Source organism: Prionailurus bengalensis, chromosome A1, assembly GCF_016509475.1.
Source record: "Prionailurus bengalensis isolate Pbe53 chromosome A1, Fcat_Pben_1.1_paternal_pri, whole genome shotgun sequence".
Taxonomy (NCBI): Eukaryota; Metazoa; Chordata; class Mammalia; order Carnivora; family Felidae; genus Prionailurus; species Prionailurus bengalensis.
In genome coordinates this window covers 235,647,152-235,718,718 of record NC_057343.1, presented here as the reverse complement: position 1 = coordinate 235,718,718, position 71,567 = coordinate 235,647,152, and the positions used below count along the sequence as shown (strand labels likewise).

The 71,567-nt window shown below is 49.2% G+C and overlaps 1 non-coding gene across 1 annotated transcript; it reads right to left on the bottom strand.

The window, feature by feature from the left end:
• Positions 1 to 29,876: 29,876 nt before the first annotated feature.
• TRNAQ-UUG lies at positions 29,877 to 29,961 on the bottom strand. Its single transcript has one exon. It is a non-coding gene; the product is annotated as a tRNA-Gln (tRNA).
• Positions 29,962 to 71,567: the final 41,606 nt, after the last annotated feature.

Here is a 71,567-nt window from a genome sequence, read left to right as displayed (position 1 = left end):
AATGAGTTGGTGCAATTTCCATTCCCATTTTCTAGATGACGACCCTGAGGCAGAGAGGGGTTGAAGAATATTCTCGAGCTCACAGAGCTGGGAACTAGCAGAGCAATGACTTTCTGCTGCCTGATGAGTGTTACCTGGTCTCTCAGGGTAGCAGACGGGAAACGGGGGACACTGAGCCTGCACGTCCCCCGGGGTAGTCAGTTTGGCTTGGCAAAGCTCTGGGCATACCTTCCCAACAGGTGACAGAACTGTTTGGGGCCGGGACAAGGGAGGCTAGCTTTCGCAGCAAGAAGCAGAATGGATGTCCTCAGGCCTGACAGGGACATTGTGGGAGCCCTGTCCTCCCCGGGCCAGCACAAGCAGGAGTGAGCCCTCTTCCTCGGAGGCAGCGCAGAGCAGGAGGCCCAGGCTTTCAGGGGCTGATCTGGCTCAGCCCTTCTCAGACCAGCCTGACTGCAAACAGACGAGCTACAGAATCCATCCAGAGGCCACCAGGGATGTTCCCTCCTCCAGCTCATGGAGAGGCGATCTGGGGATCATATTTACTGTAACGATGAGTGAATTAAGCCCTCATTTGACTTCTAGAAATATGCACGTGCTGTAGGCAGCTTTAGAATCACTGACGTGGAATGAGAACCCACAGACATATGTCAGGTACAGTGACACCCCCACCCTGGGATTCCTTTGGCTGGAGCCAGGCTTCCCTATGGAAGGGTGGGCCCTGTGTTAATCCGTGGCTTTGGGGCGGCAGGCCCTGGGAGGCGGCCTCCTAATCCCAGCCAAATGGAGTGTTGTTTTCGTTAAAATACAGTAATTACAAATAACAGGAAAGCCTTTCTATTTATAGATGGTTTTATAGGCCCTCTTAAAAAAAATACAAAAAGCCCTGAGTTTGGTTCTAATTATTTGGCAGTGGTTCTTCTAGGTCCCACGTGAGTTTTATTTTTAGTGGTGCAGAACGACATCTAAAGGCGTTCAGCTGTAATAATAGGGGGCCACAGACAGCCTTTGTGAAACCCCAGGCTCCTTATTTTGAAGAGAGCGGCTGCAAGCAGAAAGAAGCTTAGTTTTAGTCGTGCTGCCAATTCTCTTGGAGATCACTTTTGTCCGTCAGTCTGATATGTGATTGAAGATCCTTTTTGTGTACGGAGTGTTTTGTCGGTGCTCGTGCTGGTCCTCGCAAGAAACGGGAGGGAAGTTTTGTCTTCACGTTTTTGTCTCATGGATGGGGAAACTGAGTCACGGCAGGCTAGGATGGAAATCGACGCTGTGTTGAGGGTTGTTGGTATCAGTGTCTGCCCACCGTGGGCGGCTGCAGGGTCAGTCACAACTGACGGAGACAGGAAACACTGGGCCTTGTTGGCATTTCCTGCTGTGTTTTCCTTATAGCCTAGGACCTCCTGGACGTTAGAAGATTCTTGGCTATTTCATTCATCAGAGGGGACGCAGGTTAGCTTGGGTTTGGTTTTGGTGGTGACCCTGCGGGAGAGCAGAGTAGGGATCTTTCTTAGTGTTGTGTCTGTGCATATGCTAAATAAACGGATGTCCCCTCTTTAGGGAACTCACTCGGGGTCAGCAACCCATTTCCCTGGCAATACAAATAGAGGAATAGGGTGTAAGGAGAGGGCAAAAGGAGAGGCATTTTTTATCAAGTTGTTTTTTTTTTTTTTCTGGTAAAACACTGGATAAGACAATGGTTTCAGGGGCACCTGGGTGGCTCAGTTGGTTAAGCCTCCGACTTTGGCTCAGGTCATGATCTCGCGGTTTGTGGTTTCGAGCCCTGAGTCAGTCTCTGTGCGGACAGCTCAGAGCCCGGAGCCTGCTTCGGATTCTGGGTCTCCCTCTCTCTCTGCCCCTCCCCTGCTTGTGCTCTGTCTCTCTCTCTCTCTCTCAAAAATGAATAGATATTAAAAAGAAACAAAGACAATGGTCAACATGGTTTAGTGTGGGGTGGTAGAAAAAATGGTCCCAAGATGAAAATGGCGTTCGAAGTGTAGCCCGCGGTGACCTGCTGGATTCGCTCGTGCGGTCCACGGGCCCATTCACCTCGTGACGGTGACATAGCTGTAAGAGAGGAGAAGAAAGCTGTTTGTTGTCAGTGTCTTAAATATGAGAGGTGCTAACCAGAGCCCCAGAGAGAGTTTGGGGGACACATCCTCTTATTTCCTCTCCTCTTCTGAGAAAGGATTTAGCGAATGTGCTTCCCAAAGGTGCCTCTTTGTCCCTCTTCTCAGCATCGTGCTTGTATCAGTCAGCGTCCTCCCGAGACACAGAACCAACAGGGTGTGTGGGTGTGGGGGTGTGTGTGGAGAGAGAAAGAGATTTATTTATTCATATATTTTAATGAATTGGATCACACAAGTTTGGATTCCCTAGAACTTTGGGAAAAGTTGCAGCTCAGCATGTCAAGTCCATGGGCTGTTTGCAGGCAGAATCCTTTTCTTGCTGGGAGAGGTAAGCCTTGTTCCATTTATGCCTTCAACTGACTGGGGGAGGCCCACCCACATTATGGAAGGCAATCTGCCTTACCCCAAGCCCACCGATTTAAATGCTAATCTCATCTAAAAAACACCCTCATAGAAACGTCCAGGATAATGGTTGGCTAAATGTCTGGGCATGTTGGCCCAGCCCACGTTAACACATACATTTAATCATCACATCCGGGGCGCCTGGGTGGCGCAGTCGGTTAAGCGTCCGACTTCAGCCAGGTCACGATCTCGCGGTCCGGAAGTTCGAGCCCCGCGTCGGGCTCTGTGCTGACTGCTCGGAGCCGGAGCCTGTTTCTGATTCTGTGTCTCCCTCTCTCTCTGCCCCTCCCCCTTTCATGCTCTGTCTCTCTCTGTCCCAAAAATAAATAAGCATTGAAAAAAAAATTTTTTTTTAAATAAAAAAAAATCATCACATCCTTGGTTGGAAGCACAGAACAAGTTCAAGGACACTGAGGCAGAGACATTGCTCACCCACGTGTCCTGTAGGCGTGGCAATCACACCCCCCCTCCCCCACCCCAGGTATTGTGTTGAGTACATACAGGCCGAGAAATAAAATTATAGTAGCCACATCATTCACTCTGAGAGACATTTTACTAAAATCAGGCTGATCGAAGCACGTCTCTGGGCTTTTTGCTGGAATCGGATGAGAAGTGGTGGCTGTGAATCTAGCAGCTGGAATGTCAGAAGCATCCTTACCCGTAGTTGGACGTTGTTGTATTGTAGTGAGAGTCATCGAGACCAAAACACAGAGCTGAGTGGAGACAGTAGATCTTCGAGGGAGAGAGAGCGTCCTGACAATGTTGCTTATCCTCTGGATTCAGCTACGCTGAAAATTTATCCTAGACTCCTCACGTAGGTAGGATGATGTGTCCCTTTGCGGCTTGGACTAGTTGATGTCGGGTTCTGTCACTTGCCAGGAGCCCCGATATTTATGGGCATTCTGGGGACATTGTTGATGCTGGGTTCTGTCACTTACCAGGAGCCCCGATATTTATGGGCATTCCAGGGACGTTGGCACATAGCTCTTTCTAGTGTCAGCTGCAGCCACCGTGGGGGTACCAAGAGTCGGGAGAAGATGAAATCAATTCCAAGCAAAAGCAGCTTCAAACATGGAGAAGAGGAGAATGGATCTTTTACATTTCCTCCCATTTGGTTGTTTCTCCTCTTCGATGAGTCAAGTTTGTCTGTCAATGTCACTCAATTTCCTTTATTATACTGGGGAGGGGGATTTAATCAGCACATCTTGGGTTTTGCACGGATGGTACCTGTCAGGCACTGGTACAGCTGATGTATGCTTGCAAAGACCTGTTATAAGTCCCTTAAAACATCTTATTTCTATTTGGACATGATTCTCCAAATTTGTACAAAACATTGCCTTCTGAGATGGTCTTTGCTTTGACCACACTATGTCCAAGACCCCTCGAGACAGACAGAGGTGCGTCAACGTTATCATGTGATGGGGGATGCGTCAGGATGTGGCCTTGAGTGTGTTTAGTGAGTTCCCGGAACTCTCTGAACTCTTCACCTGCTGCTTTTCCAATAACTCGTCCCTCGGCTGTTCTAGTGCTAGAAAATTTTCTTTAAAAGGATGTTGTAAAATCCTGTTCACAAATTACCAAACAAGCCCCAGACGCATTGCTTTCTCTGAGCATTAGCACCCGTAGCTAACATTTTACTTGTGACAGGATACGAGGTCTCAAATTCAATTTCCTGGTGCTCAGACGTAAGAGTCTGATGATGCAGGGACCATCAGGTGAGACCTAAGAAGCTTTTGGCCATGGGCAATTCTCTATGTGACGGGTTGAAAAGAATGGCCTGAACGAGATGTCACATAGAGAAAGCGAATGCACGTGGGGCAGGATGGGGGCTCTTGCCCTCGTCTGGTTGGTGTGGCCTGAGGAGGAAGCGTGGGGCTGCCTGAGGTCAGGGTGGGTTGGGGATTGCTCGTGTGAGTGAGTCCGGGCAGCAGTGCTCGCACACCACACCTCTGCCCCAGCCCTGGAGCTGCTCATGGGGGGTGGGGTGCGGTACAGACACAAGCTGGAGCCCAACATCTGAGTAGAAAAGAAATCTGTCCAATTTCATGGCTGTGGGCAGAGATGTGGCTCAGCTGCCCGTGTGGGGCCATTCGAGAACTGTGGATGCATTCCGATAAAAATAAAGACATCCTGTCTCTACCCTCTGTTCCTTCCCCCGTACCAACCAGTAGTAGTGGGCACACCTAGGTTCGTATAATATTTTCTTTGGGGAGAACTTGCCCTGGCAGTGCGTGTGTGCTGAAATCCTGCAGGTTTGGGAAGGGTCGGCTTCGTCAGATTTCCCCCTTGTTATTCTGCATCCGAGCCACAGAGTACGAACACGGCGTGGGATACGGGGATGTGCTGGAAGCCAGTGGGGCCATCTTGAGGTGCGGAACCTTGGGGAACTTGTTTGACCTTTCTGAGCCTAGATCGTGTCACTGTGAAATGGGGACAAAGATACCACCCCACGTCTGGACATTCCTCTTCTGGACACTCCTGTTGGTAACAGCATTACTCACATAGACAAGAGGCTGAAGCAACCCAAGTGTCTGTCCATAGATGAGCAGATGAAAATATGAGTTCTAACCATACAACCTTAAAATGGAAGGAAATTCTTTAAAAAAAAAAAAAAAACTTTATTTCGAAAGAGAGAGGAAGAGCGAGTGGAGAGAGGGGGCAGAGAAAGAGGGAGAGAGAGAATCCCAAGCAGACTCTGCACTGTCAGCCCGGAGCCTGATGTGAGGTTCGAGCTCACAAGCTGTGAGGTCACAACCCGAGTGGAAGTTGGATGCTTAACTGACTGAGCCACCTAGGTGCCCCGAAATGGAAGGAAGTTCTGACACCCGCTACAAGTGGGATGAATCTTGAGACAGTTGTGCTAGAACTAAGCCAGTCACAAAAAGGCAAATGCTGTATGAATCCACTTATATGAGGTACCCAGGGGAGCCAAATTCATAGAGACAGAAAGTAGACCAGTGGCTTCCAGGGTCTGTGGGGAGGGGCGCAGGGAGTTAGACTTTCACAGGGACAGAGTCTCAGCTGGGGGAGGTGAAAGCGTTTTGGACATTGGTTGCACTACAATGTAAATATATGTAAATATACTTAAAACTACTTTATTAGTTAAAAATGATTAAGATGGTAAATCCCATGTTACATAAGTTTTACCACAATTAAAAATATCACCTGGGTGACTCGGTTGAGCGTCTGACTTCGGCTCAGGTCATGATCTCATAGTTTGTGAGTTCGAGCCCCACGTTGGATCATGGCTGTCAGCACAGAGCCTTCTTTGGATCCTCTGTCCCCATTCCCCCACCTCTCTCCCTGCTCACATGCTCTCTCAAAAAAATAAAATAAACATTAAAAAATACCTATATATATATATATATCTGTATATATATACACCTTAAAAAAAGTTGTAGGGGTACCTGGGTGGCTCAGTGGGTTAAGCATCTGACTTAGCTCATGTCATGATCTTGTGGTTTATGGGTTTGAGCCCCACGTCAGGCTCTGTGCTAACAGCTCGGAGCCTGGATCCTGCTTCAGATTTTGTGTCTCCCTCTCTCTCTCTCTGCCTCTCCCCCTCTTGTGCTCTGTCTCTGTCTCTCAATCTCTCTCTCTCTCTTTCCCTCTCTCTCTGTCTCCCTCTCCTTCTCAAAATAAACAAACATTCAAAATATGTATGTATATACTAAGACCAGAGGGATGCTAGGGATCAGAGGAGAAGCAAAGGGCCTGCCAACCTTGCGTGAGGACCAGAGAGGGTTGGCACAGACTGCTGTCTCCTGCCCGTGATGTAAATGAAGCCCAGTAAGTCTGGTCTCTGTGAACTTGAAATGGTAATGGTCTCAAGTGGATGGAGGTGGGCAATCCATTCTTCCAAGCAAATACTTAATGAGAACAATTGTGTGCCAAACCCTGGAGCGTCCGGCAGGGTCCGGTAAGGGGACAGACAACAGTTTGAACTGGAAACTTTTAATGCAAAAATATTAACCAAGGGCGCCAGAGTGGTTCAACCGACCGAGCGTCCGACTTCAGCTCAGGTCACGATCTCACGGTTCGTGGGAGGGAGTCCCGCGTCAAACTCCACGCTGACAGCACAGAGCCTGCTGGGGATTCTGCCCCTCCCCTGCCCTCTCTCTCTCTCTCAAAATAAATAAATAAACTTAAAAATATATATGAACCAGCAACAGGGGATTGACTGTTTGCAGGTGAGATAACCTGGCAGACACAGGGCAGGGCGTCCAGGGCTGAGGCAGAGCGCCCGAGGAAGGAACACGTTTGGAAGAAGGTCCCTCTGCCCAAGATGCTGACCTTGTTGTGGGGGTGTGACTGAGGCTCGCTGGTGGGGAAACATTTTCGGGGGGCGGGGGAGCTGCAGTGCAGACAGCAAGCTGGAGGTCATGTGCCGGGTGCAGAAGAGGTTCGCGAGGAAGCCGCTGTGGGATGCTCAGTGTGTGGGCGGGTTGGCGTCATGCAGGGTCCCTCGTGCCACGGTCAGGACAAGAAGGGCTCGCCAGAACCGGGAAGGCCGCCCGCGGAAGCCCACCAGAATCCAGAGAGCCCCTTCTGGCTCCTGCAGTGGCCCTCCGGCGCCCTCTGCTGACAAAGCTGGTCAACAAGGGGTGTTCGCAGGGTCCCAAGCGGGCAGGGAGGTGTGGATTTGGGGTGACGAGGAAATAAGTTAACCCGTGCCGCCGCAGCGGGTCTAGGGCTGGGGTAGGCACGGTCGTGAATAATTCTCGCGTTCAGACCAGAAGCCTGGCCCACAAGGGGCTTGCATTCTCACTGGGGAGGGGTGTGGGGTACACGTTAGTGCAACACGCGCTTGTGGGTGTTGCTAAGAGCGGAAGAGAAAGAAGAGTGGAGGAGGGGCAAGGAGTCGGGGTGGGCAGAGTTCCCACGTGGATCCTGTCGGGGCCAGAGAAGGACTCACTGAAACCAACTCCTGACAGAAGTGGGGGAGAAGCTCGTGCAGAGGCCCTCAGGGGACACACTCCTGTGTTCTGAAGGAAGACAGGAAGCTAGTGTGACTAATGTGTAGCAAACACAGGAGAGACGAGGTCCCGGGGCAGGAGAGTGTGTGACCATGTGTGTGTGAGTGTGCGCGTGCGTATATGTGTGTGTTAATGCACGTGTGTGTGGTTGTGCCCGTGTGAATGAGCACACGCATGTGGCCGCTCTCTCCTGAACTTGGCTGTGGGACCTAGAGGGCTCCGGCTGGACATCGACATTCGATTCTGGCGCCCGACATTTCAAAGCAAACCCTCCCACTGCTGGGCTGAGCTGTTCCCTGGACAAGAGCATCTCTGCCTCCGAACTGGAGGAATAAACTCAGGCCAACCAACACCTCTGCGCTCTCAGAAAACAGCTCCCATCCTTGCACCAAATCCACCAGGAAGGTGTCAAAGGCCAGAGAGTGACGTCTGCAGAAGCATTTGTCCTGTCCTGGTATGAGGTCCTGTCCTGGGCAGACGCCTGGAGGTAGGGTCTCTATATGCTGCGTTTTGACAGAGCGAGTACCCTGAGCAGATGCCTTGGCAAAGACGAAGGGGAGAGATGAGAGGGTTCCTTGGGTGGTGGGGCTTTGAGGGCCCACTCAAACGCACGGCGTAGGTGCGTATACCCCTTCCGTGCAAACCGACCGTGTGCTCACCCCCATTCCGCTGTGTCCATGCTTCCTCCAGGCTCAGCCCCGAGTCAGCGTGTGAGTGGTCAGGACCATCGTGTCCCTGCGGTTCAAGTTGTCGGACGCCGTCCAGCTAAAGAGGTGACTATCGGCCATGCGGGCTGTCTTCCTCACCCAGGACCCTCACCATTTGCCAGAAGTGTGGCATCGTCTCAGAGCGTGGGGCTAGCTCTCATTCAAATGTAACTGTAAATTGCTTTCCCAGGCCCGATACAAACAACCTGTTAGCACCTGCTATTTTGTGTTATGTGTGCGTCTTTCCTCAGCATTAGCAGAGATCCTTGAAAATTGGCAGCACTTAGATTAATGTTTTTTAAAATTTTTTAAAAGTTTAAAAGCAGAGAGAGAGAGAGAGAGAGAGAGAGAGAGAGAGAATCTCAAGTAGGGTCTGAACTGTCAGCACGGAGCTCGATGCAGAGCTTGAATCCTCGAACTATGAGATCATGACCTGAACCGAAATCAAGAATCGTGTGCTTAACTGATTGAGTCACCAAGGCTCCCCTTAAATTTATATTAAAAACAAAATGACTCAGAAAGCTTGTTAATGTCTTAAGACATAGTGAAGTGACACTTACTCCTGCCTGGAGGAGGGTTCCAAACCACGGACGTGGGATCTCAAGTACCTGCCTCCCCTGGTCTCCCGGAGCACCCAAGTGACTTCCCACATCTTGTTCTGGGTGGTTCTCGTAGTAGACCAGGTCCTTTCTGTGATAACGAGTTTTCCTTGTGTGAGGGCCTCTGGGACTCGTTTGAATGAGCAACAGATGAGCTCAGCTCCAGGCGTTCACGTGGTCACCAGCACAGGTGCCCACGGGGTGGAATATGGTCCCATGTTGCAGGGGCCTCTCCAGAGTGGTGCCAGGTCTCTCTGACTTCAGCTCCATGCAGGCTGCCTCAGAGGGTGGACTGAGAGACGAGCATCGTGACTTTCCTGCCTCATGAAGGTTTGTTGTGTGTTAAGATTCTCAGTCATTGAGGCCAAGCACTATTATTAATTAGAGCTGATAAAAGCACTAAGGAAATATTCATCCCTTTGTTCTGGAAGCTGGAGATTTTCATAGCTTGACATTTGTGCAACGAACCAGTCTTTGTTGGTTTAGCCTGGCTGCTGTTGGTAATTATTTTTTAATTTTTTAAAAAGTGTATTTATAATTGAGAGAGCATGAGCAGGGGAGGGGAAGAGACAGGAGGAGACACAGAATCTGAAACAGGCTCCAGGCTCCGAGCTGTCAGCACAGAGCCCCACGCGGGGCTCGAACCCACCAACCATGAGATCATGACCTGAGCCGAAGTCAGACGCTTAACCAACTGAGCCACCCAGGTACCCCTGCCATTGGTGATTATTAAAGGCACTGCTTGCTGCCCCCCAGTGATCCAGGCTTTCACCCTGAAAGTTCTTCACAGATTTGTTTTAGGACCATCTCTGGCTACTTTTCAGTGGCTTGAAATGAACACAAACACTCCTGCAAAATTACTGTTCAGAAAGACTTTACTGAAAATGTGTCCCCAACTGTTCATTTCTCTTAGGAATAAGGGGTCAGAATTAGTAGTAAACGTAGAAAGTTCTTAGATAACTTTTCCTATTAAATCTGTCCTGTAGAGGCACCTGGGTGGCTCAGTCGATTAAGTGTCTGACTTTGGCTCAGGTCATGATCTCATAGTTCGAGCCCTGCATCAGGCTCTGTGCTGACAGCTCGGAGCCTGGAGCCTGCTTTGGATTCTGTCTCTCCCTCTCTCTCTGCCCCTCCCCTGCTTGTGTTCTCTTTCTCAAAAATAAATAAACATTTTAGAAAAATTTATCCTCTATTGGCAGATTTTTATTTTCCTCCTTAAAACAATTGCCTTTTACAGTATTACACCAAACGATCAGCTTTTGAAAGTTAGTTTTCATTATCAAATAATTTTCCTGATGGTTTTGGGAACCAGATTTTTTTTCATAAAGAAGTTTTGATGAACATGCTCATGAGTCCCCTCTGTGGTTGTTTGGTGAATTTGTAGCTAGATCTGTATCCTTACCCCTCAAGAAAGCATTTGTGTGGCTTGCATTTGGTGTGTGTGCTTTAAGCCGGGGAAAGTCGGTGGAGATGGTGGCTGACAGAGGAATTCAGAGCATGTTCACATCCACAGGCATCTGGGTGAGGCAGGAAGTGGAGGTGGCAATGAATTTTAATAAAGGTTCCTGGAAGTACGTTCTTCCTTGACATTGGCTGTGACTTTGGGCTCTTGCTCATGGATGCAGGGGCACTTTGGGCTGAACAGCTCCAAGATGCAGCCTTCAGGCGTGACTGGACTAAGATTTTGGGTCTCTCCCCCCTACCCCTGTCCATCACACTAGCCCTCCTCCACCCCACCCAGGACTTCAGAAAGAGAAACCCTTCCCCCCTCATTGCTTCATAACCTTGGCCACTGAGATAGTTGTATAAAACCCTCCTTTTGTCTCTGCTTGATGTTTTTGTCACTGGAGCTCAAGTGCTGTAATGTCTCATGGAATCATTGTAAATGGTGATTCTTATGGGATATTTCATGCTCTTCACCAGACGGGTTGGCCAGAATGGAAGAGACCCATCAGCCCACTGCCCCACATGCCTCTCCGCAGATGCTGACCTTCCTTTAACCTTTCCTTTTTTGGGGTTCCCAAATCAGTCATAGTAAAACACAGGTCCAGCCATTTCCAACAACTGAGACATTCCATTAGGATGGGATCACGTTTTAGTAAGCTGCATGAGATACCAAAATTGTGTCATTAATTCCAGGTGAATATGTTTCCTCGGTGCACCGATCGGAGGGGGTAGCTAGGGAAGACCATGGTTCTTCTTAGTATCCCAGGGTTTTCTTGTTTCTTTGTTTGTTTTAAGTCTGTCTTCCCCCCTGAATTTGTTACATACATTTTATTTTTATTCTTTTCAGATTTATTGGGTGAATTTGTAGCCAAACCTGTATCTTTAACCCATAAGTCAGCATTCGTGTGTCAGATGCAACGTTACTGCTCATCAAAGGCTAATCCTCACTCCCCTTCTCCACTTCCTCTCTGCTAATCAAACCTCAATCTGTAATGTATGAAGGTCATTGATCTCGAGGAAGGTGGGTCCCAGGAGACAGATCATTACTGGCCTAAGCCAGGTGTTGCGATCCCATTCTTCTTTGCCAAGTGCCTGTGGGCCTGTGACCTAGTTGTGGCCACAGGACTTGTGCTGGGACTTGTATTGGTTATCTATCATGTGTAACAAATTGCCCAAAACCACGGTGGCTCAGTGCATGGTGAATAGTTATTTTCTTAGAGTTTCTGTGAGTGAGGAACTTAAGAGTGGTTTCCTTGGGTCGTTCTGGCTTGGGATCTCTTACGAGGTTTCAGTCAAAATGTGGCCAGGGCTGTGGTCATCTGGAGACTTGACTGGGTCCAGAGGGTCCGCTTCCAAGGTGATCCGTTCTCTTGGTCGGCAAGCTGGTGCAGACTGTCGGCTGGGGGCTGCCCTCAGTTCTTTCCTATGTGGGCTTCTCCAACACGGCCACTTTATCAGCCAGCCAGGGAGAGCCAGTAAGAGAGCTGTCTAAAGATGGAAGTTAAAACTCCAATGCACTTTCTGAGACACAGCCACAGAAGTGATATCTGCCATGTTGTGTTGGTTAGAAACAAGTCGAAGGTCCTGGCCGCACTGGGGACGGGGGTCATACTCAGCCATGAATACTAAGAGGCAGGGTCATTGGGGCGGCCACACTGCCATGCCATGCTCTGTTCATTTAAAGTGAGCGCTAAGTCTGGCCCACAGTCAAGGGGAATGGGATAAGGCTCCACACTTTGAAGGGAGAAGTGTTGGCTCGTGGGCATATTTTCTTTTTTTTTTTTTTTTAAGTTTATTTATTTATTTTTGAGAGAGTGAGAGAATGCATGAGCAGAGGAGGGGCAGAGAGAGAGGGAAAGAGACAATCCCAAGCAGGATCCACACCACTAACACAGAGCCCGACACCAGGCTTGAACCCACGAACTGTGAGATCGTGACCTGAGCCAAACGTAAGAGTTAGACGCTTAACAGACTGAGCCACCCAGGAGCCCCGTGGGCTTATTTTCAAAACTTTGCTTTCCCGATAGAAGCAGCATATGTGGTTCTTCCCCTTTGCCCTCTCCTTGGCTGCCACACTGGCAAGAAGCCAGGAGCCGCAGGCCCCAGCCAGCATCCGTGAGGCCCTGGGAGGATGGCCAAGGCCAGTGAGCCAAGGGTGGAGACATACAGAGGTGAAAGGGGCCTGGGTCCCTGACAGCACTGAGGGCACCTGAACCCACAGGGGCAACTAGCCGGCTCTGGATTTCTAATCGCAGGTACTAACAAACCTGTGGGTCTTTTTAAAAATACTGTTCATTTTGAAATTGTTTAAGAGTCTCAAGAAGTTGCAAAGATAGTGCAGCAAGTTCCCATGTATTTTGTGTATGATTTCACATAACCACCGTCCCCTGTCAAAGCCAGGTGTTGGCATGGGCGCACGGGCTCTTCCACAGTCTGATCAAGCCTCACCAGAAACCTCTGTCTTTATTTTTAATTATTTTTAATGTTTGTTTATTTTTGAGAGAGAGAGAGAGAGAGAGACGGAGCATGAGCAGGGGAGGGGCTGAGAGAGGGAGACACAGAATCGGAAGCAGGCTCCAGGCTCTGGGCCATCAGCCCAGAGCCCGACGCGGGCCTCGAACCCACAGACCGTGAGATCGTGACCTGAGCTGAAGTCGGATGCTTAACTGACTGAGCCACCCAGGCGCCCCAATGTTTGTTTATTTTTGAGAGAGAGAGAGAGAGAGAGAGAGAGAGAGAGAGAGACGGAGCATGAGCAGGGGAGGGGCTGAGAGAGAGGGAGACACAGAATCCGAAGCAGGCTCCAGGCTCCAAGCTGTCAGCACAGAGCCCGACATGGGGCTCGAACCCACAGACTGCGAGATCATGACCTGAGCGGAAGTCGGACGCTCCACCGACTGAGCCCCCCAGGCGCCCCGAAAACTCTATCTTTAAACAGCACAGTGGGTGGCATTTGTCTCTTACTTGCAGCCTAAAGCTTTCACAGCTGGAATATCATAAAATTGCGAATGTATAATCACACAGACTCACCATTTGTGATTTTCTGATCGGATTGCCAGCCGGCCGATGTGTGGGAATGTTTATGTTTTCAGGTATGCAATAGGCATTTTCTGTCTGAGGAGCAGAGCACAGAAATGGGTTTGTTTCGGGAACCGGTGTGGTGTGACGGTCGTCACGGAACAGGACTCACTCTGAGCCGTAACGTCTAGAAATCTCTCCCACGAACTCACCAGGATCCACCCTCACCACCATCCCTTTCTGTTCAACGTAAGCGATTGTCTCCGAATATTCAGATTTGCGCTTCGGCCCTGGGGGAGACTGGAGCTCACTAGATTCCGTACCCAGGTTCAGGGTGTGAATCCTGCTAAACTCACCTGTCCGCTCCCTGGGTGTAGCAGGGCCTGCCTCCCGTAGGTGCTCAGTAAGAATGTGTTGAGTGAGTGAGCGAGCGAGCGAACGACCAGATTCAGACGGCACACGGCGTTGCGTTCGGCACCGGTGAACCGGGATGAGCCAGTGGGTGATAAACGGGTACCGCATGATGTCACCACACTGATGTCACCTGAATAAACCCACTCTCAGATTCCAGGGTTTTCCTTTGGGTCATGAATCCACTATTTCGCTCCCCATGGGGAAGATTGTGGGGAACGAGCTGGCCAGTCATGCCTTTGTGTGCCCGGCTGGCGTCAGACATGGGCCACCCGTTCCGTTACCTGCGGGGTAGCTCTGAGAGTCGTAAGTAGGACTGATGCTTCACATCCCCCCATCGAGGCTCAGGCTGGGTACCAAACACTTATGAAAGCTGTTTCTAGATTAGTTCATTTGTAAGTCCTTTCAAAGCAGCAGTAGGAGCCTGAAAGTTGCTCTTCACAAAATTGACCCTGAAAGAAATCTGGGGGAGGCGGGGGACGCGGCTGTCCCTGTGTGCAGGGAGATGGTGTGGATGCAGGTGGCCTCTGAAGGCATCACCAGTCTCTCAGCCTGGCCAAGGCAAGCCGGAATGGCACCTGCCATTTGCTCCACGTTTTGGGGCTTTCCTGGTCGGCACCCCACTTCTGGCCCTGACTTCTGCATCAGGTAGGATGATTCTGCTGCTCATAACAGAAAACCCCAAATGACAGGCACTTGGACAAGAGTTATTTCTATTTCACAAGTAAGTGCAGGCCAGGTATGACTCTTCGTGGTATCAGACACCTGGACTCCTGCCCCTCCACGCTGCCGACACGCCCTCGGGCTCACGGGCCGGGATGTAGCACCAGCCATCACATCCGTGTTCCAGGCAGAAGGGTGGAGAAAGAGGTCGTATATGCCAGCCCTCCTAGCAGCTGCCCCTCAGTGCTTGGCTCACGCTCCCCTGGCCGGGACGCAGTCACAAGAGCCCACGTATCTGCACGGGGAGCTGGGAACATGTAGTGTTTGCACTGGATAGCCACGTGCCCGGTCCTATTTCTATAGAAAGAAGAGAAGGCGGATTTTAAGGAGGGCACCGGGAGCATCTTTGATCTCACAGCATCACTTACACACCCGAGAGCACGTTTCCCCAAACTGCCAGCCACAGTTGTCCACATTCAGTGGCGAGAACTTTGGGCGGTCCAAGGTTTTGTCCTGCCCGCAAGCTGTCATCTGGCCGCGATGTCGTGGATGCTGGGGCATCACGGGGAAGTCCTGGATTAGTGAAAAAGCAGTTTGTTTCTCAGGCTGAGAGCAATCGTCAGAGCACCAGTGCCTTTGCGTCGCCCCCACCCCAATTCCCCAGGGCAGGCAGAGGGCCCGCGACAGGGGCCACACAGCAGGTTGTGTTACAGGGGGCGGTGCTGAGCTTGGGACCCCGCATCTTTAAAAGGCGGGCCGTAAGTGTGCCTGGCCTTTGCTTGGGAGGAGGCCTGCCTTGATTAGCAGGAGGCTGCTCACCCCCCCCTTGAGCAGACAGCCCGGAAGGAAGGCACGTACAGAAATGCCAGAGCCGCACGGAGAGCTGTCCTGGCACATTCCCTGAATATATCGCTCAGACACCATTCCCCCAGCATCTCCCTGTTTCCTTCCAGATTTGCTAGCAGATGGAGCTAACGATATTCAGGTGGTCTAAAATATTCCGAGAGAGACCTAGTAAGAGGGTCAGGCTGGAAAATGTTTTCCTTTTCCCCCTAGATCTTAGTTCCTTCTGTTTCTTGCTCTCGTCTCTGTTGCTGCAGTGAATTTGACTAGAAGGTTCCTCCTCCCCTGAGAAGAAAGCCTTGGCTCAGCCAGAAGGAGGAAGCCAGGCATCTCTCTGTGGCAGAAAAATGCATGTTAATGGCACTCCTTGGACAACCGCTGATGTGGGGGTTTGTCTCTGGGGGATAAGAGTTTTCATTATTTTCAGCACTAGTGATGTGGTCTATTTATATTTTTAAAGTAATGTCAGATCATTCTTTTAAAGCATTTTGAGGGCCGATTTTCTCACCATGTTGTGCTTGTTGCTAATTTCTTCCAGGAAGTTTGGTCTCCTGGCCTTTCCCCTCCCCCACCCCCCGCAGTGTCCCTTGTGTTGACGCCCTGAGTGTCTGCACATGGGTGTTCCTCCAACGTGCACATTTCCCTTTCCTGATCATCTGGGACAGAGGTGGTGGTGGGGGGGGGACTTTCAATAGCACTGCCCTGTGGACTAAGGAGACAAGTGACCCCGGCCCGTGCCTCAAGACCGGCCATCTGTCGGAGAACGTGTGGGGGCCAAGCTGGACTCAACTTCCCTTTTGTGTTCCTTCCCATCCAGAGAGCCAGCTCCCAGCACCACAGAGCAGGACTCCAAAATTAGATGCTGCTGTTCTCATTTGTTAGTTAAAAATAGCTGTTCTGCATCCTTCATGCAATCACCCAGCGGCTGTTTTCAGCAAATGTTTATGAGAGAGAAAGACATTTGCTAATTCACTGCTTATTCAAGGAGAATAGCCTTTATTTGAGGCTCATGTGCAAATAGACAACCCAGGCTGCTCCTAGCAATTCACTTGCATTTTCTTCGGCTTGGCGGGGGGGGGGGGGGTTGTGTTATAGGAGGATGGCAGGGGAGGAGCGAGGGGGAGCCCCCACACATTTAACGTGATTCTATAAAAGAGGCGATCACACTGGGCACGACCGGGAGGTGGTTTGAGCTACTGCGGTGATTCTGGCGCCCGGGAAGCGACCCCAACTTTCATTTCGATGGTGGAAGCTTTGCAGTCCCCGCCTGAGTCCCTGTCTCCTGCCTCTGATGAAGGGGATGAGGCAGAGGTCTCGGAGCTCCCTCCCTTCAGGTTCTGAGTCAGCACCGCCTGCATTTTCCAGCAAGAAGCCGCTGGAAACCACTCCCTCTCTTTGATGGCTCCTGTCCTATCCCTTCTCTTGTGCTGTTCTCTCCCTGCTCTCCTCCTGTGCCCACAAGCCTGAGTGACACCTGGAGAGGCCAGCAGCCACCATGGCCAGGGGCGGGGCTGCTGGGGACCTGTGGGAGGGACCTGACCTGGGGGTTTGGGTTCTTTCTATCTCCGGCAATAGCCCCCGTGAAATTCTTTTAGGGGAATACTAGTCTCAGGAATTTTAAAGTTCACTTTGCCAGGAACAGAGAGTCTGAAGACATTTATCTTCAAGGCAGTGTTAACCCTGAACTTTAAAAGGCTCCATGCAGAGAAAAGCCTCTAAAATATGGCTTTTGGATCTTGGGGTGGGCTGGGAAGGGAGCCAGCCAGGGACCAAGATTCCACCTGTCCTAAAACTGGGCATGAAAAACAGCGACAAACGGCCACAGCTCCGTGTGAAGATTTGGGCAAAACGCCTCGAATCATTGACAATTCACTGTGGGCCTACTTGTCAGTTCCTGTTAAGCAAATGGTTTTGCTTTTTTTGAAATACGACAGGTGGGTATTGGAAAGCTAACGTATGTTCAAAAGCATGACGAGGGGCGCCTGGTTGGTTCAGTCATTGACCATCCGATTCTTCATTTCCGCTCCGGTCATGATCTCAGGGTTATGAGATCGAGCCCTGCATCTGGTTCCGTGTTGAGCACAGAGTCTGCTTAAGATTCTGTCTCTGTCTCTCCCTCTTCCCCCTCCTGCTCTCTCTCTCTCTCTCTCAAAAACAAAAACAAAAACAAACAATCCTTCCCTAAAACAAAACAAACAACAAAAACAAAAAAAAACCAACCAAACAAAAAAGCATGATGAGCCACAGACACAACACCGCGAACACTTTTGTCATCCCTGAGAACGTGTCATGGGGAAACTGTGTTCTCTGAGGAGTGGGTATGCTGATCCTGGGCCGGGGGGTACCTGGCTGGAAGGAAGGGTACAGAAGGGAGTCGTGCCTGTTTCCTGTCTCACCAAGACTGACTCAGCGGCAGGAGCATGAGCGAAGGGTCAGAATCAGCGGAACAGGACACAACCGATGGGTCCCCCGGCCGCCAGACGGGCTTGTGTGCTCCCTGGGGGGCTTCCCTGGGAGCGTGGTCTTGGCGTAAAATAAATCGTGTGTTTGCATGGCTGTCTCTCTTTATTTTCAGTAAAAGCTGATTAGGAAACGGTTTTCTGCAAACAATGCCAGCATCGTGGTTCTCCCTTTGGAAAGATCTGGCTCCTGAAAGAACAAGCATGAGAGGGAGGAGAGAGGGCCAAATGTCTCCTTCATTACGTGTAATTCAGCAGCCTCCCAGTTTTCAGGCCTTCCTGCAAAAGATTTTGGATTGCATTTCCTTTTATTCTCCAGAGGGAGGCTTACAGCGCTTTGATTTATGCGAAGGTCGGGAGAAGGGTTGCAAGCCGCTGCAGATCAGAGCCCCTGACGTCATCGTGGGGCCAGAGGAGGAACGCGCAGAATAGATTAATATGCCTTTAAGTGCTAATTCATTTCTCCAATGTGCAGCTTGAAGTCATTAGGCCCCGGGGCCGAGGCTTTTCCGTATTCATCGCCGGGCTGCAGCAGCGAATCCACTGCGGGACAGGACGCGGAGCCTCGGGGAGGGGTAACTCACCCCTGGTGAGAATTACGCATGAGACAGGAGTCGGAGGAAATGATGCGACTATGAAGGATGCCTGTGCATGGCCGCGAAGGGTTCGCGGCCTGGCGCGCCTTGGTGCGTTCTGTGCTACGAAGGGTGTGTGGGTCTCCAGGGTCTGCATTCCTGCTGGGAGAGGAGGCTCAGACATCAGTTAGGAGGCGGTCAATCCACGACGGACAGCCTGCCCGAGGGAGACACTGGGTGTGAGAATGTTCTAGAACATGGGTCTCAAGCCAGACCAGGGGAGGGAAGTTGGTACAGGTGTTTGGCAGGATAGGGGTGATTGGGGGGAAGGAACATCAGGAACAAAGGGTGGCTGATGGCACCAATAGCCTTTGGGGTAGAGTGAGCTCCACAGGGAGGCGGTGGGCACCAGGGCAGCGGTGGGAATAAACTTGGGTGGGCTCAGGGTCTCTCCGTCCCTGCACTGCCCCAGAGTGACCTCGCCTGGATCCGCACACAGTTCTGCGCTCTGCCTTCTGGCTGGCACCGCTCCTGCCAGGGCCGGGGTCCCGAGACCAGCATGCACCGATGTCACACCCTCCTCTGCTGGAGTCATGGTGGGCACAGCATGGAGCCCCCAGGAACACAGAGGCAACACGGCAACGTTGTTATTAACAGCTCTTACCTTGGCTTTTCTGGGTCCGTTGAACCAAGCAATCAAGATTCAGAGGGATGAAACCCACTTAGACTCATGCACTTGGGTTTAGTTGGAAAGAGAACCACATGGGACGGTTCAGGCTCAAAGAGCCTCAGAGGAAGGAAGGGAAGGACATGGAGTCACTGATGGGGGCTAATGGAACAGTCAAGGCCACCAGGCTCTCAGAGCACGTGCGCACCTGGCTCCGTTCATTCATTTATTCAGCAAACAATGAGGCAACCGTGGGCTCTGCTGGGTGCTGGGTGAATGGCAGTGAGGGATTCTGGTAAGAAGCCAATTCCAGGAGACCTAAGTGCTACTGGGGAGGAAGACCACAAACATGTAAAGGATAACTGCGGTTTTCAGATGCTAATGAAGAAAATAGCCCCATGTAGTGGAATGAAGGGTAGTGAGAGGTGGGGAGAGCCAGACCGGGTTGTCCAGGAAGCTCTGTCAGGGGCATAGGTTTTGAGAGGAGACCTGCATGGTAAGAAAGGGTGGGGCTGCCACGAGATTTCTCCAGGGGTGATGGGTGCACGAGTAGGAATGCATATGGCGTGTTGGGGAGACCAGAGCAGTTTGCGGTGGGAACTAGTGCCCTCTAAGAGTTTCACGTGCATTGATAACCCCTCTGGGAGGGAGCAGGGGTGTATTACAGATCAGGAAACTGAGGCTCAGAGAGGTACGACCACCACTCCCAGATCACAGCCAGAAGTTAGTGGGGCTGGAGCCTGAACGTCCGTCCCCTGTCTCTAGGGCTGATCTGCTGTCTGCTTTCTCATCATGATTCTCCAAACAGCCTCATTCATGAGCCAGCTGGGACTGAGAAAGTGAGCTCTGTGGCCCAGCTGAGCCCCAAGCACAGATAATAAAGAGAAGGGCCAAGAACAGGAGCCAGGGTGTCACGGGAACAAAGCCTGTTCTCTCTACAGTATCCAGTCTTCCTGGAGCAGCTGCCAAGGTCACCAGATGGAACCTTAGATGCCGGGGCTAAGGGCGTTGACTTACTCTTAACATCTTAAGAACCACCAAAGTTTCCGATGGGAGACCACATGTACAAATTGGAGTCACGCAGGAGCAGGGTTGTGGTGTGAGGACAGGAGGTGATCGCACAGAGTGGGCCACTCAAAGTCATGGTGTGATGGGCTCAGTTGTGTCCCCTTATATTCATATGTTGAAGTCCTAGCCCCCATGACCTCAAGATGTGATCTTATATGGAAATAGGGCCTTTACAGATGATGGCGTTACAAGGTCATTAGGATGGGCCCTAATCCAATGTGGCTGGCACCCGTATAGGAAGAAAAAATTTGGACATGGACACAGATACAGAGGGAGCATGACTTGTGAACATGAAGAGAGAGATCACAGTGTGTTCACGAAAGGCAGGAAGGCCCAAGACCACCCACTGATAGGGGCTAAGCTGTGTCTCCCCCAAATTCACGTATTGAAGCCATAACCGCTAACGTGACTGTTGGAGACGGGGCCTAGAGGGAGGTAATACAGATTCAATGACTTTAAAAGGTTAGCATTGGTGTCCTCACAGGAAGAGGAAGAGACACCAGAGTTCTCTCTCTGCCACGTGAGTGTGCAGTGAGGAGGCCACGCTCCGCAATCTGGGAAGGGGGCTCTTGCCAGAAACCACATTTGCAGGCACCTAGTCATGAGCTTCAGCCTCCAGAGCTCTGAGAAATTGTGTCTGTGAGAAACACCAGCCTGTGGTATTTTGTGCGGCAGCAGGCAGGCTAAGTCACCCACAAACTACTAGAAAGTCGGCTGGAGCGGCTGGAGCAGACAGAGCCCGCCCCGCCCACACCCGTCTGGGACTCCAGCCTCCAGGTCCATGGAGTCAAGTTCTGCTGTGACATCCCATGTGTGGCTTTTGGTGGCAGCAGCCCCAGTGAGCGCACACACAGTAAATCCAGGAAACGAGACTCTTTCGAGGTGGGAAAATGCCATTTCGGGACTAACACACTGAAGGTCCATCGTGTTTTTCCTTTGAACTTACCGAAAATGCCAGTTTTGGAACCTAACATGATAAATAAGGATGATTTGAATGTTTTTTAAAGAAATGTTTATTTATTTATTTTTGACAGAGAGAGAGAGAGAGAGAATGGGGAAGGGGCAGAGAGAGAGAGGGAGACACAGAATCCGAAGCAGGCTCCAGGCTCTGAGCCATCAGCACAGAGCCTGACGCGGGGCTCCAAACCCACAAACCGCGAGATCATGACCTGAGCTGAAGTCGCTGCTTAACTGACTGAGCCACCCAGGTGCCCCAAGAAGATTTGAATGTTTACTGATGATGACCGAGTGAGGTGAGATTATCTTTCAGTCATCACCCCACATATTTGGGATTTCCTGGCAAAGAACACAAATACAAGGAAGATTTAGTGTTTACAATTGCACACATTTTAGAAATTAAATTCCAAAAGTTATGAAACAGATCTCCGAATATTTGTTAAAACATTTCACAGCTTGTTTAAAATAGGCCATGAAACCTATATTCACACATCTTGGAATAAATTAGTTCTCTTAAGAAAGATACTATGCTTCATTTCCATCCAGTGTCACAATGTCCATTTTGGGTCTAAAACTAGTTCTTTTCTGTAGGCTGTGCTGATCTTCTGTGAATTTTTTTGGTGTCACCCTGCGAAGTTTCCTGGGAGCTCCTGGACCCCGACCCTTTCCTTCTCTCCTTGTCCTTGCCTCTGGTGACGATGATGTGGAAACACGTTCTCTGTGCTGGGGTCTGTGGTCTCAGGCCTCACGTCCAGAAGGGATGGTGTGTTTTACCCAAAGGAACTCCCATGGGGCATTTAGAATTCCAGCACGCTCTTTCCTAGCAGTCGGGGATTAGTTTGGAAATATAATATGCAGTAAAACCTTGGTTTGCAAGCATAATTCCTTCTGGAAACAGGCTTGTAATCCAAAGCGCTCCAGTATCAAAGTGAAATTCAAGACTCGTTGGCTCAGTTGTGACCATGTGACGCTTGGCACAATGTACCACTCGTATTGCAAGACATCGCTCGTTTATCAAGTTGAAATTCATGAGAAATGTTTGCTCATCTTGCGGAACGCTTGCAAAACAGGTTACTCGCCATCCAAGGTTTCTGTATTTAAAAGTCGCGGAAGTGACAGGACTAGGTCTCCTTTGTGTCCATCCAAACACACACACTAGACTCGCGCAGTAGGGGTGGCGATGCGCTTGCCCGCTGCCGGGTCACCTTGCATAAAAAGCCGGCCCCAGACAAGCAGGCGATTTCCTTCCGTAGAGCCGCTGAGGTCCCCGTGTCCTCTCGGGCAGAGTCCCCAGCGTCCCATCCCCCGCACAAGCGAACCCTTGCTCAGGGTGTGTGTTGTCGGCACAGAGGCACGGAGGGTGAAGTGGAGGTTAGCGGGGGAAGCCCCGGGGGCTTTGCTCCTTGGCCAACCTTGCTCCCCGACAGCGGGTTCCCATGGACTCGTTCATTCCTTCAGCAGGTCATTACTTCCAGGAAGCAGGTGCCCCGAGATCTTCAGCCAGCTCCCTGGGTGATTCTTCTGTATCCCACGGTTTGTGAATGGCCGGCTTACGAGTTTCAGAAACCCTCCCTGGTTGCTGTTTGTCACCATCTTGCTGTCACCCTGGCTCCGCCTTGCTCCCGCCGGCCACTTTAAGCCGGGGGCTGACACAGCCACGGGAGGGTCCTGGGGCACGTGCCTCCCCTGCTCTCCAGCGCCTTCCGGGGTGCTGAGGCTGGGAAGGCAGTCAGGTCCCCCTCACCCTCTCGCATCTAGAACCTGCCTGTAACCTGGGTTCTGCCTCCTCATCCTTTGAGCTTGGGCTTGGTCATGCTAGAGAGAGGCGGGAAGGGCCTCTACTTTGCTGGCATGGCTCCAGGCAGCTCCCGTGGAAACTTCCGGAGTCAGCAGGTGACTCCCTGACCGTGCAGCTTCCTTGTCATCACAGGGTGGGGCTCCCCTGGTGACCTGGGTCCCTGTGGCTCTGGGAGTTTTTCCTGCAATTTGCATCCAGATATCTGATTCTTCACTCTTCCCAGTGATTCTGTGAGCATTTAATAATTTATAAAAATTCCCTTTTTGCTTAACAAGTGTAGTGGGTTGAATGTCCCTCTCCCCGAAAGTCCCCCACCCTCACCTGTGGATGTGACTACTTGGTAAGAGGTCTTTGCAGATGTGAGAAAGGATTTTGAGATGGGGGGGGTCATCCTGGATTATCGGGTGGGCCCTACACCCATGGAGCGTCCTTATAAGAGGACACAGACACAGAGGACGAGGCGCCAAGGCAGAGACGGCAGCCCTGTGGCCACGAGTCAAGGAACTCCAGGGGGCCCTGGAAGCAGGAAGGGGCGAGGAAGGACACCATGGAGACTTTGGAGGGAGCGTGGCCCTGCTGGCCGCTTGATCTCGGACTTGTGCCTCCAGAACTGTGGTGGTTCGTGGGGCGGTTTCAGGAAGCTAACGCAAGGTCTCTGCCGTGGAGACCTGCCCCACACAGACCGCCTCCCGGGTCTCACAGAGGCAGCCAGCCCAGGCCGTAGCAACAAGGGCCTCAGCCAACGGCCTGAGGAGAGGGCAGCACCACGGGATTCGGTCCTGGCTTTCCAACGCCGCTGCTCCTGGGGGCCGTGGGTCAAAGCCCACCTCTGACTCACCACTAATGACCTGTGTGGGCGCCACATCAGCTGCTGGAGCGTTGCAGCAACCAGCACACCGCAGACGGGGCGGCCGTGACAAGGTCTCTCCCCAAACGTTGTCCCCTCTGCCTTGCACAGCCCAAGGAGGCAGAGAGAACTAAAATCTCTCCATCAAACAACGTCCTCAGAAACGTTCTGCGCCCCTGTCCATGCATACTGACTCACTGCCTTCCAGAGTTGGACCTGGGACTGGCCGCACTGTCTGAGCTCGACTGCTCCCACAGAGCCCCACAGACCAGGTCCCAGAGGCCAGAAGCGTCGGCAGACCCAGGGGCTGGCGAGGGCCCCCTCCTGTCCTCCCCGTGCCCGGGTGTGGGGGAGTGTCCTCATGTCTCCCAGCCTCTTCTTGTAGGGACACCAATGCCTTCATAAACACTTCCCCTCCTAGTGACGAGCCACCCTGAAGGCCCACCCCCCTGGATATTAGACGTCAACACGCGGATTTGGGGATGAATGTGGGGAGGGACTCAGCATGCAGCCGGTAGCAATCACGGAAGCAAAAAGACCCCTGTCCCACCCAAACCACTGGCCCAGCGTCTGCCCCGAAGATGAGGTCCATTGCTTCCTTAAAGCCATAGGCAATATTCAGGCAACTTTAAAAAAATGGTACTTTCCCACCTCAGGTGCATCCTTGTTCTCCGAGGTTTCACAAGGACAAGACTCCAGGGGATACTGGCCCTGCTTCCTGCGCCCCCAGCCCCACCCTCGCCCGGGTGCCCCTCTCACCCCCACCCCTTGCTCTAGCCAGGCGGACCCTCCCCGGCTCCTTCCCCCGATTCCTTGTCTTCCCACCCAAGCCTTTTGCCTGAAGTCCTTTTGCACAGCAAGCAGACGGGTGCGCCGGGTTTGATAATGTTTGAAAAAGAGAAACTTCCAGAAGATCCTCACGTGTCTTCAAACGTGTGATGTTTTGCTTAGATCCGTGGGGGCCACCAAGCCCTTCAACTTTTCCTGGAGAATTCCATCGTTAACAGATACTTAATCTTGGGAGGGTCCTCTCTTTTCTGTGCTCAGCCTGATCATACTCCGTCAGCGCAAATCACTGGGGGCCATGCCAGCCCTTTCCACCGATGAGACCTGTTTTATTGGTCATGCCGTCTGGTAGGAGTGGCCGCTGACGAGGGCGGCGGGGGTCCTCAGGCAGGCCAGCAGCCGTTGGTGGACGTGCCTGGCGAGGCCTGGCTCCCGCATTCTGTCCCTTTGGGCTTGTGTTTTGTTTGCATCACGAAACTGAGAGGACCCCCACCGGATCAAGGCTCAGCAGGGCTCAGGAGGCATAGTCACCTGTGGAGACAGAGACACTGAGGAGAGACGGGCAGGTCATGTTCCCCGCGCTGGGGTGCAAGAGAGCAACAGGGGCCAGCGGGCGTCCCGGGCACAGAGGTGGTGGGGGCCGGATCTGACAAGCACCCTCCTCTGTTTGGACTTTGTCCCCTGCCTGTCCTCGAACCCATGTGGGCCATCACGACAGAAGTTCTGGAAGACAGAACTGGGGTGAGCCGTGGCTAGCAGGCCCCACAGAGTGCACCAGCATGTGGGGGGTGATGCGCAGTGAACGGGGGGCAGGATCACAAAGAGCCTCGGGCGTCAGGTCTCGGGAGGAAGCACACAGTAGGTCCTCAGAGCCTGCCCGGAGCTGCCTACCTGGAGAGAGACCCCACAATAATCGTGTTATCCATTCACCAAATGTTTGCATACGGGCCAACCACGCCCTGAATACTCTCCTGAGCTTATCCCTGGTCACCCACCTGGTGCTCTGCAGTCCCGAGGGGCATGTGGGCTTTACCCCCCCATTTTGCAGATGGGGCAACAGAGGCCCAGAAGGGGGGGTACTTGTCCGCTGTGCAGGCTCGTGGGCTGCAGAGCTTGTACTGACCCAGGCAGCCTGACCCCAGAGTCCTCGTCCCCACCTTGATGCTTGGGGTGGCCACGGCCGGTTCCGGGGCTCGGGGTGGCCTCACAATGTTCCAGGGCTCCTCTGTGATGCTTGTCCATGTTCAGTCCGAGGGCTGTTTGGGAAGCTGGATTCACAAGTGCTGCGAGAAAGCCCACTACCTGCTTAATTAACCTTGACCTGCAAGCTCTCAGGCTTAAAAAGCTCTTGCTTTTGACGGAGCATCTGGTGACGAAGGAGGGAAGTTTGCACAGACAGCCTTTGTCTGGGATGGGACGTGGGGGTTCACCGCATCGGCAGAGAGGGCCGATAGGTAAGAAACAGCACCCCTCAGGTTCACAAAGCTCACGAGAAGCAGAGAGGCAGCACAGGGAGGGAGGCAATGGGCTTTGCCACGGGGACAGCTCTGCGTGCCTCAGTCTCCTCCTCTGTGAAATGGGAATAGCAGTGGTTTCTACACTGTAAGGTTCTCGCGAGTGCCGTTAGGCTCTCCTATGAGCGTCAGGCCCATATTAGTGCTATATAATATTTGATAAATAAGTAACAGTCACGGCGCAGGCCTGTTGGGACACTTGACAACGGCTTGGCTTTCTTCTCCAATGATTAGATTTGTCCGTGTTAGGAATCTGTTGGTCAGGGGCACCTGGGTGGCTCAGTCCGGTCATGATCTCAGGTCGTGATCTCATGGTCATGGGATCAAGGCCCATGGAGGGCTCTGTGCTGACAGTGCGGAGCCTGCTTGGAATTCTCTCTCTCTCCCTCTCTCTCTGACCCTTCCCTGCTCCTGCTCTCTCTCTCTCTCTCTCAAAATAAATTAAAAAAAACATTAAAAAAACAGAAATCTGTTAGTGAAGCAAAGTCATAATCAAGCTGCCCACGGACGTGCAAAGGGTTTGAAACAGGCAGGTGACGCCTGCCAGCACCACATCCTCGTGTGTCTGTCACTGCTTTGTGCCTCCCCAGATTGGCTTGTCCTCCCTGCATCCTGGGCTCAGATCCTTGTTCTCGGAGCACCCTCATGACTCCCAGGCGATGGTCACCCCCCACACCCCCCCCCAGCTGCCACCACGGACTGTCGCTTTTCTGCTGGCCCTGCCCTTGCTTGGTGCCCTCCGGGGTAAGCATGGCTCCATCCATCACATCCTGACCTCAAGGAGGCCCCGCACCCTGGTAAAGGCTCTGGTGTCTGCACAGTGGCCTGTGGGGAGCTGGTGGCACAGCCTGGAAGGTACAGAACCACGTCCCTGGGATGCAGTGGCCGGGAGAGGCCAGAGAGCGTTGGGAGCCTGCAGACAACCTCCTCTCCCTCGGGCCCTGGGCACGGCCCCGAGGCCTGCTGCTCTGTCCAACCCGTGCGGCGAGGTCCTCGGTGGCTGTGCCTCCGCAGGGTGGCAGGGCCGGCACCATCCTGTGCCATCTCAGGGAGCTTGCCCTCTCTCCTGGCCTCTCCTCCCTTTTCTACACTCCAGCCACCCTGGGTTTTGACTCCCCAGAGCCAGTGGTGCTTTGGGTTGGCCTCGGTTCTGTTTCCCAGGAAACCTGGTCTCTCTAACTGGAATTGTCTCCTTTTCTCGGTTTGCCAAACCTGGTCCTTGCTTCCAGACCCTGTGATCCCCTGTGGATGCATCTTCCCCACGCCCTCCGCCCCCTGGCCGGGTCCAGAGCACCCGTTTTATTTCTAGGGGTTGCCTTTGCCCTAGCTTGAGGCTCCTCTCCAGGGTCCCGGGAACTCACCCTGAGCGCCTACCTTTCCCGCTTTCCCACCATTGCCATGGATTCTCCACCCGCCCGGTGAAGGGTCATGCTCCTCCCACATCCATTCCCTCCTCTCCAAGGCTTGCGGAACAAACCCGGACAATGTCACTAGGATCCCCCGCAGTCTGCCTGGGCTGACCTCTGCATCAGGTGCTGTAGCTGCCCTAACAAATGACCATGTACTTCGTGGCTTAAAACGATATAACTTTGTTCCCTCTCACTTCTGGAGGCCAGAAGTGCAAATTCAAGGTGTGGGCAGCATTGGCTCCTTCTGGAGGCCGCGAGGTAGAACACTCTCCAGTGTCTCTCCCAGCTCCGGGTGGCTTCCAGCCACCTCAGGTGTTCCTTGGCTGGTAGCTGGATCCTTGTGTCTCTGCTTCTGTCTCCATATGGCCTCCTCCTGCGTCTCTGTGTGTGCACTGTCGCTCTCCTTTCTCCCGTCCGGACACAGGTCAATGGAGTTAGGACCCACACTAAATCCAGGAGAAGCCTCTCCCGAGATTATCTTTCATTTCATTACATTTGCAAAGACCCTATTTCCTCAACAGATCATATTCACAGCTATCAGAGTTTAGGACTTGGACTTAGCTTTTTTTTGGGGGGGGGACACAATTCAACCCTCTGCAGGCAGAGTATGACTTTTGATTCTCATGCAGGTTCCTGGTGGGGAGGGGTGTGGGCTGTGCTGTCTCCCTTTCTGCTCCCCCACTGACAGGGCACTGTCGTCCCCTGCGTCCTTCAAGGCACAGGTCACGTAGTGTCACGTCTACAAAGGCCTGCCTCCTGTGTTGTCCCCTCCTCACCCTGCAGACATTGCGGATGCACCAGGGACGCCTGTCTGAGATGTCAATCCTGTGACTTGTTCCGAGACGAGGGTGTCTGTGACACTCCATAAATACTGAATGGAAGGGGTCTCTGTGCTTGGGGATGAATCTCTTTGAAGTTCTCCCCTGTAGATTTTTTTCCCCCTAAAAATGAAGTTTAGATGTTGGTTAAAAATAGTTGCGTGAATGATACTCACTGTCTTAACCCTGAAGCGTTTGGAGAAAGATAAAGATATATGATAGCTTGTTCCTAAGTCACATGTTATGTTTCCATTTTAAAGCCAATATATCTTTGCTCTTAAATATAGTGATTCAACTTCATCCAGGAGAAAAGTCTTGGATGTAATACATCTTGAATATTTCTCCTTTATTCAGCTTGATAATGTTGATGAAGAAAACCCCCCGAGGGAATACAAATGAAAGTATATTCTGGTTCACGCTTCTCTTTGCCCGGTTTCTATTTATTTAAAGTAACCATCTGCAGGTGTAATGACCCACATGTTATCATGATGTGCAAACATAAGCGGCAGTTAGTCCCATAATTTTTTACATTGAGAAAGTTTCCTGCAGTCTCGTAAGCTGCATCTGTTGCTACCGGTTTCACGGAAGCATTTATTGCTTATTTCATGGGTTACTAAGTCCTTGGCTTGGTTAGGATGGCCGTGAGCATTTATGGGGAGTTCCCCGTGTGCTGCTGCCTGCAGAAGCAGCCAGAGGTCTCCCTCCCATCTGTCCACAAGTGTTGGCTTCGTGCTCAGTGTGTGTTTCCTGTCCAGCCCCGAGACCAGCAGAAGGCTAGCATGAGCTTATGTGACTGCTCTTCCTTGATGCGCTGGAAGGGAAAATATTTCCCTTCTTGTCTCCGGTTTCCAGAATAGATGCATATTGTCTTTCAGTGGTTACTGAGTACACGGAGTACAGCGTATCTGTTTCTGGATTCTCTTCTGTCCTTCTGGACACAGTCTGTCTCACGACTAAATTGGTGTCATACAACGTAGTATTTAGACTTTGCTGTGTTCTCTGACAACACATGTTGGGGCTGTTCTAAGTTCTATGCCAGTCTAGAACTGCCACATTGTTTTTGACGCCTGCCCGGATCTCTCAGCAGGAATATCCCTGCATTGATTGGACACATAACCAAGAACATTTGGATATGAAGCTTTTATTTATACTAATGAGTGCTGCCGTGGGTCCACTTGTAGATGGACACCCCATCCCCCACATACATGAACGTTTCTGTAGGAGAGAGTCTAAGAAACGGATTTGCGGGGTCAGAGTTGATGGGCACTTCAAATTTCAGATCGCATTGCCGGTCATTCCCCAAAGAATTTGCAGTGGTTGGTACTTGTGCTGGCAAACGATGGTGCCTGTTCAACCAAGTGCTCACCGGCACAGTGCTTTACCCAACGGTTGACAGAAAAAGTCATATGTCACTGAAATTAGAATTTATTTTAACTTTTTTTTTTTTTTTAATTTTTTTTTTCAACGTTTATTTATTTTTGGGACAGAGAGAGACAGAGCATGAACGGGGGAGGGGCAGAGAGAGAGGGAGACACAGAATCGGAAACAGGCTCCAGGCTCTGAGCCATCAGCCCAGAGCCCGACGCGGGGCTCGAACTCACGGACCGCGAGATCGCGACCTGAGCCGAAGTTGGACGCTTAACCGACTGCGCCACCCAGGCGCCCCTATTTTAACATTTTTATTTATTTTTGAGAGAGAGAGAGACAGAGCATGAGTGGGGGAGGGGCAGAGAGAGAGGGAGACACAGCATCCCAAGCAGGCTCCAGGCTCTGAGCTGTCAGCACAGAGCCCGACGTGGGGCTCGAACCCACGAACTGTGAGATCGTGACCTGAGCCAAAGTCAGACGCTCAACCGACTAAGCCACCCAGGCGCCCCATAATGTTTATTTATTTTTGAGAGACAGAGAGAGAGAGAGAGAGAGAGAGAGAGAATGAGTGGGGGAGGGGCAGAGAGAGAGGGAGACACAGAATGCAAAGCAGGTTCCAGGCTCCAAGCTGTCAACACAGAGCCCGACGCAGGGCCCGAACCCACGAACAGTGAGATCATGACCTGAGCTGAAGTCGGACCCTCAACTGACTGAGCCACCCAGGCACCCCTTCACTGAAATTTTAATTTGCAGGCTCTCTTTGGGTGAGGTTTGTTCATTTATTAGTTTGCTTATCCATTTGTGAATATCAGTTGAGCACTGACTGTGTAGGCTCCGTTCTAGGTGCTGGTGACCCAGGCCCTGAACAGAGTAAGCCCCACACCCCGGGTCCTCATGGAGCAGGTGTTTTAGGGGAGACAGGCAAAGGAAAAGTAAGCTTACAAGTAAGCAACAAGCCTCCAACATGGCGCAAGTTCTGTGAAGACCCAGAAAGCAGGGAAGGGAGCGAAACAGCGAGGGGCTGGAAGGCTGTAGTTTTAAAGGGGGGGAGAGCAAGGCCCCTGAGCAGTGGACAGGTGTGCAGCGACCCGCTGGGGGTGAGGCAGAGAGGCACACAGGTGGCTGGGAAGGATGTCCAGGATGGTGAGCACGCATACAGCCTGGAGACGTGCCGCGTCTGTGTGGCTGTGTGACCAAGCCCAGAGGAAGGGGAGGGAAGTGGCCATATGCCGGTGGATTCTGGGAGTCAGGAATTCAGACAGGCACGGTGGGGACGCTCCTTTGCTCCTTGGCGTCTGGGGCCTCAACTGGGAAGGTTTGAGTAGCTGGGCTTCCTTGAGGTCGGATGTGAAGATCATCCACAGGCTTCTCTGCTCACATGTGGGCACCTGGGCTGGGACGACCTGACCCCTGGGGCTCAGCTGGGACGCCCCAACACAGAGGCTGCCCGTGGCCCTCACATGACACTCGGGATGCTTCCAGCTGAGTGGGCGGTTCCTGAGGGAGAGCATTTCGAGAGCAGATGTTCCTAGAGCACCAGGTGGGGGCTGCAGGCTTTTCATGACCTAATCTCAGAAATCATACTCTGTTGATGAAAGTAGGGACGTGCCCAGGGGAGGGGCATGAATACTATCTCTTCATGGGAGAGGTGAGAAGGTCACACTGTTGGGTGATGCATTAGGGTTCTCCAGAGAAACAGAACCAAAAGGATTGGTAGGTAGATAGGTATGTATGTATGTATGTATGTATGTATGTATGTATGTATGTATGTATCTATCTCCTCTATCTATCTATCTATCTATCTATCTATCTATCTATCTATCATCTATCTATCTCCTCTATCTCTCTACCTATCATATCTATCTATCTATCTATCTATCTATCTATCTATCTCCTCTATCTATCTCTCTACCTATCATCTATATCTATCTATCTATCTATCTATCTATCTATCTATCTATCTATCTCCTCTATCTATCTCTCTACCTATCATCTATATCTATCTATCTATCTATCATGAGAGAGAGAGGGAGAGACAAATTTGTTTTAAGGAATTGGCTCACACAATTTTGAGATTGGGAAGTCTGAAATCTACAGGACAGGCTGGCAGGCTAGAGACCCAGGAAAGAGCTAATGTTTGAGCTCAAGTCTAAAGGCAGTCTGAAAGCAGAATTCCTTCTTCCTTAGGAGAACCTCAGTCTTTTTTCTGTGAAGGTCCTCAACTAATTAGACAAGGCTCACCCACTAATAGAGGATAATCTCCTTTCCTCAAAGTCCACTGATTTAAATGTTAATCTCACCTAAAAAACATGTTCACGGCAACATGTAGACAGCTGTTTCAACAAAATATCTGGGTACTGTTGCCCTGTCAAGCTGACGCATAAAAATAACCACCCCGGACGATATTGTTGCTGTCATCTTTGGGAAATACGATCTTCCAATCCTACTTGAGAACAAAGAGGCCAGAATTGCTAGAGTCGGGAGCAAGGAGGGAATGTGATTGGAAAGGAAGCTGAAGAGGCCACGGGGACCAGATGCCTGGGCCTTGGAAGCCAATGGGCTCTGGTTTTGACTCTGAGATGGGAAGCCAACGTAGGGTTACCTTTGGAAAGGGCCACTCCAGGAGCCCTGTGGGGAGCAGTGGAGAAGAAAGCACAGAAGGAGGGAGCTCAGGTAGGCATGGCAATAGTCCAAGCAAGAGGTGACAGTCGTGAGCAGTGGGTGGGGTTCTGGACGTTTCAGAAGACAGAGCTCCCAGGAGGCACTGACTTGTTAGAGGCACGAGGACAGAGAAGAATTGGGGAGATTCCAGGTTTCAGGAGAGAAGCGGATGGACCAATTCAAGCATCGTTTCCGACATTTTGGAGCCATTTTTACTTCTCGTTCTGCAAAATCCCTTATTACATACTGTTACCATTTTTCTCTATTGCACTGTTGGCCTGTTTCTTAAAGATTTATTGGAGCTCATTATGTGTTAAGAAAATAAACTCTTGTCCGTGAAATGAGTTGCAAACATTTTTTCTAGTTCTCCATTTGTTTTATAACTTTGGAGTTTTTTTTTTTTTTTTTCAGTTCTTAGAGTTAATTCTTTTGCTCTCTGCAGTCTGATTTATTCATCTTTCTTTTATGTTTTCTGGGTTGAAGTTCTCTCATTTTTTATGGGAACGAACATATGAACGAGATAGGAGGTCAATTTCTTTGCATAAGGGTATTTTCTTTTTCCGGTAGGCTTGGAAAACAAGCCCAGGATTTAGGAGTAATAATGATTTTTGATTCACAAGTTTCTAAGCACAATTTAAACCATATCTTCACCATGTCTTCTGAAACCCCATAAACAGAAACAGCTCTGTGTTACAGTGGCCGTAAGTGAATTTTGATTCCTAGGTTTCCTTTTGACTGTCGCTCCTGATTGTGATTTTGGCCAGTAAGTGAAGCAGGCCACAGAGAAGTGGCATGCCAGAGAAGGCGGTCTCTGAGTGTTTGGTTGGCTCTTGAACAATTAGGTCGAAATAACTTTTATGTCTCCATATTGTCATTCTCCATATTTGAATCTTCCACTTCCGTAATATTTTGAACTGTAGTCAATTATACTTGACATAACCACAGCCCCCCCCCACCCCGTGTTGCGTAATTATGACTTCAGCTTTACGAGACGCACAAAGGATTCATTGGGGAGTGTACCCTTTCCAAGAACGAATACTGCACAGGATTTTACCTTTGCAGACGAAGATGTTATTTACATGCTGATCGCTTATTTTTCTCTGGCTTGGAATTGTATAAAAGCAGACGTGCATTTTTTTTTTTTTTTCTATCCGTTTGGGAAGAATTAAGTTCAACCTGTATTCGTAATCCTGTTAAATTCAGGATTCCCGGGGCGCCTGGGTGGCTCAGTCGGTTAAGCATCCGACTTCGGCTCAGGTCATGATCTCACGATCCGTGAGTTCGAGCCCTGCGTCAGGCTCTGTGCTGACAGCTCAGAGCCTGGAGCCTGTTTCGGATTCTGTGTCTCCCTCTCTCTGACCCTCCCCCGTTCATGGTCTGTCTCTCTCTGTCTCAAAAATAAATAAACGTTAAAAAAAAATTAAAAAAAAAATTCAGGATTCCCATTCACAACAGGTAAGGCCCACGATCAGGTTGTGGGAGCTGAAATGCCTCTTGCCTTGATTTCACAGGACTTCAGTTCAACAGCACAGTTTCCGGTCTGCTGGGTGGTAACTACACGCTTATGTGCACCGCGTAGGTCCTGACGCGAGATTCACGGTCCGTCTCCGTCATTCCCCAGGGCGAGTGGACTCTTCCTGCTCTTTCAACACTAGGGCCTGCAGTACAACAGCCCGCTCACAACAATTCCTAGTTCCTCCTGGACTGACCTCTCGCGGGAAAGACTGGATTCCCAAGAGACCATGACTTCCATCTCGTCCTCCCTGGCTCTTCTGGCTCTTGGCGCCTGCTGTGACGGAGCCAGCTGTCGAGCCCTGAGCTGCCCGCTGCAAAGGCCCTGCCCCCAGGCCTGACGGCAGCCTCTGATCAATGGCCCACAAGGGAATGAATGATGCCAACTGTCTTGAAAGGGACGGACCCCTTCACCCTTGACCCCTTGGCTGCAGCCTGTTGAGACCCTGCCCAACGGGGCTCAGCCGGGCTGCACCTGGACTCCGGACCCATACAAACTGGGAGACAGTAAGCGCCTGTGGCTTTAATTGCCAAGGTCGGGGCAATTGGTTATATGTAGCAATAGATAAGTAACACACCTTCGCCAGCCAGCGTCCGACTCATGCGTCATCACCTCCTCGGGGAGCTTTGTGTCCGAGACTTGGTGACGTGTGTATCTCCATGCTCCCGGCACCCTGGCTGAGTGCTTCGGGATGGGAGTCACGGTGCAGATGGCTGAGTACTTGTCTGTCCCCAGGGCGAAGGGCTTCATGAATGGGGTCTCTTTTCCACTGTTGGTTATCCTGCTCCTTTCCCTTCACGGACCCACGCAGTCAAAAGTAGATGCCCGCTTAAGTAAGAAAATGCAACCGCTTGGTTTGGGGTTCATAGCTGCGCTCTAAGATGTGACAGCACTGAAAAGTTGTTAAGGCCGCCGTTCTGCGACCCTAAGGTAGTAATGGGAAATACTCTGCAGAAATACCAATGGTTACTTTCAAGATGGTGTCTAAGGCTGGCCCTTTCCAACTTCCTGTGTGTTCTTTCCCAACCCCCACTGGTGCAGGCTCTGTGTCCACAGCGCAATGTCCACCCTTGATCTGTGATATATGAGCCTGGCCCGCAGCCACGGCTGATTTCTTTGATCCAGACAGCAGTGCTGATGAGATTCTCTCCAAAGGGAACTTGTGATTTTGGAGGTCGAGGCTCAGGGAATTGGAGGCCCTGGGGCTGAGTCACTGTGTGATATTGACACAGGGCACAACTCGCACGTTTGGCTCCAATATGAAGCTGAGTCTACTAACTTCTTCTACAAGAAGCAATTTCTCAGGCTGTGGGAATGAGAATTTGCTAGAGACGTTTGTCATGGACAAATGCGGCCAAGAACGTGCCCAGGACCTAAGCTTTGTGTTGAACTCTGCTCCTGAGCACAGCGATGCTGGAATGGAATTAATCCCTTGCAGTGTTGACACCTTAATGAAGCCCAGAGCGTGATTTCTGCTACTGGAAATCTTCGGAACCCCTTACACCTTGTCTGTCTGTTTCTCCAGGACTTTCTTGGCTATTGTAAACTTCTCCATATTCTCCGCCCCACTACACTTTTATCATCCCTCCAGGAGATATTATTTACCTGGTAGCAGGTGGATTTCACTGGACCCTTTCCATCTGGATGGGACAATTCTCTCTCCTAATTGGATGGATGCTTATTCTAGATTTGAAATTCGTTCTCTGCTCAGTCTGGCCCAGTTAGTGTGGCCACAGGGGGAATCAGTAAAAGCCTTCTAGGTAACCACGTAAGCCTACAAAGTATCTATCAGGGGTTGCTTTGGCTGCGCATGAGGCAGACAGCTGAGTACAACAGCTTAACCGGAGGTTTATTTTTTCTTCATGTAACAAGAAGCCTGGAAAGGAGCAGTCCAGGCTGGTGCCAGGCACCATGGTATCGATGTCCCCAGCTCTTTCCGTGTCTCTATCCCTCCATCCTTAGCATGGAAGCTTCTTTTTTTCTGATCTCAGATGGCATTACAGTCATATTCCAGGCAGGAGAAAGGAGAAAGGCAAAAGGCAAAAGGCATTTGCCAGACAAGTCTGTCCCTCTTGTTAGGAAAACGGATGGGTTTTACACAGTTGATCCCAGTTTACACGATTATTCAGTGATGTTGGTGTCCCCTGCAGGAAGATACGTGACGTGGGAGAAGGGACACCGTGTGCTCAGTGCCTACCGGAGGGACTGGGGCACGGAAGGCACTCGATACCTGCATTAAAGGGATGAGAGGTCAGCGGGTCCTTGCCCTCAGGCTTGTGGTCTACGCCAGAGCCCTGGGCTGGGAGTCTGGAAACAGGGGCTGTCCTCCTGATTCCACAGATTCATTCTCATGCAGCCAGTTGCTGAAAACTTCCTGGCTCCAGTCATGTGTGTGTGTGTGTGTGTGTGTGTCTATGTGTGTGTGTGCTCTGCTTGGAGAGTGCTGGTCAGTTCATCACCCTGCCAGCGCTCCCGCAGCTCCCGCAGGATCTGGCACAGGCAAGCTTCATGTGGTCGGGAGGAGAAAGGAAGAACTGGCCCCAGATTGCAGAGTGCTGCCTGCGTTGGTGACACGGGCAGAGCATCCTGGCTCTGGAGGCTGCGTGCCGAGCCGTCCCTCTCCCCGACCCCGCGCCCTGCCTAGACAGCGCTGGCCCCGTGCCCAGCCCTGCTGACCTTGACTGCCGGCAGAGGTGGCCGCCGGGGGCCTGCCCCCCTTGGACACACTGCTCTTTGCTGGGCCGCAAGGCTGGCTCAGAGCTTTTGCCTGAGCTGAGCTGACCGACTTCTTTTTTTTTTTTTCATGTTTATTTATTTATTTATTGAGAGAGAGAGGGAGAGGGAGAGAGAAATGCCAAGCAGGCTCTGCAGAGCCTGACATGGGGCTTGAACCCACAAACTGTGGTCATGACCTGAGTTGAAACTAAGAGTCTGACACTTAACCGACTCAGCCACCCGGCCGCCCCTGAGCTGACTCACTTCTGGCCATGGTCTCCCGGGCAGGCCCGCTGGGCCCTCCCCTGCCTACACTGCTTCCCCTTTTTCTTGTCTGGAAACACAAGGGTGGCCGCCGTGAACCTGCTGGGTATTCCTACTGATTCCTGTGATCACAGCAGAACTGGTCTGAGTCAGACTCCACGGTGTGTGTGTGTGTGTGTGTGTGTGTGTGTGTGTGTGTGTTGCTGTTGTTTTAGTGTAGGATCCTTGCTGTGACCTACTTGTAGCCCATCGGGGCCGGGTGGAGGGTGGCTGTCTGTCCTTCCACAGCATCATGACCACCAGTCCCCAGTCCTAGTGGTGGTGCCACAGCTCAAGGCAGTGGGGAGGGGAGTCCCCAGTGGGGAGGCTAAGGAGTGACCCCCGAGTGACCAGGGGCACACCCAGTGGTGTCCCAGGGAAGCTGCCAGGAGCACCGCACGTGGCCCACAGGGCACCCACACGTCAGCTGTGGCAGGAGGTGGGGCACGGAGCATTGGTGGCCCTGCAGCAGGTCACCGGGGTCTCCCCAGCTGCTGGGCGGGACCCAGGTGAAGCGTCATTCATTTGCCCAGGGCTGGGAGACCCCTGGCCCATCGCTGTCTTAGTTCCTGCCAACGAGCTTGTTTTGTCTTATTCTGAAACAAAAATTTGACGACCGGTTTTGAGGAAAAAGTGCAGGATGCTAGAAGCCTCCTTTTGTGCCTCTCCAAGTCACCCGTCGGTCACAGTAAGTGTTCTGGACGCGTGTGCCGACGTGGAGCAGAGCGGAGAGGGTTTGCTCCCTTTCCCGTATCAGATTTATGCTCCATACAGAGTATTTGGGGTATTTTCCTTGGACAGGGCCACAGAATGTCATTCAAAAGAATGCATAAAAATAGTGTCTCCCCCAAGTGGGAGATTAAGCAGGACTGTGTGGAACACTCTGGAACAATGCTGGATTCGAGCAAACAGACTGACCTCCTTCTCTGCGCTCCTGTGACCGCAGCCGACCCAGGTCACAGGACCCGAAATTCCTGGGCCACAAGCCCGACCTCGAGCGGCTCTGGTCCCTCAGATGCTCCTCTTGCTGGCGAGGGGGGTCCCCCGAGTAGCAGGAGACCCCGAGAGGTGAGCGAAGCCAACCGGTGACTCTGGTGACCAAGTCTGGGTTCCAACTCAGACACTGGTGCCACGAGGAACTGGAGACACGAGTGTCACAACCGACTTCGGGGCTTCACCTGCCTCAGACGACTGCGGCCAAGGGCACCCCTTTACTTGACCCCAAGACGCTTTCTGTGTTCACGGTTGAGGGGTCTCTTCTTTCCCCACAATAAGTGGCAATAAGTGTTTCTCTTCCCAGCTCCCCGGGGACGGTCCCCGTGCGGTCGGCCTGTCCCCACCCTGTTCTCAGCCAAGCCCTGGACCTCCAGAGACCTCTTCCTCCTCCGAAGGCTCAGGGAGCTCAGATTCTGCTAGATTCTCCGTCACCTTCAGCTTCTCTGTGCGGCCGCGGCTGCACTTCTGTCGAAACCCATTACATTCTCAGCGTGACGCTAGAACTTTCCACACCGTTTGGAACCCCTGTGGGTTCAGTATTTTATTGAAGCTAAGTGGGCAGGGGAGCGGGTGGTGGGAGGCAGAGCTGGGTGTGGGGCCGAGCGGCCCCCAGCAGCCGGGACTGTGCCCCTCCCCTCAGTGGACCACCTGCCCGATCTTCCTTTTAAGTTTGTTTGTTTGTTTGTTATTCGTTTATAGAGAGCACAAGCTGGGGAGGGGCAGAGAGAAGAAGAGGCAGAATCCCCAGAGGCTCCTCCATCAACGCAGACCCTTGTGCAGGGCTCGAACTCGTGAACCGTGAGGTCATGACCTGAGCTGAGACCAAGAGTTGGTGGCTTAACCGACTCCGCCCCCAGGGGCCCCCTGCCCGGTCTTCCTGATGGTGTGTGTCAGTGCTTTGTATGTGCAAGACACAGGGTGCAACCTTCGTCTGCTTTAATCTGTCCTAACGATCTTGGTTTCTATCTCTGGGGGAAGAATGATCACATTTTAAAACTTTGGAAGAAGGTGGCTCCTTTTGCAATAAAGTTAGATTTTGGCAAAATATTTACATCATAAAGTGCTTCAGATGTGAGGGGCGCCTGGGTGGCTCAGTCGGTTATGCATCCGACCTCGGCTCAGGTCGTGATCTTGTGGTCCGTGAGTTCGAGCCCCGTGTCAGTCTCTGTGCTGACAGCTGGGAGCCTGGAGTCTGTTTCAGATTCTGTGTCTCCCTTTCTCTCTGCCCCTCCCTTCCTAATGCTCTGTCTCTCTCTCTCTGTCTCAAAAATAAATAAACATTAAAAAAGTGCTACAGATCTGAGTTAGGAATAAAAATAAATACAACTTCTTCACAGAAACTTTGGCCACCTGTGTGGATATTCGGACACAACCTATTCAGTGTTTTATATGTGTGCCTTTCCTCTGCTTTTTTAAAAAAAAATTAATGTTTATTTTTGAGAGAGAGACAGAGAAAGAGAGAGCATTGAGTGGGAGAGGGGCAGAGAGAGAGGGAGACACAGAATCCGAAGCAGGTTCCAGGCTCCGAGCTGTCAGCACAGAGCCCGATGTGGGGTTTGAACCCACGAGCCATGGGATCATGACCTGAGTGGAAGTCAGATTCTTTTTTTTTTTTAATTTTTTTAACGTTTATTTATTATTGAGAGACAGAGAGACACAGAGTGTGGGCAGGGGAGGGGGCAGAGAGAGAGGGAGACACAGAATGTGAAACAGGCTCCAGGCTCTGAGCTGTCAGCACAGAGCCCGACGCGGGGCTCGAACTCACGGACCGCGAGATCATGACCTGAGCTGAAGTCGGATGCTCAACCGACTGAGCCACCCAGGCGCCCCCCTTCTGCTTTTCAAAATAGTTCAAAACACTTTTCTTGTAGAGGTTCAGATCTTCACTGTTTTGCTGTAAAGTGGGTAGGTAGGTTGGTGGTAATTACATTTCTTAATTATGCAGTAGTTTACCATTATGAACTATTTTCACACACATTTTCATGTTGGTGATGTGAGATAAAGAGGGATCAAGCAGCTAAGTGAGTCATTCGGGGAATGTGCATCTCAGGTGTCTTTATGACCTTTACAACATTATTCATTTGTTGTGTATTTAAATTAGTTCTCATTTTTGCCTTATAGATGACTGACGCCTGAAACAAAGGGGGTCATTTCTGTTTGTGCTCATCAATTTGCACACATTGAATACGTGTAATGCTCAGCATATCAGTTATACCTCAAAGCTGTCAAAAATACAAGAAATAATTCCCAAAGTTAGTGATGGCAAATTATCCTTCGATCCTAAGTCATGTTTGTATTCTAGATTCCTTTTCTTTTTCTAAGTGTGTTCATGGTCCAGTAACTGTTTCCCGATTGTTTGAATTTGGAATTGAAGGAGCACTTCTAAAGTCGATACGAAGTAGACCGCTTTCTCTCACTTTGTTTTAGGGAAGTCTTGACTGCTGGTTTTGGGGGCAAGTCAGATTTCAGAAAAAGAAATTGATTCCTTAAAGTCATTAGCTGAGGCAACTGTCAGCAGGGAGACTGCTGCTAATGGAGTATTGGGCACATCAGAAAAAGGGCTAAAAAGCTGTTTTCTTGCAGCAAACTCTCCAGACTGCCTCCTCTTTCCTGGTGTTAAGTAATTCATCAGACATACAGGCCATGTTTTCCCAGGGTATTGATTTCACACTGTTGGAATGTCTGAGATTTAGACCTGGCTTGGGATGGAAGAAATCTTGAAAAGCTTTGTTTCTTTTTTTTCTCAGGCACGTACCCTCGCATGATCTCAGAGGTTTCAGTGAGCCCTGGGTGGTCGTGGAGGGTTAACAGCCAAATCCAAATGGCTACTTGCTCCCCCACCCTTCACGATATTTCTGCAACATACGACGTTTCACAATTCCCTCTTGTCGATTCCCTCTTGGCGGGGCTGCTCCTGTAAGACCCTCCCCTGTTCCCTTTCTAAGTTCTGCTGTCGACTGGTTTCTTCTGTCTCTCTTTGCCCCTTGGCCATCTTCATAGAGTCTATGACTCATTTCTTTTTAGACAGATATTTTGTATTTCCTGTTGATTTTCTTCTATTATATTTTCTAACAGGTTATTGGCAATACAGAGTAAAACTGTGGCGTTTGGTATTTATGTTGAATGTGAAAAATTTACTGTGCCCCTTGATTAATTCTGATGTATTTTTCAAAATAGGCCCTTTCATTTTTTTCCCTAGAAGTACAATGACGTCTTTAAAAAATATGATGTCTTTAGGGGTGCCTGGGTGGCTCAGTCGGTTGAGCATCCGACTTCAGCTCGGTTCATGATCTCATGGTTCATGGGATTGAACCCTGCATAGGGCTCTGTGCTTACAGCTCGGAGCCTGGAGCCTGCTTCGGATTCTGTGTCTCCCTCTATCTGTGCCCCTCCCCCACTCATGCTCTGTCTCTCTTGCTCCCTCAAAAACAAATAAACATTAAAAAAAAGTATGATGTTATTGCCTCTTTTCCGTTGGGTTTCCTCTTCTTTCTAATGCTTACTTTATAATATCTTATGTTCAACTTCCACAAACACAATAAACGTTAGTGTACTTATCAGGCATAATGGTTTCATTTCTGACTCCTCTGGAAAAGCCACTTGAATTTTAGACATGATTTTGCCCACTAATTTAAGTTAGCCATTTTTTTTAATCATGTTCACCAACTATTATTTTTAAAATTTATTTTATTAAAAATGCTAACCTGCTATAAATATTGAACTATGTCAAAAGCCATTTAAAGTGGGGCGCCTGGGTGGCGCAGTCGGTTAAGCGTCCGACTTCAGCCAGGTCACGATCTCGTGGTCCGTGAGTTCGAGCCCCGCATCAGGCTCTGGGCTGATGGCTCAGAGCCTGGAGCCTGTTTCCGGTTCTGTGTCTCCCTCTCTCTCTGCCCCTCCCCCGTTCATGCTCTGTCTCTCTCTGTCCCAAAAATAAATAAACGTTGAAAAAAACAAAAGCCATTTAAAGTGTCTGCTGAAATATTTGTGTATTTGATCTTTTGAAGTGATAGCTTGATATTGTAGTAATGTAGTTCAATATTAGTTCTGTATTTCATTGGAATGTTCTTTTGACACATGTTTAATTCAATTTGCCAACATTTTAGGATTTCGTATCTATCTACATGCATGCAACCTTGTAGACTTTGGTATCAGATTATTTTAGCTGCTTAAAGGGAGCAAGGCTTTGTGTAAAAAAAAAAAAAGTTTATGACTTTTTTGAGCAAATGCATAGTTCACACAGATTTTATTCTTCCTCTTTTAACAGTGAGAGCATTTAAAGAAATAAATTCGCTTTTAAATACAGCTTTGACTACACGCCCTAAAGGTTGGGGGTGCTACGGCCCTAATGAAAATGACAGACGGTTTTAGAATGTGTACTTCTGTTTACTCTTCAATCAAAAGTTATTTGTGAGGATGTCTTAACATCTCTGGAAGGAAGTCTTGTATTTAAACTGTTATTAATATGTAACTTCTTCCTGTCTTTAGATGAGGTCATGTTTTGCTACTAATTCTGTGGATGCCTATAAGCCGATTATCTTCTCCCTGTGAGCCCACAGAATAGAGCGTGTTAATAAATCCACAGTGATACCATTTACGTTTCCTGTGTACTTGGTCTGTTTTACCCTGCGGTTCGTGTCCTCATCCATTTTCGGTGTTTTTAGTCAAGTGTGCTTTTTTATTTCCATCTCCTTTATTTTTCAATCTCCTTGAGGATATGCTATGTGTCTCTTGAGGGTTTCACGATTTTTTTCCTCTTATAATGAATTATCCCTTGAATTGGTGAGTGCTCCTCCCTGTCACATGGATTCCATTTCGTCTTGAATTCTCCTTGCTCTGGTGTTAACTGAGCTCTCATTTCTTTTTTGTCCATGGTCGCCGGACTGGCCTACATTCATCTTTTTTATTTGTAATTGTCTGCTTTATTTTACTTTTTGTGTCTTTTGTAAGCAGCACGTAGGCTGATAGCATTTATTAACCCAATCTGTGAGGTTTTTGTCCTTTATTTAGGTGGGCTTTTTTTTTTTTTTTGTCTGATTAGAGGTTTTTGTCCTTCATTTAGGTAGGGGGGTTGCCTGATTAAATATATCATCACTAAGAATATGAAGAATCTCTTCTCCTCCTTTTTCTTCTCCTTCTCCCTTGAGAGAGGAAGTCCTGCCCCAAAAGAAAGGTGATAGTCATGTGCTGTATCTTCTGTTCCCACTCCCCAGGGTAGAAGCCAAGAAAGCGCATTCCCAGATGCCTTTGGGCCAGGATGCAGACATGTGACCTGGGCCTGCTGATCGGCTGTGCCTGGATGACTTTGCGTCTGAGGAAGTGGGGAGCCTTAGGAAGGTGCTTTCTGGAAGGGGAGCAGCCATGCTTGCTCCTTTGGGCCGCGATGGTGGTGGAGGGCGGAGTCTAACACCTGTGCCCACTGGCACGGGGTCTGTGTCCTGGGGGCAGCATGAGGGTCTTCACAGGGCCTGACCCTCAGTGTGTCGCTCCTGGCCATCGATTCCATGCTGGGCTGTCCAGCTGGGCCCCTGGTAGCCTTTCTCAGATTCCTTGCTGGCTTCAACTGGCTAGCCGGGTGGGGCGGGGGGGGGGGGCAGGGGGTCTCCTACAAGCAAGACCCGATGACAGCAGGAACAAGGAGTTCAAGCTCTAAAGCCTGTAACACGCGCCTGTCAACGGGGCAGGGAAGGGAACGGGTCTCCCTGCAGGTGGCCCCGCCAGTTGTATCTCCAGAGGTCCAGGGCATCCCCACACGGCAGGTGTGGGGGTGAGGGTGCCTTGGCTTCGGTGCCTGGAGCCACGTCACGGGGCCTTGTTTTCCTGGCTTATGTAGGTGTATCCATGAGTCTCGTGAGGCCGACCACTGGCCATCCACCATCCCCCCGAAATCAAATACAAAACGCCAATGACACATTGACATTTTACTGTTTAATTTTTTTAAATTTATTTGAGAGGGAGAGAGAGAGAGAGAGAAAGAGACTGAGCACAGGGGAGAGAGGCAGAGGGAGAGGAAGAGAGAGAATCTTAAGCAGGCTCCACGCTCCCACTGCCCTGGGGACACGACCTGAGCCGAAATCAAGAGTCAAGACACCCAACCCACGGAGCCAGCCAGGTGCCCTGAACATCTACATTTTAAATGTGACATTCAAGTCGACTTGCATCAGCCTGCTGCTCACTTCAGACCTCCAGGCTCTGGCCAAGTTACTGCTGAGGGTCGGTGTCCCTACAAAGTGTCAGGATGGGCATGAGGACCTTCCAGCCGCAGTCACCTCGGTGCCCCAGAGCCAGGGTGACTCCCCATTTCTGGTTGGTGAAGGGCCTGCGTTCTGGAACAAGGCAGGCCTCACTCTGGAACTCTGCCTTGTTCTGTCCAGAGGGTCGAACATGTGGTGTGTGCTCTAAGAACATCCGGTACAATCTGTTCCCATATTTGTCGCAGGTAGAGGACGTTTTCCCAGACGTCAACCTATGGTCAGTGGTGCCGTGGCCAGTTTTGGTCTCTGTTTTCCTGGATCCACAACAGCACAAGGTTCTCAGGGGCCTTATTGTCTTTCGAATCAGTCCCTGAGGCTGTCCTAGCAAATGACCATAGATGTAGTGTCTCAGAACAACACATTTTAATCCTACAGCTGTGCAGTTCATAAGTCTGATGGTCTCACTGCCCTAAAACCTGGATGTTGGCTGGCCTGTGTTCCTTTCTTTTCTTTATTTCTTTTTTTTTTAATTTGAGAGAGAGAGAGAAAGAGAGAGAGCAAGTGGGAGAGGGGCAGAAGGAGAGAGAGCATCTTAGCAGGCTCAGCACAGAGCTTGACACAGGGCTTGATCCCACGACCCTGGGATCATGACCTGAGCCGAAATCAAGAGTCGACACCCAACCCACGGAGCCACCCAGGTGCCCCGGGACTGGGTTCCTTTCTGAAAGATTCTTGCCTAACAAGGCAAGCTTCCAGAAGCTGCCCACGTTCCTTCATCTTCAAAGCCGGGAACCTTGGACTGAGTCCTTCTTACTCGGCCATCCGTCCGCTTCTCTCTTCCGATTTTCTTTTCCATTTTTGACTCTTGTGGTTACATTGGCTCCGCCTGGATAACGCACGATAATCTCAGCTCAGAGTCAGCTGATTAGCAACCTCGATTTTATCCGGAACTCAGATTCCCCTTTTCCTCGTAACGTAACATATTCAGAGGTTCTGGGCATCAGGACGTAAACCTCTTTGGTCGGGGGCATTATTCTCCCTACCACACACTTGGTAATTTGCGCAGGCATGAATCATGGCGGTCCTGCTGATGTCGGGAGGAGCTATCGTGATCGTGGCGGGCATGTTACTATATGAATGCAGGGTTTCCCACTTTGATTTTGAAGTGGAAAGCTTATAACTGCGGTGCTCCAGGCAGCTCCTAGCTGCGGTGTTATTCGCTTGAGAGTGGACTTCGTGTCGAAGGCTCCATGATGAGATGGTTTAAGAATAGTAGGGCCAGGGGCGCCTGGGTGGCGCAGTCGGTTAAGCGTCCGACTTCAGCCAGGTCACGATCTCGCGGTCCGTGAGTTCGAGCCCCGCGTCGGGCTCTGGGCTGACGGCTCAGAGCCTGGAGCCTGTTTCCGATTCTGTGTCTCCCTCTCTCTCTGCCCCTCCCCCGTTCATGCTCTGTCTCTCTCTGTCTCAAAAAAAAAAAAAAAAAAAAAAAACGTTAAAAAAAAAAAAAGAATAGTAGGGCCAGAGGTATCCGCAATTCTCTGGGACAAATAGTTGACTTCACACCCGTCCCTTGTTTAATTTTTGAGTTTGAGATAATTTTAAACTTTCAGAAAAGTTACGAAGATAGTGCAAGTTCCTGTATAACTTTCGCCCAGCATCCCATCTTGCATAACTGGAGCACAGTTATGAAAAGTAAGAAACTAACGCTGGTCCATTACTCTTAGCTAGGTTATAGACTCTCAGATTTCATCAGCTTTTCTGCTAATGTTTTATTCTGTCCCAGGGTCAAACCCGGGATCCATGCTGCGTGTAGCTGTCGTATCTCCTTGGTCCAATCAGTCTGTGACAGATCCTCAGGCTTTCCGTGTCTTTATGCTCCTGGCACATGCCTAGAGTCATGGTCAGGAATTTTGTACAATGCCCTTCAAACTGGGGTTGTCTGATATTTCCCAAACTTTTTTTCTTTTTACATTTATTTATTTTTGAGAGACAGAGTAAGACAGTGTGCAAGCAGGGGAGGGGCAGAGAGAGAGGGAGACACAGAATCCGAAGCAGGCTCCAGGCTCCGAGCCGTCAGCACAGAGCCCGACGCGGGGCTCGAACCCACGAACGGTGAGATCATGACCTGAGCCGAAGTCGGACACTCAACCAACTGAGCTCCCCAGGCGCCCTGATGTTTTCTTGCCATTAGATGGGAGGTATGCACTTTGAAGGAGAATGCCCTACCCTTTGATCCGAATGTCGTGAATATTCGGATATTTGCTAAGCCTTTGCCACAATGTCGCACAAAATACATGGATTATTCCCAACCTTTGGCCTCTGGCAGGACCTGTTTATAATCTTCCAACTCAGATGGCTCTTCCCTGCAGCGCATCTCGCTCGCGCACACACACACGGTGTGGCCGCAGCTCAAAACCTCACATCTGTGACCACAGCTTCTGGAGGTACCTTTTCCCCGATAAAAACCTCTCGCCCTGCTACTTCTGTGCTTTGACTCATTCCAGTCTTGGTGTCCCCCCCCCTCCCCAAACCCTCACCACCCACATTCTGGACCTCTGGTTTCATGCCTTCCCATTTTCTGAGTCTAGACCCCAAGATGGGAGTTATCATCCATGACACCAGCCTCTCTCTGGCTTTGCTGGTTTCCTTTCAGCTGATGCGTCAGTCGCCTGTCATGCATGCTCTTGCTGGCAAAGACTTAGTCTTCCGGCTGCCGTCCTCGCTTTCCCTGGGGGAATTCAGTCATCCTTTTGTTTTTTGTTCATCTGACGCCTAAATAAATAAGTACGTATGCAAATAAATAAATAACCTTGCTCGCTGGCCCTGCCGAAATCAGAAACAAACCGTCTTTCTCCGTGAGATACGATGCTTGTAACTCTCTTCTGTTCGTCTTCAGGCAGCTTTTAATTCCAAATGCCCTGCCCTTGCTCAGCTCTCCAAGTGGATCCCTGCTGCACAGCCCACCCGAGGGTCTGAAGGCGTCTTCAGCTTTCTCTCAAAGTCCTTCCTCTCCTGCTCGCGGTACACCCGGGGGCCCGATGGGCCCTCCCCTCCTCCTCACTGTCCTGAAGAGTAGGTCCGTCCTTCTCTGTGCCACCACCCCCTCCGGCCAGGCGCTCTGTCCCTCTCGGCCACCTTCCTCGGGGCCCAGCCTGAATCAGTGGTCTCCTCCTCTGTCCCTTGTAAGTCCTTTCTCTGCCTTCCTGCGGATTCTCTCGCAACAACCCCCACCCCCCTTCCGAATCGTGAGGTCATGTCGGCCTCCAGGACCCCGCTTCTCTTTATCCCCGGTATTAAAATCTGACTTCGTTCCCTCCATAGCTCTTCAACCCAGTTGCTACATGGGATGGATCTTTTCAGTTTTGCTTGGAATGGCCATGACACCTGCTACCTACTCTGGTCCTGTTTCCACGGCTGGCCCAACCGCTCTGCAAATGCCAGGTAGAGAGATTTCTGAACGTCACCTGCCAGGTCCCTCCTCTGACTCACGTCTTTCAGCTTGGGCTTCCCCGCTCCTTCGGGGTGAAACCTGAGTTTCTTAACATGGAGCGTGCTACTTAGCCATTGCCACAATAAAGCTTCATGACAAAGTGTCACAGAACATAGAGGCTTGCACCTGTGTCCTGGGCGACTGCTCTCTTCCCTCTGTGCTTTGCACGTACCCTTTCTTCTTCTGTGTGACAGACTTCTGGAAGTGGTCTGTCCACCTCCCTACACCAGCACTGAGGTCTCTGCCTCCGAAAGCAGCCCTACCTTCCAGGCTGGGTTAGGCGCTCGTAACCCACGTTCCCATCATGCCACACCACTCCCCACCCCCCACCCCGCTCTCTGAACACTTTCTTTTTGGTGAGTATCTATTTATTCTTATTCTGTCTCCTCCAGCAGGTTGTAAGACCTTGAATTCAAGATGTTTACTCTCAACTCCTGGTAGAGAACTAAGTCTGTCCTAGATGCTCAGTACGTATTTGTTGAATAAATGAACAGATGTGTGGATGGATGACAGTTTCTGAGCAGCCAGTTCGTTATCCAGTTCATGCTATGAAGTTCTAGAACAATGACGTAGTCATATTTTAACACCTATTTAAAAATGACACACACATTCAAAGCCGTTTACATACAGAACGATGATTTTCCTCTAGCCACCTTTTATGACCATCCTTGCTTTCTTTAATAGCTATGTTGGTTTAGAATACTAACTAAAAAATACTGTATTTCCCCTCACATTCTGGATCAACTTGATTAATTTTCTTTCAACAGCATCTAAAGTGGGTGACAATTACATGGAAGCCTTGTTATCTTTGGATTTTCGCCTCAGGCACAGAGCAACTACATGTCACCTATAAAAGATGAGCACAAAATAAATTCCTTATTGCAATCCCCAAATTAATTCAAATGCCACCCCGTTTTGACTTAGTGCACTTCAGAACCTGTCTGACTTATTTTGTTGTCCTGAAGAACGAAGTGTAGACTAGTCTTTAAGCTGATCCCAGCTGGTGCTAACCAAATCACATGCATTTTGATGTATCAAACCCCGAAGTCTGTTTATGCCCGGATCAAGGACTTGGGGAATGGGAAATTAACAAAACATATGCTTGAACAGATACGTGGGCTTCGCTTGTGACCAGAAGTCTGAGTGGCACTAGCAATTTATTAATTCATGTTAAACTGGAAATTTAAATCTGTATTCGTCAAATACGAAAGAACTACATTACATTTCAGGGTGTCTTCTTCTTACACTGTGTCCTTTCCACCCACAGTTTTGTAGTATAAAGCCAGACCCTGTGAGCCCTTTCTCAGGTGCTTGTACTGAGGTGCCCTACCGTTCTCCATACTGTGGGTTCTGTCTCACTGCAGTGAGTAATAAACACAACTTGTTCAGGTACAGGTGTGTTCCCAGGGGCCCTTGGCTGGAGGAGAATGACAGCACTTAACAGAAGACCCCAAATAATACCGACTTAAGCCATAAGGGTTTATTTTGTCTGGAGAAGCTGGGGGGGGGGGGGTTGTCAGTCCCAGGCTGCTGTGACAGTATCTGCATGTCCTCAAGCACAAGCCTCCTTCTATTTGATTACTGTCAGCAGGTGGCTCCTACCACCATGTACGACTCACGGCCCAAGAGGCTGCTGGAGCTCCAGCCATCACATCTGCATCCTATGCAGCAAGAATGGAAATAGGGGGGAGGGAGAAAAGGGTTCCCCTTCTACTTGTAGAAGACTCTTTTAAGAAGACCTCCCAGAAATCTTGCACATATGCTCGCTTATATTTTTTGGCTACAATGTTATTGCCGCACGTTATTGCCAGGCAGATGGGACGTGTCGTCTTTTAGCCGGACACATCGTCACCCCAAATAGTGTTAGGATTCTGTTCCTAAGGGAAAAGGGAGGAGGAGACATTAGGAGCACAACAGCCATCTCTACCACAAAGTGTTTCTGCTTCTTTATGGTCGAAGTACCTTCTTTGACTAAAACTGTACATGGCTTCTACTTGCTCCTGAGGGTTAAGTGTCCACAGTTCTTAAATGGCTCTTCAAGGACCCTGTGTTGCCAGGCTTAGGTCAGAATGCTCCTTCCAGGCTGGCGTCCTTGCCTCAGGACGTGGCCACCTGGCACCTGGGGGACAAGCCCCCGCACGTCTCCATGTGTGTATGTCCCACTTACTGTCCTGGGTCCCACCGAGTCCAGGGCCACAGCATCTGCCCGTTCCTTGAGCAAAAGAAGCTCCAGTGGGGCAGGGAGTGCTCTAAGTGCTGAGGTGGGAGCCCGGGGAAAGCCAAGTCCTTGCTCTGTGTCATGTCTGTTCCACAAACACATGAAAAAACCTCCTCTTCATGTGTGGGGGCTGGGGGAGAGGGGGACGAGTCCAGAGGAAAAGAGAGGTGGGAGTTACAAGGAATCTATAGGGCCAGGATGGACCTTCCGCACGAGCACACGGACCCTGTGATTGGTACGGAATTGTAATATGGTCGGATCCCGGCCCCTCTGGACCTCTGGACCCGATGTCCCCTCTTCTCCGGGCTTTTCTTGCTTGTTCTGAACAAGGAAGAAGGGACGGAGGAGAACGAGATGGGTGTGCAGTTTTAGATAAAGCGTCTGTGGAAAGCCTAGGGAGAAAGTGACATTGGAGTGTGAGCCTGAAGAAAGGGAAGGAAAGAGCCTTGTGCGTGGTGGGAAGAGTATTCCTGGCTTAGTGAGCAGCTGTGCAAAGGCCCTGAGGTCTGCACTTGATTGACATATCCAGGGAGTAAGAAGGAGGCCAGTGTGGCAGGGAGTTCAAGAGAGTGAGCAGTAGGAGATGAGCTCTGGAGGTGATGCGGTCAGGTCAGGTCACATAGGGCCTTGGGGCTCTATGTATAAGGACTTTAGATGAAATGGGAGAACTTGGGAGGTGTGTGTGTGTGTGTGTGTGTGTGTGTGTGTGATGATCCGTTGGTACCTTTTGGTGTGTCTTTCTTTAGCAGAGCCCCTGCCAGATGGAAATGTTTGTTAAGCCCCAAATGAAATTTTGGGATTGGTTTGTATTTTCTCGACTGTTGATGAAGAGTTGATTTTGGTTACCCCAGAGCAGAATACGTTGGTTTTTTGTAGAAGATTTATTTTTTCTTTGCTCAGACTTTGAGAGCGTGAGATTATCCTTGCCACTGGAGCACGTTGCTTGGAAGATTGGTTCCAAGTGACAAGTCACATGTAAAGACCACAGGCCACCATGTGTGGACACGAAGGACGGGACTGATCTCGCGGTGATGCTGAGGTCAGTGGACCCATTATGGGTGCACGCTTTTCCTGGTCCCTGTCCTTTGTGTCTTTTGCTCAGATCACTCTCACCTCCTCCCCCTCCCCCCAAAAGAGATGCAAAAGAAAGCGGGGCAAATAGAAAATGGAGTAGAGGAGGGAAGGTCGCCCCTCTCCACAAGTCACACGATCGGATCGCAGCTTGCCTCTGCTCCAGCAGCTCGGAGACGGCTTTGGCATTGTTCCGCAGCACAGCCAGCCCGTTCGGGCTGTCATAAGTGAGGGCGTGTCCTTGAAGGGCGGATGGTCTGGGGCTCCAGGGATTCTGTAGCAAAGGGGCCGGAGGGGACCCCGGAATAGCTGGCCTGGCTGCAGGGAGGGGCAGCCCAGGTTGTGGACAGAAGCAGGACTCAGGCCTGGCAGCAGCCAGATCCCCCAGGCAGCCACGCACTGGTTGTCAACAGGGTCTCTAATGGCAGCTGGTGTGGAAGAGGCAAATGAGAAGACAGCAGCCGCACTGATCAGGCAGCAAATGGAAAGGCCCGGAAGGAAAGCATCTTCTCTGAGTGTCTCCCAGCATTCCGTTTGATCATTAGCCCTCCTCGCGCCAGGGGTGCTGAGGTTTCACTGGCAAACACCAGGGGCCACGCGTGGAGGGGCAGAGGGCTCCCGAGTGGACGGGGCCAGGGGCTGGGATGTGGGCTCCCAAGCTAGGGCTGAACGGTGGCTGAGACCCCACCCTGGAGCCGGTTTCTGGGACCTCCCTTCCCCAGGGGGCTGGACTCGCAGGTCTTTCTGAACAGAGCAGCTGCAGACAAGGAAGAGGTCTGAGGACGTAACTGGGGTGAAGGGGGCCGGGGCCACACCCAACCTACTCTACCCCAGCGCATCCCAGCGCCGGGCCCAGTACCATGGACACGACGGGTGTGTGATATACATTTAGTAACTCTTAGAATTTGCTTTAAAGACTCATATCCACGGCATAGCCTGATTAAGATTGGAAACAAGCATTTCTCAAAATGGGAGGAGTTTTCAAGAAGGTGCTTTGTGACACGGGCCTGCTTCACCAAAGGAGGCTGAGAGTGCACGCCACATGGCAAACGTCCCCGCACGTGTCTCCCGGGATCGCTGCTGACGAGTGACGATGGCCAGGTGGCCGTGGCTCTCGGCGTGTGAGCCTCCGTGGTGAGAGGTCACCGAAGGCCAGAGCGGGGACGGACATTTGCAGCGGGCACACTCATCTCCGAGTGAAGAAGGCGAGCAATTCGCATGTCCGCAAAGAACCTGGGTCACGCGTCCTGGCCTGGCCTCCCTGCAGCTTTCATACGCCCCGTGGAGACGTTCCAGTGGAGCAGGGCTGACCTCTGCTCAGGGCTCTGGGGACTGTTTTCTATAGTTTCGGTTTCTGTTAAAAGCCAGGATTAACATGCTGCTTGTGTCCTGAAAATGTAAGCAAGATGCTAAGATTTATCTGGGTTTGAGGAATTATACCAAATTTATTTATTTATAATTTCTTAAAAATATTTATTTATTTTAGAGAGAAGGAGACAGAGTGTGAGTGGGGGAAGGGGCGGAGAGAGGGGGAGACACAGACTCCGAAGCAGGCTCCAGGCTCCGAGCTGTCAGCTCAGAGCCCGACGCGGGGCCCTAACTCACGAACTATGAGATCATGACCTGAGCCAAAGTCAGACGCTTAACCGACTGAGCCACCCAGCTGCCCCAAATTTATTTTTTTAATGTTTATTTATTTTTGAGAGGGAGCGAGAGATGTGGGGCTTGAACTCACGAACCGCGAGATCAAGACCTGAGCCAAAGTTGGAGGCTTAACTGACAGAACCACCCAGGCAAACCACCCCCCCCCGGAAATATAGCAAATTTAAATTGTATATGCATTTAAAGCAAACTACAAATAATATATGAATATGCATATGTAGAGTCTTTATACATATTGCATTACCACAAACTTTGGGCCTTAAAACAATACCACAGGGGCACCTGGCTGGCTCAGACAGAGGAGCATGTGACACTTGATCTCGGGGTTGTGAGTCTGAGCCCCATGCTGAGTGTAGAGATGATGATAAATTAATTAAATTAAATTAAAAAAAACAACAACATCCCATTATTACCTCACAGTTTTGTAGTTCAGAAATCGAGGCAGGCTGGGCCGCGTTCTCTGCTCAGTGACTAGCAGACTGAAATCAAGGAGCTGGCCCAACAAGACTGTGATCTGTGTCCTGGCGGAGAAGAAGACCTTTCCAGGCTCCGCTGGGTGTTTTCCAAGTTCAGCACCTTGTGGCTGTAGGACTGAAGTCCCTGTTCCCTTGCTGGGTGTTGGCCAGGAGTTGCCAGCTGCTCCTGGGGTCCTCTCAGCTGCATTCTGGCTGGCGTACATGGGCCCTGTTTTAACACACAGTGTATTAGTAGAAAATTGGAAGGTCAGTTAGGCCATCAAATCAGGAGATAAATTTCTATCGGAAAGATGGTTTGTATCTCATCGCCCCCTAGAGGCACTGGTGGGTCACAGGGGCCAGCGCCGGGTTCCCCAGGAGGCAGAGGGAGGGAGGGAAAGTTCTGACAAGAGCCTTTATCCTGGCTTCCAAGCGAAGGAACGAGAGAGGTGGGGTAAGCGTGCTCAGGATTGGCCGGTTTGGATCATTTCAGGACTCTGGGGCACAGGGGCCACCAGTGGTTGCTGGTACCCGGACCTGGGTTGATTAGGGCAGGTGGAAAGTGGCCCAGAGTGTGCGAACCTGATAGAAGAAGTTGGGGTATGGGCTCTGCATGGGTTGGATTGCATCTAGAAGCCACTCCTCAGATGAGGTGTTCACCGTCTTCAGGAATTATCTAATTCTGGAATGGTGGTCCCCCCGGGGGCATCAACACACTGAAAATAAGACATAGTTAATACAGCCCTCCCATCACCCTAGCCAGTAGCCGGTATGGTACTCTTTCACGTTTGATTCTCTCTGACCTTCCCTTCTGCCACCAGCCAGAGAAAACTCTCTGCTTTTCAGGGCTCACCTCTTGGAATAGATCTGCTGGGATAACCTCCCAGTCAACTCAAAGTCAACTGATTAAGAACCTTAATTACTTCCGCAAAATCCCTTTTGCCATGTAGCCACCACAATTGTGGACACCATACCTCATAGTCCTGGAGATCAGGGTGGGAAATTTGAGGGGGATGCACCTTAGAATTCTCACACATATAGAAATCATGAGGGTAGTATCTCCTCTTTGAAGAAGCTTTGGAAAACCAGAAAACGACACAGAAGAATCTAAACATCACTCATGATTTTATTACTATTAATGTATTTCCTCTGAGTTTTTTTACTGCCCATATTTTCACAGTTAAAGATGTAATATGCTCACAGTTGTATGTCCTTCAGAATTTCATAAAAAGTCTCCATATTATAAATTCTTTGCAATAATAATTGCCAGCAACTGCAAAGTCGACATGTACTAACTAACCCTTTAATATTGGATATTTAGGTGATCTCAAAGCTTAATATTTATGACTATTTCCTTAGGAGAAATCCCTAGAAATAGTATTACTGGAATATCTATATCTATATCTATATCTATATCTATATCTATATCTATCATCTAATATCTATATCTATCTATCTATCTATCTAACTCTTTCTTTCCTTCCTGTCTCCCTCATTTTCTTCCCCTCTATCTTTCAGAATTTGTGTTTTCAAGAGATTATATAAAAATAGAAAATATATTCTCGTTTCACTTCTCTTACCTAAGAATAGACACAAGGTCATCCTTCATCATTTGCACAAAACCACGTGGTTCTGAAATTCCCTGGAAACTTGTTGGAATACTTCTCATCAACTGACTTAGTATGGAATCATCAGAGATGGAACCCATTTTAATGACTGGGTTTATAGCGGTCCAAGGAAGGGTTAGGGCACTAGTTTTGCTTCTAATATCCTTCTGTCTGGTCCCCAAGGTCCCTCTGCAAGTCCCTGTACATCCAGCAAGGTTCACTGTGAGATCTCACACAAGTCAACTCTGAGAGCAATATCCCTACTTTTGTTTCACTAACCCCCAGCTCAGTATTATTCATTCCTTCACTAGTCAGCTTGTAATTTTCCAAGGTAACCAACAGGTGAATTAAGAAATCCGTATTCAAACAGGCATGTGGATAAGAATTATTTTCTCCCCCTAATTCTGGCAGCATGTGACTGTAGTAGGAACGTTGTCATGAAGCCAGACATTTACTCCACATGAAGGATTTAATGTTTGCCGTTACAACTCTATTTGGACAGGATTTTAGTGGGAGAGCTCTTTAAATCAGTGATCCACAGACTCCCAGGATCAGAGAAGACAGTAAAGGAGGTCTTTGAACTATTTAACATTTCCAATGACAAACACATTTGCTTGGACATGGGTATGGAAATAACTAAAATGTGAAGTTTCTTTTTTTTTTTTAAGTCTATTTATTTGAGAGAGAAAGTGTGTGTGGGAGGGAGGGAGGGAGGGAGAGAGAGAGAGAGAGAGAGAACCCCAAGCAGGGTCTGCTGAGCCTGCTGCGGGGCTCGATCTCACAAACTGTGAGATCATGACCTGAACCGAAATCAAGAGTGGGATGCTTAACTGAGTAAGCCACCCAGTGGCTTTCTTCTTAGAAACCATGGGTTTCTAAATAGACTGAAACCCATTTATCTATGATATTTATAGGATACTTGTCTATGATAAATATAAGTGGTAAACAATTTTTCATTCTAAAGGTTTGTTAAAAGTCTGGTGTACGTGTGGTTTCCTAGAAGGTGAGAAGGTTGGCTCTAATGTGGGAAGTCCCCTCTGCACAGAACCAGAAAAACCTCCTTAGAAAACATTCTCACTGTATGGAGTTTCTATCCTTCTAAAGACTTCATTGTGTGGAAGCTGCACGGTATAGCTAGAGGTGAAAACCTTGGTGAAAGCCTAGAAAATTCACAGTAACAACTAGCAATTCATTAATTACGGCTCTTCCCACTTCAATTGCCAACTATTTTCATGTGCCTTTTTCGGAAACTTCCATGGCTCATGACTGTTATTAGTCCTCTCAGCAAGAGGCCGTGTTTTGAATTCACCACGTATGTCTGAATAGTGGATATTTTTTTTTTATTCTCTAGCAGGAGTTCAATCCCATGAACCATTGAGAACCATTGATGGTTCTCTTCAAGGTGCCAACTGTTATTTATGCTAAAATTGATCAGTGTTCCAACATGGAAGGACAAATGGTCACACATTAAATTGATTTAAGGTTTCCATAGCTTAGTTTGTTTCACATCCTACCCTGGACACCTCCTTTACCTAAGGGTCTTTGAGACATATACTCCATGCTGGTCCAAGGTGGGCGGGGCATGAATGAATATAGGACATCACTTGCTTACCCCTTCATGGGTCTTGGACTTAAACCCACTAATTTCCTCCCTGCCAGACATAATTTTTATATTGTTCTAGATTGTGTCACAGTAAATTATTTTAGGTTGAAGCCGTGGAAGATCAGCAATTAATATCTGTGTCTTTCCTCCCTGAATTAGGAACAAGCTGGGAAACAATATAGATGTCCAACCACTGGGGACCAGACTTTATTCCCAATAACCTTTTTTGAATTTTTTATGAATTACACTTTTTGGAGATGGACTGTTTTAAAGGATTTTGCTAATGGCATCATCACAACTGGTATAAATGTACAATGTGTCCCTTTTTTCAAAATGGACTAAATCAAGTTTCAATGAGGTGGAATAATGCAAAGCTGTTTCCTGAATCTTTGACGTGGTTTTGTTTTGTTTTGTCTTCCTGGTGCTGTTGAGTATTGCACTATATTGATTGTTTTCTTTTTACTTTTTGGTAGCTTATAGTCTTTTTAAAATTTTGTATTTAATTATTTTTTCTTTATAGAATGTAATTAGGGCTGCGAGTGAGTGGACTTGCTCTCACACTCCTCGATCTTACTTACCCACTCACCCGGTCACTAAGTTTTCCTCCCTGGGGGGGACCCCTTGCAGCATGTTAGAGAACGGACCAGATCACACACTTGTGCGCAGGTGGGTGGAAAGTAGACAAAAGAGAAAAAGGGCCTGCGTAGGCCATCCAGTCTCTTCTCTCAAGTGCACCAGGAGAGAAACCATTTCACCTCCCCTGGGCCATGATGAGGGCAGGGTGGCCCTGGGGCAGGACTGGTGCTCCCACTCAGCTCCCTTTATATGTAAGCACAAGGACAGGAGAAAAAAAGGTCTTCCTGACAGTGGGAAGGGGATTTATGGGTCAGCCAGTTATTATTGGTGTGTTTGGGGGAGAGCAACTTTGGAAGTTTTTGTCTATAAACACAGCTTTCACGAAAAGCTGACTTAGTCCGTGAATTTTCTAAGATCTTAGCATTTCCTTTTTCTCTTTTTCCTGTAAGCCTTGTGGATCTGTTTTACTCTTGGTTGGTCACCCCAGCACATGGGAGAGTGGATTCGTCAGGCTTTGCTGTGATAATTCGTGTAGCAGAGGAACCCCAGTGTCAACGGCTTCCTGGAGCGAATACTGTTTCTTGCTTAAGGAAGCGAGGGTTGGCTAACGTTCGCAGGGCTTGACTGCATGTGGCCCCAGTCAATGTTGGCTTCCATTCTGCCCCAGGTGCTTTCTCCTTCTGGACCAGTGCCCCCCTGGGATGTGTTTTTCTCATGGTGGAAGACAGGGTCACAAGAGCTGAGCAAAGCCATGAGGTACCATATCAAGTTTGCACTTGCATGGTGCTTGCTCACCTTCCATGAACCAAAACAACCCGTGTGTCCATGCCCAAGGTGGAGCAGGGACAGGAGAATGAACATTTGCTGAGCAGCAAGGTGATCTGCCGCACCAAAAATAGAGCTTCAGCAGGTCACAAAGGAAGTAGGCAGGGAGCGTGTTTGGGGACCACTTCCATTGGTTGGCCGTCTCCTCTCTTGCTCTGGAGTCAGATAGAACCGTGTGTAAATCCTGGCTGCAGACCTGTGAGGGGAACAAGGTGACTCTTGAGCTGTGACCGAGAAAAGGCAAATAAATTCACAAGGGAAGGGAATGCCATATGCAGACAAGGTTATGCGTTTGGTACAGCACAGGTGCACCAGCTCAAGGAAGGAGAGTAGCTGAGGAACAGGGAAAGGGTTGTGCATGCATGGACACATGGATCTATTTCTGTTAGAAGAAACAACTTGTTTATTAACTTGTGCAAAAGATCCCAGAAGAGGGAGAAGTTCAGGCGCTGAAGACAGCAAGATCTGCACACAGATTTGCTGCCGCAGCCAAGATGCCGTTAATGAGTGCAGTGGGTCTGTCCTCACACCCCTGTGGTTCCCCCCTCACCCCACCCCAAACGAGACCATGACTGGTGGAGGGACAAGGACAGAAATGGAAAGTGGTTTCCGAATGAAGGGGGAGGGAGGGGAAAGCGTCCAGGTGCAGGGCTGGGGGGCTGCTCGTGGAATGTGAAGTGAAGAATGGGGAAGGAAGTGGGGTCACAGCAGGTAACGAGAGGGAGCAGCTCAGGACATGCTGTTTGAGATGCAGATGGTGACTTTCCTGTGACCCCGGTGCCCATACCCGTGCATTTTCCCCCCTGCACCGGCCTGGGGTGTAGGAGCTGGGAGGGTGGGCTGCAGGCTCAGCGGGCCCCAGGAGCACGGGGGGGGTGTGTGTGGTCAGGACAGTCCTGAGCCAGCTGTGGAGCCCCAGGGGAAACGGCTTCAGCATCTTCCTGGACTCTGCACAGAACTCCCCCATCCACGCAGAAGCCACTCCATGGATGGATGTCTCACTCCATCTCTCAGCTTCTCCTCTTCAGGGTCCGCTGCGTAGTTTGCGGGGCTCAGTGCAAAATTGGGAGGCAGGACCACTTGTTCAAAGATGAAGACTGTCAAGATGATGGCAGAACGTGACACCAGGGACAGGGGCCTTCTATGCCCCAGGCCTGGTGGCTGCAGAGGTCACATGCCCGAGAAGCCATCTGTGTCCCCCCTCTGTGTCCCCACACTCCGATCTCAGCCCACTCACTTGCCACGCCTTAGGGTCCCTTTGCCTTCTGTGTATGCCTCCTCCTATCTCCCGTGTTGTTCCTTGTGAGCTTCCATTCTAGAATCAAAATCCATTTCTAAGCCAATTCTTTCTGCTTTTCCGGGACCCTCTTCCAATTTCTGGGAGTCCTCTTATCTTTTCATGTTTATACTCTACCTTATGTAAGGTTGTTAAGTGAATAAATGAACAAATAAGTGAACAATGAGCTTCAAAGAGTCAAATCCTATGAAATCACCCCCAGAAGCCCCGTCCACAGGACCCCCGTGTGGGGAACTCAGCTCTCTTCTAGAATCAGGGGAACGTCCACATCTCCTCTCCCATTGGCGAGAGCGGTAGACCTTGGATGTGGATGTGCGGCTGGCGGCTGGTTCACTCATTAATATTCATTTGTGCCAGACACGTGGGGCAAAATTATGATTTACTTTTCAATCTTGAAAAAGCAAGTGACTTGATATTTACTTAAAAACTTTCCCTTTGGTTTCTTTTCCAAAAGACTTGAGTCTGCTTCTAAGAAAAGATGAATGGAGCTGAGTCATTCAGATGAGATGAACATAAAAGTTCAAGATCACATGGCAGGAGGGGTAAGGCGAGGATACTACAAGTTCAGGATCATAGCGTTTCTTTTGAACATTAGATTTGGCTCAGAATTTCTTGGTGGCAAAAGCAAAGCCAGGGATGTCACTGTTTTATGGATTTCTAGTTGTCAGGTCATGTTCAGATTGGTGCAGATGGGTGCCCCATACAGGTGCCATGGATGGACCCAGCGTTCCTAATCTTATCCGGACCATCCATGCCTCTCCACGAGGATTCCATGGGAAGCATGAACACCTGCACAGGGCTTGGCAAAGAGACCCTTTTCTTCCTTGGTGCTTCAGCCCCCACTACTAACTGTAATTCCTGAGAGCCCGTCTGGCCCACAGGAGCGCATCCTTCACCGAGAACATGTGGGCACCGCAGCTCAGGACCACGGACAGCGTATGCCCTTCAAGAGCCCACACCTGAATCTTAGGCTACTGGCTTCCCCTTGGGAAGACAAGGCCAGCCGGGGGACAGGCAGAGCAGGAGAGAATTTGCCTGTAGGGCAGGTCTACATCATCCATGAGGTCCTTTTTCTGGTTGACGCCCTGGTAGCTCAATCTGGCCAATCTCACCTTGCTCGCTTTAGGTAGATGGACAAAGGGAGAGAGAGTCTAGCCCATGAGAGGCACGGTCTGTTTTTTAATTAATAAAAGCTGAGAGTATATTACTAAACTGTAGTCTGCAGTCTGCGAGGCTTGTCTCTGGGGAGATGAGCTCATGTTGTCCGGCTGGGCTGCTTCCCGGCCTTCTAGGTCAGTGCAGAGCCACAGCCTCCAGAGCCTCGTGGGACGAATGGGCAGCATGTCCCTGTGCACCCCTCTGTCTTTCTCACATCGGCAGGTGACAGACACAGTGAGGCTCTGTCAGGAGTTGGGCAGTGGCTAATTTAGAAGCTCTGAGGGGAGATGTTCTGAGTTGTCAATTGAAGGGCATCCAAGGGCTCGGATCTCAGAAGTGTAAGTATCGGCGTTTTATTGTTATATAAATTAAACAGGCACATCCACCCTCCCCATGCAGGATCAGTCCACTAGATATACTTGCTGGTATGAGGAAAGGGGGTGAGCAAAGCACGTAAGACCCCCAAAGGAAGAAAATGAGACTGTTTTCATGTTACGTATACCCAGGACAGTTAAGGGCTTTCCCTTCAAACACAGAGAATGATCTAGAATAAAATAAAGATCTAAGCAAAGTCATACATCTACACTTTGAAAGAAGTATGGGGTTAATAATCCAATTGTTTATGACTGAAGCAAAACAGAATAAACAGGTGAAAAATCTCAGCAGGTCCTTTAGAAAAAGTATACATAAGGGACCCTCCTTGATCAAGTTGAAGCAACTGAAAATAAAAATAATATATTCATATATAATATAAAATAAATAGCAACATGATACAATCTATAATATATAATATTATATATGATGTTATATTATGATATCATTATAACATTATATTATAACACATAATGCAATATTTTAAAAATACCTTTAGGAGGTAAAGCCCTAGTGGACTTGAAAAACCCAAAGTAAATCATAGAAGGTTCAAGGACTTGCAGGCAGGGGTAATCTGCCAGGTAACAACCCTCACAACCAGGCAACACAGACCAGTGATGGACAGCATTTCCACGTTAGCGTTGCTATGTGCCCCCCACTTACAAGCCTGGACCTTGAGCAGATGACTTCGCTGTGCCCCGTCACTATTATGGGTGAAATAAGGATGATGAATGTCACCTACCTAACGGGACTGGTGGGAAAATCCAGAGAGAACCGTACCTGGTATGTAGTCAGCTCCCCAGAATGTAAGGTGCCGAAGCTATATTTAAACCAGTTCCAGAACTCGTCTACAGGCTTAGAGACAAGGTTGTCTGAGGAATCCACTTACTTAAAATGCATCTCTGCTTTGTAACCTTCTGGCCGGGAGTACACTATTGCATTTCGATTTTGAGCTATACCTTGAAATAGGCATTGTCTGCCTTCATATGACTGAATGGAGTCTGCTATTGGATAACACATTTGTGGAGAATTTTTATATATACACATTTAGGAAGAAATGTCCTGGGCCCGCTTTGGTGTAATCAGGTAAATAAAAAAATAAGGAAATAAGATATCGAGCATTTCCCTGACTGCTTTTGAAGTCCAGGACTCAGCACTGAATGCAGTAAATCTCAGCTGAAGCGAACCACGTAGAAATGACGTTTCTTTCCAATGCTGAGGGTTGTATGATTATTTTGAGGCTAGAGAATAAGTGGTCAATCGAACTGAAAATAAAATTCAGTGCAATTTAATAGGCTCACATCTTACTGCTGTTGATTTTCTTCTTTTTGTTTGTTTTTCCCTAAAAAAAAAAAGTACTCCATGCAGCTGGGTTTATAGCCATCTGTTTGGTGTCGTTTGCAGTTTGCCGTGCTAATGAAGGGGGAAAATTTTGTCATCTTAAGGAATACTGACAACTCTTGTGATTCTCAGTGGAACAAAACCTGATTAGAAAATGGTCTTTTTGTTTATTGCTGTTTTTTTGATGTCTAATTTATTCTTTTTTTGATGTGCAAGCAAGGTACTGGCATATTCTTGCAAAGGGTGCATACCTTTCTCAGAAGGGAGCAACTCGTTTCTAAGAGTTTTTATTTTTCACTTCTTGTAAATTTCTCATTTTTCTCAGCAGCCCGACCTATTGCTGTGGCCTAGTTTTTAAATGTTTATTTGTTTTGGAGAGAGAGACAGAGAGAGACAGAGAGCAAGAAGGGGAGGGGCAGAGAGAGAGAGAGGGAGACACAGAATCGGAAGCAGGCTCAGGCTCCGAGCTGTCGGCACAGAGCCCAATTCGGGCTCGAACTCACAAACCGCGAGATCATGACCTGAGCCGAAGTCGGACACTCAACTGACTAAGGCACCCAGGTGCCCCCTGTGGCCTCGTTTTAAAGAACATTTTATATATTATATGTATGATTTGCCATCATAACCAGTGCTAAGTGTACAATTCAGTGGATTCCATCCCCACTGTGCTATAAACATGACCATTATCTATTTCACAAACTTTTTTTATCACCCCAGCCTTGGCCTCTTTTGCAAAATTCACCATGATTCAGTGCACTGGGGCCTCCTGTGAGTGTTTTCCGTGTAACCAATGGGAAGTGGGAGAGGTGGCCCTCATCCTGAAAGAGCTGGACAGCGACACAGACAGGTGGGCAACAGGGCTGCCGGAGCATGGCCGAGGGCAGAGGGTCCCTCAGCGGTCAGCCCTTGGGCACCGACCACCCTGAGCCTGTCTGTAAGGCAAGGGCCTTGTGGGAAGCGGTGGGTTTCCTCCCTTAATTTTTCAGAAAATCAAGTCAGCTTTCTGACCTACGATAACCTTTTCTCAAGTCATGTGCCCTCTTTCCCCACAACAGCCGAACAGGTAAAAGCAGACACTTCCCCTGGCTGGTCTGGCAGCCGGCCACAAGAGCCAACCAGCGCTGTGAACCTCTTCCCTAGCTGTGTCCTCCCGGGCACCACCAAGGGTGCTCCTGCCTGGGCATCGCGTCTTTTTCATGGGGATGGGGAGGAGACTGAATAAAGAGGCCTTGCTCCTTGAGGCCGATTATTTGCTTTTCATCCCAATGTGGTTAAATTATAACCTACCCTTTCCTCAGGGAGCTCCATGAAGTTTCTAACAGAAACCGTAGGGGACCATCTGCCTTTTATTTCATCAGTAAACAAACCTATTAAAAGTGCATTTCCCCCCTCAGGCCTACAGAATTGGAAATGAACACTGAATCAGTTAAAATCTAAATTATTTAAAAAGCAATTTAACCTTCTTTGGACTATTTGAACTCATTTAGTTCATTTAAAAATAAAAACAAGGCTTCAATAAGTATTAAGATATAATTGATGTTCACATACAGTGTGGTCATTCGATACTAGTGAGAACAGAGCCTATATTTATCTCTTGCTAGGAGTCTTTTCTCCCCAGAAATTGTCTCCATTTAGAAATTTTATATTACATGATATATTGTATATAATTAATACACAACTATATATCATATTAAATTTTATATTACTACTATTACTGTAATATTACTAATAAATTATTAATATGTTAGTGCTATTTGTTTAACCCAATCTTATTAAATTTTGTAAAAAAGGAAAACTAAGAGAGACATTTTCTGGTCACAGAGAACTGATTTTCTGGGCTCCACACATCAGCCTGGGTAAGTATCTGCAGCATAACTCCAGGGAGAAACTTATCAAGCATGTACATGAGTCTGCAGAGCTGATACTCATGAGCTATTATTACGAGGGTGCTAGATTTGAAATAACTGGTAAACTTTAGATAAACCTCAGATCTATAAACTCTAAAGAGAAGAAGATAGACATGAAATGATGATTGTGCTGTATTGTTTGGACTTTTGTTGTTATTTTTGTGTCTTCTTTCCTATATCACTAGGATGGCAGAGGGGTTGGGGGTGTTGAGAAGTGTGTTTTGGGCTCAGACATCTAGAGAAGATACTGATAGCATCAGGAGCAAATTGACACAAGGGCATGGGGACCTGGTAGACCAGGGAGGGGAAGGGAGAAGTTTGGAACACAGGAGGAGTCGTCATCCATAGAGGGGCCCTTGGGTCATGTCAGTCGTATTAACAATCCCCAGACGCGACCACACCACCTCTTGTAAACAAAGACCATCATGTTGGGCTCTTCAGCTCCTTCTCTGGCTGATTCATCGTCATGAGCTCTCCTGTCTATCACCCAGCTCAGGTGACGAGGAAAAAGAAAGGACTCAGGTGAATATATGCCCAGGGCAATAGTAGGGCAGAGACACGAAAACTTGAAACAGAACTTTTCATCAAAGAATACTATATTTGGCTTAAAAAATAAATGAGATTTTTATTATTGAAGGAGTTAATCAGTGTTGGTCTTCTTTAGCTCATGGTGTAGTACTATTTTTATCATCACATGTGTTAGGCAAAATAAAAATAACACTAAATCAAGAGTTAAAGAAAACCACATTGGTCACCACCCTGATGTTAGTGCCTCAGGGGTCTGCAGGCTGTAACCTGGCACTAGAAGGAACAATCTGTGCCAGACTGATCTTCACATTTTCTAAAGTGCAGGGTGTTTGATGCAATGTTATGAGGGTTCCATCTGCCAATATGGCCAAACAGCTGGCCCTGAGAGATTCTCTTTGCTTGTCTATCTTCAGCAGTGATGGGGGATGTTTGTAGTACCACTTTATTATATGGCCACTCCCACCATGGATGCCATCCCAAGAGTTTATGGTGCCTCCTGTCAATGGCTGTGGGAGCCTGCCAGAGGGGCTTGTCATGCTGCCACGAGGCACACAGTGATGGTGTGAAAACTAACACAGCATCAAGGCTCAGTGCAGGAAGATGGCTGAGGGCCATGGGGTCTGCATGGATGCCATTGCTTGGGGTCTTTGCAAGCCAACCTTGTGCCAACCCTGGCAGCTGAAGGTGCCAGAGAGCAGAGGTTGTGCGGTGTTGGTGGGACTGGAAGGGCTGCTGACAAGAGACAAGGTGTCTCCCAGATTCCTCTAGAAGAAGTTCCACTAAGGTGTGGTTGTTCTGTGATGGTCTCCATTGTCCACTGGCCACATCCCCGCTAGCATGGCCTGGGTGCATCAGGGGGGAGCAAACGTTTATCCCAAGGCTGAGATTCTCTAAGGCTTGTCCAGCTTTACAATATTGTGTGTGTCATATGAAGTCATTCAGAGGTACGTCCTTAATTTTTCAAAACACCCAAATAAGAAACTCTCAGCATCTTTATTGATCCCATTAGAGTTTCCAGATTCTCTTAGGTATGGTGCACATTATACCAAAATGGAATTTGTTAGTCGGGCTGTAATAACACAACATCTTTGTTAACAAAGACTTTCAGAATTGACCAGAGACCTCTTTCAGTTGCCACAGAAGAAACATTTCACTACGGAAGTCAAATTGGAATGAGTAGGCTTGACAGCTCTGAACATTTGGGCACAGTTTCATGTGTGGGGTGTGTGTGCATGATGGGCAGTGCATGGTCTGGGGGGTGGGTGTACTTGGGTTTATAATTGACAGTAATTTACAAAGTTATTCCCACAAACCCCAACACTTACTATTTTGGGGTCCAGTGAATAAGCTGACTCTTGCCCAAAACCTTAAAGGAAGAAAGTGGGATAAAAATGAACAGGCAACAATAGTTACCTTTCCCAGAAGCCTTCCTAGCTGTCAAAGGAAATAGTCCAACAAAAAGACATTAAAGAAATATAAAGCTAACATTTCATAACTGAAAGTGACAGACTGAATTGCTTCAGTTTCTTCCAACACAGAATTCAGTGGGAATTTAATAGTTGTTGGATTTAAACCATGCAATGGTTTCTAGGTGTCACAGACTCCTCTGTTTACCCCATTCTGTACCACTGTCTCCAGTTGGATGTGGCCAAGTTGGGTCACAGACTCATGGGAACTGATCACCGGAGGGTTCTTGGGGGTTCACTTTGCTAGACCGTGTTGTCTTGGCTTTCATTTAACTTCTGTGCCTGGACCTCACCTTCTGACTACAATGGTGTCTTAGGGGGCACCCTGGATAGCCTGTGGGTGACATGACCCACAACACCTTGAGTGGCCCACTGAGGGAGAAAGGGGTGGTCTGTCCCATCACTTGGTACCAGGGTGGCTCAGTGCTGACTCCCAGGCAGGCCATGCGTCCTGGCCTTCAGAACTCATGGACCACATTAGGTCCTTTCTGGAATGAGCCAGAAGGCAAGTAATAGATGCTCAGAGTGCTGGCTGTAGACACTGCAACGCACCATTTTTGTCCATACTGGATTTTGCAGAGAGGGTACCTCCATGTCAGGAAGGGCCATCCTTTGTGTGATGTAGGGAGCAGCCATCCTGATGAGCACAGCAAGGGTGCTTCTGGAATGTGTCCAGCCATCTGTGTAGGATGGCTCAGGGACTGACCCAAAGCAGCACCATGGGAGCCTGTCCCACGGGCACTTTTGCTGCTGCCTTTCATAGTAAGACAAATCCATACTCCATGAAAGATCCATGGCCATGGTAACAGGGAGGAGCAGATCCTGCTGTTCAAGGAAACATTACTGTCTGGGGCCACAGAACTCTGCATTCTCTTCTCTCACTTCTGGGTGACAGGCAGACCCCACACTGGGGCACGTGACTTGGATACGCTGTGACTCAATGGGACCAGTCTCCTCTTGAACCACATGTTTCCATGTCAGAGCATGTCCCCGGTTGTTTTAGGATCTCCCACTGTCTAGTTTGTCAGTTATTTGGGGGGACACGTTGTCAAAGCTGCACAGGTACCCTAGACTAGCTGGCTCATGAAGGTAAAAGAACATAAGGAAATCACCCATTACCCTCCTCTTGATTCAACAACGGCAATAACCACTGAGTAATAATAGCCAACGTCTGCTGAAGCACTTCCCAAGGATGACCTCAATGCATCCTCATGGCACCCCCCAGGAGGGTCCCTCTTAACGTCCTTGCTTCGGGATGAGGATATGGCGGCTGGACAGGTGGTAGCTTCCCTAAGTTCACAGCTCATGAAGAACAGGATGAGGGTCCACCTGAAGTCAGTTCTCTGCTTGTCCAGCTGCTCACATTTTTCTCTGTGACCAAAACACCTCAAATGCTGGGGAATCTACAGTAGACACATGAAGGGATTTTGTCATACTTTCCAGACTTTTGTCAGACTTTTCATATTTTTGTCATAGTTTTGTTTATTCAGGGAATCTCTATTTCTCCAGACCATTTCCAGATTATCTGTATCTCCCCATCCCCCACAGGTTTCCCTTTATGAAAAGACTTAGAATACTGCCTTTAAAGGACACGTTTCGGGGCGCCTGGGTGGCGCAGTCGGTGAAGCCTCCGACTTCAGCCAGGTCACGATCTCGCAGTCCGTGAGTTCGAGCCCCGCGTCAGGCTCTGGGCTGATGGCTCAGAGCCTGGAGCCTGCTTCCCATTCTGTGTCTCCCTCTCTCTCTGCCCCTCCCCCGTTCATGCTCTGTCTCTCTCTGTCCCAAAAATAAATAAACGTTGAAAAAAAGTTTAAAAAAATAAATAAATAAAGGACATGTTTCTTCAAGATTCCATATTTCCTCCTCAGAAACAAAACTTGTCCTTCTGCCCCAAGTTACATTTCTGCTTCCATGCCCATTTTCCTTCTTGTAGGAACTTACAACATTTTCACCCTGTGTTACAAATGTTCATTTCAGCGTGTGTGTCTGCTCACACAGAGAGGGTGGTATCATGTGTGACTTTATCTCCTGTGGTAACATAAGCCCTGATGCATGCAGCATGCCTTTAAAAAAGTGTTGAACTGAACCAAGTCACCGGCTTGCACATCGGAGTGTTTCCTACTGTATCTGAAGCCTACGTGTTCCATCATGTGGAGAAGTCCTGAACAATCTCTTGTCATGATCTGGATTTTCATACAGTTGAGGTTGTACTATATTTGCATCTCTTTGGCTCTGAAAAGTACCAAAACTAAGGAAATTTTGAATACTTGTGAATCAAATTGAGTATCTGTGAATCAAAAGGCATGGGGCTCTTCTCCTGGTTCAGGCAGTATGGACATCCAACCTGTCATCTCACTCTCGACCATCTTTGGAAGATGCCAGGACACCACTAGCTCGGTCAGGTAGGAGAAGGTGAAGGCAACGGTGTCATGGCGAGTTAACTTTGATTTCAAGGGATTTGTCTTGAGGAGACTTCACACTCATCAGTTCAGAGCAGGTCATGCGGTAGGGCTTGGGAAAGGCTATGAAGACAGAGAGGTGATGAGCATGAAGGCTGCTGGCTTTCCCCACATAACTGCATCTCGAGAGGGTCCACCTTGCATGCACGCATGAAGGTACAGGGTGGGTAGGAGGTGACACCTCACAAATCTTCTACTGGATTCTTCTGGACAGTTTCCCTGGACAAGCAATTTTGGGCTTTTAGGGCTCAGTTAAGCAAGTATCTGATTCTGGTAAGTCCAGGGACATTTCTTCAGAACTTCTCCAACTTGCCAAACAACACTTGGGAAGGCAGCAGCGATGGGGACCCCATGGATGCTTCTGCTCTGTGACTCAGTCTCCACTCCCTCTCACAGACTGGAGAGATGCTTGCTGCTCCAAGAGACTCCGCGGTGCCTGGGAGCCCTGTCCTTGTCACGCGGTTGTGTCTTAGCGCCTCTGCCTTGGTCTGTGGGAGAAACTTAACCATGCACAATCTTGCTCCGCCTTCCGAATGAATTGTAAGTTTTGTTAGTTTCCTCTTTTCCCTTTATTTTTTCCCTCTTTTTAAAATGACAAGCAGGAGGCAGCAATTTAGAAGGCCCATGAAAAGTGTTTTCCAATCAAAGTTATTCAAGAGCAGAAACGTGTTCGAAATACATGGTTTTATAAAAACGTTTATATAAAAAAGGAAAAAATACACCGCATCTGGAACCAGGCACGGGCATTGATTAGAACTTGGCTGAAAACTTAGAATCTGGGTCAAGGAGGGACATGCAGAAAATACATAGCCACCGCTCTGGCTGTGCTAATTCACCTGCAGCATTTCCTAACTGAATGAAATGCGGAGAAGTGCCGGGCAGTATGGTGGGCTGGCATCAGGAAGTATGGGTTAGCGTCCTCTTGTTCCCATGCTGCCACATGGAAGGGTCCTTCCTTGGCTTCGGCCTCCCTGGCCTGCAGACCTTGTCCCACACTCATCTTCCAGAGCCTGACCTCAGTCTAAGAAGGATCCTGCTCACTGTCTTTGCTAGTGTGCCTAATCCTACTTTGGTATCTTAAAAACCTCTCTTGATCAACATTGACTTCAGAGCAATCATTCTTAGAGTGTTTTTGGAGCATGACACATCTGAAAATCTCATGAAGCCTGGGCGTCTTGTCCCCAGGGAAAGGACACAAACTTACAAATGGTTGACATCTTGTTTGAGATGAAGGACCCTCATCTGCAGTGGTCCACAGTCTGGGATATGCGACAATGTGAAGGTGCTCCTGAAAGTCAGTGTGAGGCTGAATTCAGGAGTCATCCCCCTGGAGCACGTAGGCTTGGGTCTTGGGTCTGGGACCCAGGCTGAGCTCACTTTTGCTCAGGGCAGTTTCATTTCAGGGCTTCCTGCTTTGCCTCCTGCTGGCCCATGTTTGGAACTTGTCTCTGGTTCACTCTTCTTGTTAAGTCAAATTTGGGGAAGCAGATATATCCATTGCCCTCCTTGCCTACAAGCTCTAGAGTTTTTATGCAAGTAACTCAGAAGTTCCTGGATCAATAACACTGCCTAACACAGAGTGAGGTGCTAAGTAACCAATGAAAATGTTGGATTATCCATAACCATTCCTTAGGAGGATGAATTCTTCCTCACTAGACATTTGTACAATTAAGGTTACTTAAAGAATCAAAAGAGGGAACATGATAAAGATCTACTTCCCTTCTACAACAAAAATGTCCTTGCTTCCCCAGAAGTGATGGGTGGGCATTTGTATTGTCAGATTACCACAATTAGGCACTCTGGGTTTGCTTGAGAATTATTAAAATACCACAGTGAACCTGCCACTGTGTCGTATGATTTAGCAGACTCTGGTAAGTAGCATGCTGTGTTTCATATACTGTTTTAACCCTGTATTGCGTGACAGTCTTTTTGGATTATGGTAAGATAAAAATGAGTATGTTCTTGGGGAGAAAGTTAACCTTTTTTGAGCATGTGATATTTTATTTGGCTCTTTGGATGCAGCCATTTTGCTGTGTTTGATTTTTGTAGCTGTTTTGACTCAGATTAGAAAGTGTTTCTTTGGACTTCTAGAATCTTTAAGCCATCATGTGATGTGTGAACCCAGAATCATCTTCTCTCTGCAGAACTAGATCATTAGCTTGATGGATGTTGGGAATGGCGTGGAGCTTGAGATGGGGGACGGGAGAGGTGCTCTCTGGTAGATCAACTGCATAAAACCCAAAGTAAATTTTCCACATTTGTTCATCTGAGATGGTACCATCCATCATTCTAAGCAATGTCTAAGGATTTGGAAAGTGTTGGATGAGCAGCATCTCACACGCTCAGGTTTTGCCTGCAAAGTTACAGGGGCCAGCATTGTTCCTTTCTCCCTCAGCAGCAAGCACATGGTATCTACAAAATCTTTGTAATAGTCACCTTTGCCATGGTCTCTCCAGGACCCTGATTCTTCTTGGAACTGTTATGAAGTTGAACGGTTTGCTAATTGTGGAAAGTCCCTGATTCAAATGGAGTGCATCATACTGGGTCATTTCTCTTCCAGAAAACACTTCATTCCATCCAAATACCCATTACTCTCAGAACAGCAGACACTTTCCAGCGCTCAGAGAGGCCGTGTATTTTTAAAGATTTTGTGTGGGGAAGTGAAGAACATGAGCATGATAAAAAATTGTGGGAAATCTTGTGGCATGCCTGAGGTGGAGTTCTAGTTTGGGGGTGGGGCATTGGGAAAAAGCCAGATCAGCTCTCGATTGTCTCAAGCAAGAGGCACTTGGTTTCATTCATCTGCCAAATATTCACCAACTATTTGCCACCTGCCACATATGATGCTAAGCTCTAGACTCAAATAAGACACAGACTGTGCTTTTGAAAACATGTGGATGTGAAGGAGCTGACAAGCTCAGAGACAATCATAATGCAAGGAAGAACATGGATGAGAATACTGTGAGAGACAAGGAAATACTGACGGCAGTCACAGCAGGGAGATAAACTGGATGAAGGTATGAGGCAGTCTCTCCATAAGGGTCTTTGGAAATAGACAGTGGACACCAGGTCAGATTCTGATAGACAGCCTTGGCAGAGAGACTTTGCAGCCAGAGAGAAGGTTCTAAGGCCAGTCTTGAGGAAAGGCAGTGAGGGAATGTTCAGGAGGTAGTGAGTGGTCTGGTTGTGTTTCAGGAGAAGGTTTGACCTAGGAGGTTCTGGGAAAGAATCTAGAAGGCTAAGCTTCCAGCTCAGTGGCCATATGTCTGCTTTGCCCAGGACAGCCCTCATTTGCACCTATTATCCCAACACATTTATTAATCATCGATTTCTTTTCTCAGAAACGCTTCCCCTTTCTCTGAAATATCCTGGTTCAGACAGACAATGAATTATATGGATGGGCTGGCATTCTTTGGCTACTATTGTTAAATGGCAATTTCCTTCCATCCTAAAAAGAATAATTTTCTTAATAACTCCTGATTAACTGTGACATGTGTTTTTCCGGCAATTTCATGTTAATGGGGCAGAGTAGAAAATTTTATGTGATACGACTTGAAATTTTGAAAGTGGCTCAATATCCAAAAATCTCTCCTGCAGAAATGCATGAAATTCAATAGTAGTAAGAACAATAATAATGATAGCCAATGTGCACAGATAATTTGATTACCTAGGGACTATATTGTTTACCAGTTT